This window comes from Lathamus discolor, chromosome 2 (genome assembly GCF_037157495.1).
Source record: "Lathamus discolor isolate bLatDis1 chromosome 2, bLatDis1.hap1, whole genome shotgun sequence".
NCBI lineage: Eukaryota > Metazoa > Chordata > Aves > Psittaciformes > Psittacidae > Lathamus > Lathamus discolor.
Genome location: NC_088885.1, coordinates 98639093 through 98711181, shown reverse-complemented (window position 1 = coordinate 98711181; position 72089 = coordinate 98639093). Strand labels below are relative to the sequence as shown.

The 72089-nt window shown below is 40.3% G+C and overlaps 2 protein-coding genes across 2 annotated transcripts; one reads left to right on the top strand and one right to left on the bottom strand.

Moving 5' to 3' along the window:
- Nucleotides 1-54005: 54005 nt before the first annotated feature.
- TDP2 (tyrosyl-DNA phosphodiesterase 2) lies at nt 54006-63427 on the bottom strand. The gene is made up of 7 exons (XM_065667858.1): nt 63113-63427; nt 62942-63033; nt 58345-58512; nt 56905-56996; nt 56022-56140; nt 55475-55645; nt 54006-54655 (listed from the first exon to the last, which is right to left on the bottom strand). Exons 1-7 carry the CDS (start codon nt 63410-63412, stop codon nt 54374-54376), a joined length of 1224 nt encoding a protein of 407 aa, XP_065523930.1. The 5' UTR covers nt 63413-63427; the 3' UTR covers nt 54006-54373.
- Nucleotides 63428-63485: 58 nt separating this feature from the next.
- ACOT13 (acyl-CoA thioesterase 13) lies at nt 63486-70995 on the top strand. Its single transcript, XM_065667859.1, has 3 exons — nt 63486-63592; nt 67845-68029; nt 70270-70995. The coding sequence occupies exons 1-3, from the start codon at nt 63512-63514 to the stop codon at nt 70421-70423; spliced, it is 420 nt and encodes a 139-aa protein (XP_065523931.1). The 5' UTR covers nt 63486-63511; the 3' UTR covers nt 70424-70995.
- Nucleotides 70996-72089: the final 1094 nt, after the last annotated feature.

Genomic DNA, 72089 nt, shown 5'->3' with positions numbered 1-72089 from the left:
GGGTTGGAAAGGACCTCAAGATCATCTAGTTCCAGCCCCACTCCCGCCATGGGCAGGGACACCTCACACTAAACCATCCCACACAAGGTTTCATCCAACCTGGCCTTGAACACTGCCAGGGATGGAGCACTCACAACCTCCCTGGGCAACCGATTCCAGTGTCTCACCACCCTAACAGGAAAGAATTTCCTCCTTATATCCAATCTAAACTTCCCCTGATTAAGTTTTAACCCATTACCCCTTGTCCTGTCACTACAGTCCCTGACAAAGAGTCCCTCCCCAGCATCCCTATAGGCCCCCTTCAGGTACTGGAAGGCTGCTCTGAGGTCTCCACGCAGCCTTCTCTTCTCCAGGCTGAACAGCCCCAACTTCCTCAGCCTGTCTTCATACGGGAGGTGCTCCAGTCCCCTGATCATCCTCGGGGCCCTCCTCTGGACCTGTTCCAGCAGTTCCATGTCCTTTTTATGCTGAGGACACCAGAACTGCACACAATACTCCAGGTGAGGTCTCACAAGAGCAGAGTAGAGGGGCAGGATCACCTCCTTCGACCTGCCGGTCACGCTCCTTTTGATGCAGCCCAGGAGCCCCACTGGGATTACAGATGTCTAGTACAGCCAACTTGCTCTTTTGCAGTGACGAAAAGGCAACTAAAGCTTTAGAACTTGATTTCAAACAACAGCACTTTTTACTGACTAATATATCACTATAATAGAAGTAACTAAACAGGTTTCCAAGCCCAAGCACATATAAATTACTTTATTATTATGAAACCGGTGAGTGAGAAATCTAATTATGTATAAAGAACATTTACTGGCATTATTATAGAGAAATTATTCCAAGTATGAATCTGGTTTTGTCACTGGAACAGTAGTGCTCAGTGGTAACCTCATAGTTGTTTATTCCATACCAATTTAACTCCTAATGTAAGTTCTAACATCCGTGCCTCCTTATACTACAAGTATACTTAAGTAAACAAAGGTACAACTAATAGAAAGCTGGTTTAACTCAAGAGCTAGCTATGCATTAGCCCTGAAAGAGGAAACACTGAACCTGATGTTGCATCGTTTGCTTCTTTTATGTGTGTGCACTTGCACACATTATAGCTAGATGTTTTCAGATCTGCTAAAAAGGCTCCAAAGAAGGCAGGTCTCTCCTGACTCTGTATCCAGCAGCTTCGGAGAGGCATAAATTCAGGGGTAATCTTCCTTGATGCCATTTGCCATGTTAGTTTCTTATCTGGCATGTATTCACAAGAATGGCCGACTCACAAATGTTCACAGATAGCTTTTGGAATGATGTTGTAATTCTTTGCAGGTAAGTTTACAATTACCTACTGTTCCTACACGCTAACCATACCAATGCTTATGGAGTTTGCTAAGTCAGAGATGTTCTTTTTTTTTTTATCCCAATATAATTTCTGAAGTTCTTAAACTCTGCAAATACAAATCATCAGCTGGGATACACTTACCGAAACTGACATGAAATTAACACACTGGTGTTTTTCTCACCTATCCGTAGTCACATATCTACTGGCCCACTTCAATTCCCATTTCTGGCAATAACAGACCACGCTGGAGAAATCAACAAGTGTAATACATAATACATCGTAGCTGTGTGTTAACCACATACTTACAAGGTGTTTGTATGAATCAAGTGGACTTCCAGATTTGGCCCCAAAGTTCCTGTATCTAGGTTGTAACAGGGTGTCTGGTTATTTGAACTGCAGCCAAAGACAACCTGAGTTTCTCTCAAGTTGTTAGCTGCAAAAGCACACTTTAAGGCCATCAAACCAATAACTGGCCTTAGCTGGAAAATGATGGTTTCTGCAAAAAGGGAGAATGGAAAATGTGACACTCCTGGACATTGCTGCTAATAACTTATTCAGATTACATGCAGGAGAATAACACAGTGTGCCATTGCAGCTCTCCTAATGATTTCTCATTTCACATTTTGAATGCTGTTCTCTTATGAGTTTGACACATGAAGAAAAAACCCATAGCAGGAACCAAGATAAAAAGGTTAGAGAACAAATTAAATAGTTCTAGCCTCTAAACATCTTGAAATTATGGAGAATTACAGCATGTGGCCAAGAGAAAGGCAAAGGCTGTTACCCTAGCCCAGGGATTAGTTGCTGGGGATGCAGAAAGAAAGGGCTGCACTCAGGCTGCCTCGTTAATGAGAGCTGGGGCAATAAAAGAGAGCAATACCAGCTGCTGATTTTGTTCACATATATTGGCAGAGATAGGCAAAATGGCATGGATGGGGTCAGCTCAGTTCTTAACATCAATCACATGCTCCCCCAGTAATCAGAAGAAATACTGATAAAGTCTGTCAGGAGTTCTACAGCACTAACACCTTACAGGATTCATCTCAAACAGTGTCCTGCCCTTAAATGACTGCAAGGTTCTCTGGTTGCTCTCAGATCCTTTACCCAGTAACACTGTTCACATCTTGTAAATGTTCATCCAAAAGCAACCCCCTGCCATGTCCACAAGTGACTTTGCCAGAGACAGCTTTTTCCCAATTCTTTTTTATCTCCTTTAACAGAGCATCGTGAAGGGTTCAGCAGGTCTGAGCACAGACATGCACAGAGCTTTCAGCTGTTGGTCCTCTGGCTCACAGAGAGTACGTGATAACCCTTTCCTGAAGGCTATCTGTTCCTCAGCTGGAATGGGTGGGAATGAACAACACACTTGTCAGGAACAGTCCAGGGGAGAATTTATTGGCCTTACAGCAGCAGTAACACAGTTTGTTCTCCAAAGTTCTGTCAAATTATGTTTTTATGAAAGACATTTGTCCTGACATGTGGCACAGAAGCTGTAGCTGAAGGACTGACCCAGGGGACTGATTTGTTCTTTATATAAGCTTGGTTGTATGTTTCCTCCTTAGAGTATGGTGATACTCCTGAGCACAGATTTTTCCAACTACTTCCATAGCTTTCTAGTTTCTGTGGTCTGCTGCCACATTTCCCAGGATAATTTTCACTGCAGAATCAGAACCATGTGAGACCTGAATTTCAATTCACAGTCTGTTAAAAAATCCTCAATTATTTTAGGATAAACCTGAAGTGATTTCACTGATGAAATCCAGGGTAGAAGGAATTTGAGGGGTAAAGGAGATGAAAAGGCCGTTCTGCATGGAATAAGAAAGGAATGAAATTGGATGCAGCGAACTGCTAAGAGGAAGGACAAATCTGTGAAAGTGAAGAGTTTGAAATAAAAACCAGAATTTGTCTCATTTTATATAGTTTAAATGCTATCTGCAGTTGCAAAACATCAGATAGTAATTGTTTGACTAAACAAACCAGAACCTGAGGTAGCAGTCTGCTTTCCTTCCAGGCAACCTAAGGAAATGGTACCACCAAAAGCAGGGAAGGAGATGCTGGTGTTCCCACCCACACTTCAATCCTGTTTTCCCTCACTTCCTTTTCTAGCAATTAAAGAACTAGATGTAGCTGTGCAATGACTGAATGCAAATTTTATACACAAAAAAAAAGATTAGTGTTCAGTCAGATCAATGAACCGGTTACGTTCAGGAGACTGTGCCATCATATGGAATACAAGTCACGGCGAGGGGAAGTGTAAGATCTTTTGGCAACAGCATGGTTTTAGACCAGCTTAGATTGCCTAAAACACACATCTCATGCTCATACCCAGAATGTGATACACGGAGAGCACAGAAAGAAACTCTGATTTTACAGCAAGGGTGATTTTCATCTGAAAACAAATATTACAATACTGATCCCCAAAGCACACGAGTAATCTGCTGCTGGGCCTGGGCAATGTCTCTGCTTGGTCACTGACCATTAGCACATCTTCCTTCTGAACTGCAGTCTGAGGGAGTTGCTTTGGCCACCAACCCTGGGAAGATGAGCCCCCAGTCCAGCACCTCACTTGGTGCACTAGAAAAACTGAAGCTGGTTGGGAGTGAAAAGTACTTTTTTTGCTGGGACAGTCAACCAGCAAATCCATATTTCCATGAGATAATAGGAATAACAGTGTAAGACCCACGCCCCTGGCGTATAAATTAACTGAATCTATTTATTTATTCCCAACTTTGAAGACATTCACAGAGACAAATAAGGAACAGCTATTTGCACAAAGTGAATAAATCTGGGTGTCTAGGATAATAGAGGAATGAAGGCAAATTTATCTCCTCTGTGTATTTAATAAACTACAAGTATGAATATTAAATTCTGCAATTACATATACAGAATATTATTGTCCTTTTTATATTCACCATAAAATTGGATTAGCAAAAGAAATTTCAGCAATGTGACAGGGAAACAATCCCTGTTCTCAGATGTGTGTCTCCAAATTTATCAAAAATAAATGACAATCTGGACCAGCTTGTTCAAGTCCTAATATGGGGAGTGCCCCAATCCAATGGCTTTATTTTTATTAAAACAAATGCTTTGTGACAATTAACTCACTCTGACTTATGCATCCCATTAAATATTTTTATGACTAGCTTTTTATTTCATTCTTGATGGTCATTATTGTTAGTTTTGGATGTGTTTTGATCTTGGATATGCTCTGATTCTGTTTTTCAGTTTGCTTCTGCCTTGTTCAGGAAGAGACCAAAGTCTCTGCAAAATAGTTTTCCTCCCTGTTCCTTTTTTGAGCCTGTTATTCAATTTTAAGTTACCTTTATGAGCTCTTTATCCTTTTACATATTTTTTACTTGTACATAACTATTTTTGCAGGGCTAGTAGAACCTCATGTTAACTTACATTAGTTTTGGCCTCCTATTTGCAATAATTGTACATAGACCTGGTATTTAGGGCATGTGAGGAGAAAGAAATTGTCCAGAAAGGCCCAGGTAAGGAGGAGCTTCGTGCTCATATAATGAAGAGAGAAAAGGGAAAGGCAAAAGAAGGTGTGCTGCACTCCGTGCTTTTTTATATAGGATGTTATTTCTTTTGAAAGGTGGAGAATGTACCATAGGGTGAAGTACGGAGTTAAGATAGTGTGAGGAAGTCCAGGTAGGCCGAGGTGAACATTTGAAGCAAATAGTCACCCTAACCTAAGGCAAGAGCTTACAACCTTGTGCAAACCAGGACCATAGGAGAAGAAAAGATAATTTGTTTAAACTGATTCATTTAGGCAGTATGGTTCTCTATACTGCCGTCTCTTTCTAAACAGTAGGAATCATGAACTGGAAAGAAGGGGTAACTGGAGAGGAGGAGCTATCTACATGTGAGCCAGCAGAGCCAGGCGGGCAACTTTTTTTAGCTTAAAACTAAGTAGATGGGGGTAGCTCGCTCTTCTGTGTAAGAGGAGGGTCTTCAGGAGGCTGACCCCATTGTCTGGTAGCTGACGTCAGCATTTTTAAGCGTAATTTTTGAACTTCATAGAAAGCACTAGAACTTCAGAGGCACTGTGAAAGAGGAGGGATTTCAGAAGAGTTGGCTCCCACCACTAGTAGTTATTTTTGAAGTCTAGACTGTTGGAAAAAATCAGGCCTTCTTGTCTGACTCCCTTTTGCCAGTTTGTCTTAGGTTTACCCATCCCCCCAGACTCCATTCTGTGCATGTTATTACTGTGGTTGAATTTGGGTAAAATAACCCAAGGAGGAATAAACTTTCCAGAGTCCTGTGGTTTAGAATAGATCAAGGAGTTTAATCCTAAACTCAGCAGCTGCATTTGGGTTCCTACTGGGAAAGAAATCCTGGCTTCTGCCTCCATCATTGTCAGCTTTTTTCTGCTGGAAGACTGAAAGGTTTGAAATTATGAACAGAGCTTCAGGATGTGAGCTAGAAATGGCTGAAGACTATGCAACTGCTCATAGCAGCCTTCCAGTACCTGAAGGGGGCCTATAGGGATGCTGGGGAGGGACTCTTCGTCAGGGACTGTAGTGACAGGACAAGGGGTAACGGGTTAAAACTTAAACAGGGGAAGTTTAGATTGGATATAAGGAGGAAATTCTTTCCTGTTAGGGTGGTGAGGCACTGGAATCGGTTGCCCAGGGAGGTTGTGAGTGCTCCATCCCTGGCAGTGTTCAAGGCCAGGTTGGATGAAGCCTTGTGTTGGATGGTTTAGTGAGAGGTGTCCCTGTCCATGGCAGGAGTGGGGTTGGAACTAGATGATCTTGAGGTCCTTTCCAACCCTAACCATTCTATGATTCTATGATTCTATGATTAAATACCATACCTTACACCTGTGCCATTGCATGAGATGTGAGTTTCCTGGCTCACATACCTACCAGCAGCAGCTTTGCAAAATAGACTCATCCATGTTTTGATCCAACTCTGATTATGTATCTCTCATTTTAAGAGAGATGCTGGAAGTGGATTTTTATGGCTTACCTTCATCATTTACTGGCTGAGAAAGATCCAAGATCTACATCTGTGATGATTCATAGTCACAGCTTCCCTTCATTTGCTTCAAAAATCATAAACACCAAGCAACAGGGGCTGATGTTGCTTAATTTGGTTGGCATCATCTACAAAAAGAGGCGCGGGAAAGGCAAACAACCACCGTATGTGACCCCTGTGTTTCTTACCACACTCAGCAAGAAGAGTCTGGGAGAAGCAGCAGCAGCAGCCATCGCCGCAAGAACTAGGTCAAGTTTTGCTGGAGTGTCACAGTGTGCTGAAAACAAAAGTGAGCTCTGCAGGCATTTTGAGATTTCAGTCCCATGTCAGCTGTACCCAGCTAGCAGAAGTGCTCTTACCAGAGTCAGTCATCGTGAGGCACCTGGCAAATGGCTACATGTGAAATTACTATGGGAGAGAAACCTGTATTTGCTGAAGAGTGTTGATCACCAAAAGAGGAGGTTATCCCACCCAAGGATATTTCCTTGTGATGCTGCTGCCAATGCAAAGACATGAAGGCGGCAGCAGCAGCAGTACCATTGCCTTGCTAGCCCAATACAGCATCCTTTCTGGGGAATACTCAACACTTACAGCATCACTGGTAATCTGAAGAGCTTGGCTGAATGAATGGCAACTTGCTGCTGTCATTGTGGGCCTGCTGCTATCATCATGGCAAGCGATCATGTGCTTTTGCATATGTGTGTTAAAGCTGTAGTTCCTCTTTCTTTCCTCTTCCACCAGCATCTGCATTCACAGCTAGTAAAGCACAAGGCAATGCCTGAAAATCATGTTCCCACACTGGCTGCTGCCACACTGATGATGTGGTCCCGGAGTACTTAGATTACTGATCTGTGCATTATTATTTCCGAAGAAATGCTCAACACACTGCATGCTGAGGGGTAAAATTGTGGTCTTTTTTCCTTAACAGATTATATTGACTTTATGCTGCTTAAGGGCTGTAAATTCCTGCTGAGGGTGACATCTATTCAGGAGTTTTCTAGGCTCTCAGGCATCGCCGTATGTCTCACACGACTGTTTCTCTTGAACACCAAACTGGACTCCTGCTCTCACAGAGCTTCCTCCTGTCCTGATTACCTCTACTATTAAATGCAGTAATTAGTCCTAGCTGAGTGGTCGTTTATCCCTATATTCGCCTGCATCTTGATTAAAATATTTGTTATCAAGCATACATTAATAAAGAGAAGTATGCACATCATGGGAAATATAAAAAATTATGATGTGGTGTTTTTCATATGCCTAAAATCTTAATATCATCAGTAATATCCAAAACAAACATCCTAATCTGTGGAATAATGGGAGCACTAAATCAGGTCTGTTTTCCTATTTTACATTTTGGGTTTTTTCTTTTCAGTAACTACAACTAATTCATTGAATCCTACTGCTTGTTTTAGTGATGAAAATTATGAAAATAAGAAGACTGTCTTGTCCTTTGTGTTTCTGGACATTTTTTACTCCTGGATGGCAGCAATTAACCACTGATAGTCCCAGTTACGTGAGTATTTCATAGCAACACCTGCTGCAGAAAATGAGCATAAAATTAAATGCTGCATTTTGTTACCGTACCACCTTATCAGGCAAATGTAGGCTGTTTATCAGACAGCTGGAGAATGACAGAGATAAAGCTAATCAGTCACCAGTAAGGGTCCTGGATATAGCCCGTCACTCTGCTTGAGGGCTACAAAATATCTGTAAATTCTACCCCGTTATCAATTGTACATATATATACATTGTAATTTATAAACAATCTCCTTTAGTGTCTATAAAAGAACTCCAAAGTTAATTTCCTGGAACTGGGAAAGAGGTCCTGACCTAACTTGGATCTTTGTTGTTTAGCTCTATAAAACTAAACTGTGTCAGTGCTCTTTGATTTTGCTTTCCTATCTGTGGTGCTATCCAGTCCCACAGATCAGCATTCACACCCTCCAGAAGATTTTTGCTTTGCTACCTTTTGTGGTAGCAAAGACCCAGTTATGTGTTAACAAGAAAGAGCTACAGCTGAAGTACGTTGTTTCCTCTTCCCTTAAGGCTTACAAGCTCAAATGAAGGAATGAGAAGCACCCAAAGTACAGAATCACTTTGGAGAACACTTTTCCGTTCATGTATTGCTGTTATACTCCCTGCTGTGGCTTGTTGCGTCTGCGATGCTACATCACATACCTGATGTGCTGCATCATCCCTTAAGTGACTGTGCAATGCAAGTGATCTAACACACCATTAAAACAACTGGAATACATTAAGGGCTTGCAGCAGGGTTGTCTTTATGTATGGGCTGTGTTTATTTGAATTTGTTGTCATCATAATTGCTTCCTCCCCTCGCCAAATGATGTTGAATTTGCATTCATTTCTGTCAAGTCAGGTATTCTATTTCTCTTCCTTATGCAGCTTCACTATTTAAACCAATGCCCACAGAGACAACTGGCACCCAGGTGGCAGCATTCTTCTCCCACCTCTCCAATGATGAAAACTTTCTATTCCATCTTTCCGTAGCCATATTAAACCTGCAGTTATTTATTCAACTAGCCCTACTTACCAATGGCATTTAAACAGCAGTTATACAGTCATGGTATTATATACTAACACTCTTTAATACATATATATTATTTTCTCTCTCTTCTGCATAACAATTCTGAAGTTACAGATTTAAAGTTACCCATTTTATGTGTCAAAATGAACTAATGTCAACAAGAAACAGCAAATTGCAAAGGTCCATGCCAGAAGATTGCTGATGACTCATTATGAAACAAACTTTCTAATACATATTTATTTAAAAAAAATATTCTTCATTTTAATGCCATCTTGATGTGTGCTGGTTTGTTGTTTGAAATCAAGTTCTAAAGCTTTAGTCGCCTTTTTGTCCCTGCGAAAGAGCAAGCTGGCTGTACTGGGCATTTGTAATCCCAGTGGGGCATGTTTACTTTTTGTGTAACTGTCATGTTCATGCTTTCATCTCTAATATCAGAAGTTATAGACTTTATCTGGTATGGATTTACAGTCACAGACTTCTCCTAACATTCTTCTGAGAGTATTTCTCTTTTGCCTTACTACTTTCTTTCAAATTAGCTCATTAAGCATCATTCACACCAGAGAAAAAAGCATTGTAAGGACCTTTTTGTTTGGCATCTCGGGAGAGACCACTTGTACCTCAGAGAAATTTAGCTTAAGCATACTGAAAATCATTATTTCATAGCATGTAAGTGAGGCATGTACAATGCTAAGGAATTATAGATATCTGAAGTTTTACAGTTCTCCCTCCTGTTTAAAGAAAGCAACAGGACGAAGGGAAGGGGGGAGACTTCCAGAAGAGAGAAAGGAGATAAACAGAAGTAAGCATATTGCATATGGCTTTAATCGTTTATGTTTCACTGAAAATCCATCTTTAACCACTGAACTATAGCAAACTGCCCTTTTCCACAACATAGAATTTCTACTTTAAGCCTGCAATAAGAAGGTTGCAACTATTTGCCGGTTTCTCACAAAGGAAGGAGCAAAGGCATGACTGGGTCCAACTTCCACAGTGCTTCTGCTTTTTCCTCTGCCTAATGGATGATAATGGCTTGTGAAGTGCAATAAGAGCACTCTAAAAGGCCTTACGCAGGTGATACTGAAATGTGCTCTGCGCTCAGAAATCATGCTGTAAAAATATAAGCTACTGACAGGCTGTTCAGAGGTGTAAGCTATTTTATCAACCCAGATACGGCTAATATTTTTTTTGCATGCTTTGCCTATTTCTTATTCTCATGCTTTATTTAATAATCTGCTACCATACCTACAAAGAGTACAGCGCTTTATTTCATCCCCAAGGAGTATGTAGACCTTCCAGCATTCCTGAAAGCCTCCAAGTTTATCTTGCCAGTAGAGTTGTGGGCAGTGAATAGCAGCAAAATGTTCAAAGTCTGATTGTATTCCTGCTGACAACAGGTATATCTCATTGCAATGGTAACAGCGAGGCAACCGGAAATTTCACGTGGGAAATTAATCAGACTCCACTCTGCTATCTCACTGAGAAGGTTTTGGAGCAGAACAATGCGCAGAGTTGTTTGATATGAACACAGTATCTGTTTTCTAGCGATGGAGGAGTCGGACTCCCTCCCAACTGCAGTGATGCAGCTCTCCCTCTGACAATGATTCACTAACCACCCTCCCACAGGGAAAAACCCTTCACCCTGTTCCTGCTTCACTACCTCTTCTTATCTGCAATACACACTCCATTAGCACCATGGCTACAGAGAAATTTATTCACAAAACTGCTTTAAAATACTGCTTCCTTTTAATGCAAATACTACCCCATGTGTCAGAGCCATTTACCCCTTCACCTGTAGCTGGATTACTGTTGTGGCAGTGACAATAAATCTTAAAAGAATAAGATCCTAAATAGCTCCATATGCTATACAACCCAGACAGGTCTTGCCTGAAGAGGTATCACCCTGGTGCTCCTACAGCCCCAGTGGTATCAGCCTGCTCATAGCAGGTGAGCGTTGAAGAATGAGTTCACAGAGTAGGTGCTGGGAGACATACATGTGATGAAATTACTTCAGTCCCTATTCCCCATCCCCCTGTGCCACTGGCAGGGAGAGGGTAGAGAAACTGGGACTGAAGTAAAGCCCAGAAAGAAAGGAAGAATGGGGGGAAGGAGTTTTTAAGATTTGATTTTATTTCTCATTATCCTACTCTGATTTGATTGGTAATACATTAAACTATTTTTTCCCCAAGTTGAGCATGCTGCCCATGACGGTAACTGGTGAGTGATCTTTCCCTGACCTTATCACACCTCATGAGCCTTTCATTATATTTTCTCTCCTCCATCCAGCTGAGGAGGTGAATGATAGAGCAGCTTTGGTGGGCACCTGGTGTGCAGCCAGGGTCAACCCACCACAGAGCTGATGCTGGGGAAGCTGCAGAGGGATGCTCCTTCTGGCCACAAGTTACACCAGCTGTTTAATCAGCTAGTCCTTAATTAAGTTCATCTTTTGAAGCAGTCACATCAAAGTTGGGTGAAATCAGTGCAGGAGTTACTGTACAGTAAAAATTCAAGGTATGTTTTAACATTCCTTCTTACAGCATTGTGGCTGTTGATTTGTTAGAATATTATGGGGGTAACATTAGCCTAACAATTTGTTACCATGTTTAGAGTCTATCTGGCTTTGTGGAAAATGAACCAAATTAACACCACCTACCTGCTTTTAGCAAAAGAGGCATTTCTTCATCAGAATAAAACCCTCAAAGCTGCAGGTTTTAATACCTGACCTATCCAATTCACCTATCTATCTACAAACTATTGCATTTTACCTAATAAAACACAGAACATATCATTTTCTATTGAAAAATACACTTATATCTTCCTTATAATATCATCAGGATCACAGTGTCATCAGATACTAACTTTGAAGGCACCTTAAATGTCTGTAAGGACCCTTGGTGTTGAAACAGATTCATTACCTGGTGTGCATGTGCTTTGAACCTGACAAGAATACCCAGCAGTGTAATGCTGTTGTTATGCAATTAACATGAATCATGTAGCCTTTCTTTTATATATATCATCTAAATACATAATGTATCGGTTAAGAGTTACCACTTTCTTACATCCAAAATTTCAAATACTCTTATACTTGTTATTAGAAACCAACAAGCTAATCCTCTCAAATCCTAAAATCTGTTTCCATATCCATTTTTACAAAAGGCTTTGAAAATGACAACAAATGTCACACTACTTACATCTGTATTATTTAAGTTTTCATGTTGTCCACACTTTAATAACTGATATATGACAACTTTAGGAAGCAAAAAAGCCAGAGGTTTTTTTCCCAGTGATATGTTAATAAAGTTTCTGGCTGCTGTTTAAATCCATTCCCATGCCTAACTTCATGCACCAGTCTCTACACAGCATGCAGGGTGAAGCAGCATTAGTTAACATGCTGCTGGCTGTTGTATGGTATGATTAAGCGTATTATTTGGGATGGAGGGCAAATTGTTCTAGCAGCAGGCAGGCATTTAGCATTCACTTGCATCTGTGGAGTCTTTTTAGAAAATATATTCTAAGTAATACTTTGTATTAACCCTCATCTATTTTAAACAATGAAGTTTTCTACTAAAATGAAAGCTAGGAGGAAATATACATGTGTGTGTATATAAGTTTATATATATATAGCCCTGTACATGTACACACCCGTATATATATACACACCCATATATGTGTACATCCATATATATACATCCATAAACTAAAAAAAAAAGCGGGTAGGTAAGAGACATAGATTTTAGGACAACATTGTCACAGGCTAAAGACATCCAACTTCGTGTTGCAAGTGAAACAAGGAAGACTGGAGACCTTCCTCATGATTGGAAGACTCATCTTTCTCCATGCAGTTTACGTTTTTTAAGTAGTAGTTTAGTGGTAAGATCCAGTGCCTGCTTTCTGGTTTTCAAAATGGACAGCATAAGCTAAAATTTTGATTTCTTGGTGAAAAACTCAAAAATGGAGCAGACATGGCTTCTGCAAGAAGCTGTTGTGAAATGTCCTCAGGAGAAAAGGTCGCGTCCCATCAGGCTCTTGTAATCATCTGAATCCACAGAAGTGAGCAACCAGAAGAGTGAGCTTAAGAGCTGTTTCAGGTGGAATGCAGTGTGTGTACACACGCCACTCCTTGTACAGACATAAGAAGAAACATTCATTTTGCTGAACTGGAAGATCAAATTCACATAGGTATGGCACTAAAAAATGTGCAACTATATATTCTAATAATATTAACCAGAGAATACCTAGTCTACATCCAGGATCAGGCGGAAGTAACGAAAAGGAGAAGTCAAGGTCAGATTAAACTGAAAAAACATACCAGAAGACCAGAAGGGAAGGTCTGTTGGATGGGCTCTCCAAAATACGGCAGGAGTCTGGAAAGACTCATGGAAAAGTAGTGACCTACTGAGCAAGAGCGAGAATTACAGCAAGTGCCTATCTCAATGGGTTGCAGATTGTTGCTCCTTTTCTGCACTGAAATTTTGCCGTGGAACTCCCACAAAATTTTCAGTCCCATAAAAGCGACTACGCAAATGGGAAAATATTATTTAGTGAGCACTAAATAATGGGATGAACATCAGAAAATGAGAAAAAACCACTGGATCTTGTTTTGTGTGCAAGGGGGAAACATATTTTTAACTCTTTCTCTTGGATAGTGTGCTTCCAAGTCTACCTATCCATGACCAAAGATTCACATTTGCCCTGTTCCCTAAAAAAATGTCTTATAGTCCCAGGAACTATAAAGAGGACAATAACTTCACTACTGCTAAAAAATGAGTATCCATGTAAATAAGCATCACGCTAAAGAGAATTAGTCCTAGTTGTAATAAGTCTTAACTTGAAGTGCACCAGGGAGCCACAAGAACAGTGTCAAACTTGCTTTCCTTCAAATCTTTCTTTTGTGCTTTTGTTCACAATATAAAAACCAATCAGCTGCTGCTGAATGACACTGTATTATAACATATCACAATAAAGCATAAGCAAAGTAGATACTTCCAGAACATTCATCCTATTATAACTATTTAGAACCTGAAAAATTCAACGCAATACAGACACGTATAAACCATATATCACAGAATATGTGGTATAAATCACATATCACAGAATTCTCCCCTATTTGCTCCTGGCAGTAGACGCTGAACTTGCTTAGCAAAGACCTGTGTTATTTACATATAAAATATAATTTGGGGTTTTCAGTGGACATTAATATTCCCTGGCACTGTAGGGTTTAAATGACGAGTTAATACTGCCCTCTGCAGTTACTCTGGATTCACAATCTCCCACAGCTCTTAACAGCGTCAGTCGCAATGCTGTCGTTACTATGATGGTCTAAAGATATAAGAAAAGCTATTATTATTATTATTATTATTATTATTATTATTATTATTATTATTAAATTATTGTAGCTTGCAAAAATCCCTAGAGATCAGGTCTGGGGAAGGGGGCATAAGTTCTTTTGGCCTAAAACAGAAGCAGGAAGTGTCTTTTTCAGGCTGGCAGAAAGGCTGATATGCTGAAAGCTCCTCTGTTTCTTCCAACCTGTATGACCAAATTAATTAAAGATGTCACCTCCCCCTAAAACCTTTCTGATCTGAGTGACTGCAAACATACTTGGGTAAACACAGCCCAGGAGTGCAGCACAGGCTGGCATCTGCCCCTCTGGGGAGCAGCTCTGTGGCAAGTGACAGGGAGGTCCTAGTGGGCAGCAAGGTCAATATGAATGAACAGTGTGCAGCTGCAGCAAAGACAGCCAAGAGGATGCTGGGCTACATCAACAAGGGCATCACCAGCAGATATAAAGATGTCATTATCCCACTCAGCAATTGTAAATCCACACCTGGAATAATGTGTTCAGTTTTGGTCCAAGCTGTACAAAAAAGATGTGCACAGGCTAGAGACAGTCCAGAGAGGAGCCACAAAGATGATCAAAGGACTAGGAATCCTGCTTCGTAAGGAAAGGCTGAGAGAACTGGGATTGTTCCGTCTAGAGACTAAAAGGCTCAGGGGAGACCTTATCACTATGCTCCAGTATTTAAAAGGTGCTGACAAAGAAGATGGAGATGCCTTTTTACAAGGAGTCACATAGAAAACATGAGTAGTAGGTGCAAGTCACTTCCAGGGACGTTCCAGTTGGAGTCTAGAGGAAAATCTATCACAATGACAACAATCAGCCCCCGGAATAATTTGTCCAGGAAAGAAGTGGATGCCCTAGCATTGGACACTTTTCAGATTTGGCTGGATAGGGTGCTGGGCCATCTAGTCTATGTCAGGCTTTGCCAAGAAAGGTTGGACCAGATGACCCTTGAGGTCCATTCCAACCTCGTATTCCATGATTCATACACAGATCTTGTATTGGATAAACCTGCAAGGATGTCCAGCTCTCTTTACTTAGAGAAAGCTCTGAGACTCTCCAAATAGGTTGCTTAAAATCTCTCTTCCTAATGTGAAAATGGGAAGTGGTGGAGAATATACTATATCCCCACTGTCATTTACCCTCACTGCACAAACATGTGTCTTCTACATCTGGGCATAGGAAAAGTGCTTCTAGGCTTATCTAGCTTCTGTTTTCTTTTGCTTGTCAGCCTCCCCTGACTTCAGGACTACAGACTTCAACTACACCGTAAGAAAGCCATAAGTAAGTTTTAAGATCATTTTACAAGAAAGATGCATGCTGTACAAAGCAGACAAAGAAAAAAACAAAGGCAGGCATGTTGATGTTAATGTCAGTGCAAAAGGAGCCATTGCTCCTTACCACTGTCACTTAGCTCTTCAGCCTTCTACAAACACAGATTTATAATCATACATCTATTGACTGAAATCAAATCTTACAAAATATTTGGAGGAGAAAGCATATTTTCAGCTGGACTACTAAGAAACATTGCTACAAAGAAATTTCTAGAGACCACATTGCCTTTGTTTGATGTGATCCCTTTTTGAGTCTCCTTTATCATGCCAGTTTACATGCATTTCATAAACAGAGCCAAGGTGCATCTCCAGTTTGCTACTTACTACTACCATTTTCTTTCCATTTTGTTTCTCCTAACTCATTACCATGACTGGGCACAGTGAATCCAAATACTCATTTCATTAGGCTTCAGATTTATAACTTGTTATTCATGATGCATTAAAATCCTGTTAAAAATTTTCCTTCTGCTATTCTGAAAACACTGCTGGAGCTGTACAGGAGGATATAAGAAGGTATTAAAAATGGTAAATGTAGTCATTCTCCAGCATAGCATGGAGCTAGTAAGCCAAATTCTACTCTGACTGACACTGATAAACCTTTAATAATTCATTGAAATGCCACTTTTTACACCTCTTGCTCTGGTTAATTAAAGTAGAATGTTGGTGTCTGTTGGTTTTAAATCAGTGTGGGATCTTTGCCACTGTCTCAAATAAAGGCAGGATTTTACCCAGTTTCAGTTTTATTTCCATTATAATAGGTAGCTCCATTTTAGATCTCTAATTCACTTGATCTTTTCCCTAATGCATCTAGTGATTAATTTTTAATATTAATTTTGTTCTTTACCTTTCTTTGAAACAAATGCAAGCAACATTATGGTGAAACCCCTAATGAAAAGATTTCATGAAACCCATAATGAATCACAGAATATTTAAGACAAGAGCAATCTAGACTGTATTAAATCATTCCAATACACTGCAGCAATGGCATTGAACATCTTTCTGTTAAGGGATTTGTATCCTTCATTGTTAAGATGTGGCTTTACTGATAAGGCTAATTGGAGGTCTTTCTATCTGATACCATATTCATCCTAGCATAATGCCTAAAACCTATTACATTAAGCTCAGTATTCCTAACTGAGTTAAATAGAAGCATTAACATTTCTAAAAGACAATAGTAGAGAAATTTAAAAATATAACCCTATGATCTAATAACTTTTGAATTATTTGCAGTGAACAATACCAAAAAATACTCTGTAAACTTCATGTAAATGAAATATATTCACTCTCCCAACAAGACTAAAAGTGAATGCTTATTAACATATGCAGAGCACTAAATCGTATTTTGTCTCTTCCAAAAACCAATTCTCTAATTTCTGTTCAGTTAATGGCTTCAGGACAGCTCTAGAGAGCATTGCTGTGATCATTTATTACTTTGCTTTTGTTTCTAAGTTGTTTTTGTTTCTGAGTCCTGGCGTACTTGTATCATATCCCCACCCTGAAGAAAAGACTGGGACCACTGTTTATTTGCTTTACACAACCCTTAATGCAGGCCCATGCAGGAACACCTACGAATATGTCTGTACTGTGTAAGGTCCCTTGAAATTAATATTTTTTGCTGCATAGTATAGATAGATGGTGCAAAACAGTGGTTAAAAGGGTTTGCCATTTTTTGAGATCATTAAGGAAGAAGTATTTAATGCAAATTTGCTGTCTTTCAAGCTCATTTTTCTAGTGTGTTTAGTTTAAGTGTCTTATTGAGTTAGCCAGAACTTACTTCAATAGCTTGTAAACATTTTCTAAACTAGCCACATTCACATCTATAATGCTATACTAAATAATAGGTTTCAATAGTTGATATTTAGTATCCAAATAAAGTATTGACCTTCTTTGCAAAAGTACACCATATGGAGAGAGCCACCTATTATGATGCAGATATAAGTTTACAGATAGGATATCATGTACCTGCTATATTTTGGAAATGGATGTTAATTATAAAAAGTGAATTTAAGCGTGTAAACAAAAAGCTGTTCTCCTCCTTTGGATGTTCAGCTCCTGGGAGGAAATGTCCTTCTTAATAAAATACAAAATAATCAAAGGAGATGTTATCAGACATAATTTAGGACAAGAGCTATGGTTATATGGCTATTATCCTTCTTTTATTTTTAGTGATTGTCACTTAGAAAATCAAACAAAAAAGGCTTGAAATAGAAAAACCACACAGATGTTTTCCAACACAATTAAAGCTGATAGAGCTCTGAATGTAATTAATGGTACATGAATTAGTCTAGGCTAGCCTGAAACCTCGCATTTGAGAAAAAGTAATCTTCAAAAAAATAACTTCCAAAATTAAAGCAAACCATAAAACATTTCTAAAATGTCTCTTGCCTCGCTTTGGCTTCTTAATTGTCAAAAAAATTTATTTCTTTGTCAGGAAAGCTCTTCCCACAAGCATAAATATCTGTGCAGTGGATATTGTTTGACTAGTGTCATGCCCCTATAAACCCACTGATTCATATCCTACTTTGTCACTTTTAAATGGGCTTTCAACTTTGGTTTATATCCTGAATCAAAATAAACCTAGTTTCTATTCTCTTTCATGAACCATCCCTAATACTAACAATCTTTTCAAAATACTAAAATCTGCAGAGCTACAATGTCAAACTTTAAGTAAGGCTGAGGATGCAGGAGCTTTTTGTAAATAATGATGAATAATTCCTCACTAAAGATGGAGCTTAAGCCTGGCATCCCACTTCTGAGGGGAGCCTTAGACTCTGAGCCATGGCTGGGGGGGCAAAAGGGCTGGTTCCCTGCTTTAACTGGGGCTTAACACTTTTGGGATGCATTTGATGTGAGCCATGTGGAGGAAGGACTGTATCTGAAGCACACAGCTAGCTCAGCCCCAGCTAATCCAGGAGCTGATATACAGGGATGCTGACAGTACCTGGGGGCAGGACACAGCTGAGACATCAAAGGGATCCTTGCAGAGTGGGGAAGTTAGTTAGAAAAATCCACCCTTGTAAACTTCAACTGAGCAGCATTCAGTTTTGTACCCACACTCTCTCCTGCTTGCCAAACTCTACTAGTTAGTGTATTAGATATAAATTACTGGGTGTGCACAGAACTACTCAAATTTTGTAACCATATCATGAACTTCCATCATCTTTACACATAGTTGATTTTTTTGCTATAGTTACTTTCCAGAACTAAAACTGCAAGCATCTGTTGGATTTTGGTGGCCTTTGATGGAGCTACAGAACTGATGGATAGGGGCAAAGCGGTTGAAATAAAGCCCATTTATGAGTAAAAGCTATTTTAAACAAAGTTAGTGAACTATATGTATTTACATCAAAACATCTGCATCTGTCATGCAACTGGATGAGCTTGTATTATTTCTACAATAGCTGGCACTTTCAGTACTGAGGAGACAATAAGATAGCCCCAGGGGCAGATACCTTAAGGGCTTGCACCCTAAATATGTTTCAGAAGCCAGCAACTAGTTTTACTTGCTGGAAGTTAGATTAATGCATCGTTAATAAGGTATCACCACCCTGTTGCTGTTGCAACGTATACAAGAATGACAGAAACACAGAAATATCACTGACTTAATGTTAATTCCTCGTACTTCAGGCTTGCAATGTGAGGGTTGAACCAGCTCAATTTACATTTACATCAATTTTACATGTTAGATAGTATTGCAAATATTGTAGATACTTATATCAATAATATTTTTTACGTATAACACAACATTTTTTACATTTTGCTTATCTTTAACTATGGGTAGTTCTTCGTAATTGTTGGTTGGTTTGAATTTTATTTAAGCTCCAGTTAGCCACATAGTTATCAGTTCCAAGGGTTTTTTTCCAGGTTGATGTTGCTTACCAACTGCGTAACAGTAACCTCTGTTTTGTTAGCCAGGTTGTCAGTTGAAATACTGAATAATACCACACCCAAGACAGTAATCTGGGGATTTCCCTCCTTTACATATCCTGATGTTCCCTTGGAGTGCGCCTACAGCCCTTAGCGCACCCATCATACCCGTCATATTCCACAGTACTTACATCTTACTGGGAAGAAGTAAGACATCAAGGAACATACGTTCATATTGGTACATGCATTTAAACAATAAAGCTGCTCATTTGTTGGCTTTTTAGAAATCTATTGTACCAGGAGCTTGCTGTATCTTATATAATTTTAAAGCAATCTCTATAAAGACATAACTTAGATCAATTTGGGGGTTGGAACTTGATGATCTTAAAGTCCTTTCCAACCCTAACTATTCTATGATTCTATGATTGCATTGTTGAAACACCCAAATACAGGTAAATTTCTAAAAGATTTTTTCCATAGCTGTGAATGCAGGTAAAATGAGACTTTGTAGCCTGAGAGAAAACAATTAATTGGGATAAAAGAATGAAAATAAAAGATAACAAAACTGAGTGTGTCTGAAGATTCTAGTTACAAGACCAGGATTCACAGCTAGAGGATAGTCTGAAGGAGCGGAGCTGATGATAAGCCAAAAGGACTGTTGTTAGCCTTGATGCATACCAGGCTCCTAAATTATCCAGATCCCATAATTTCCCTGTGTTTCAATCAACACTGCTTGGTAACTGATCCAGACTGACAGTGAAGTGTCATCCCCATAATTCACACAAGTGCACCTTGAAATAGAAGCTTGTAAGCAGTCTCATCAAATTAAAAGCTTGATGTCAAATATAAAACACTTGTCATCCCCTTCAGGTCTTCTCTTGGCTCTGTTCTAACTTTACTTTCTCTGTTGTTTGTCACCATAAAATAGTTAATTCCCACCAGTGGTGACAGCTTCATCAGCTACTTGTCTTTCCATAAAAATTTACAGAAAAAGTACATCTCCCTTCCAATAATCTCCTTCACTTAAAAGAAAATTTACAACTTCTGTAGGTACTGTAGACAGAGTGTGGCAAATGGAGGTGAAATGATTTATGAAGAGCCGTGCAGCCAGGTCAGGATTAGAAGGAGGATTAGACCTCAGACTCAGGTTTGAGGTCCCATGCCCTAATGTGTTTGCATTACTTTCACAACAGCACCATGTGGAAGCAGGCTTGCATGGCACTTCGTGATGTATTCTTCAAGGAACATTTTTTTTCCTAGCCTGACAAATTCCAAGCATCAGTTGACTATTAATACTCACGTTTTTGCTTTGAGCATAGATTAGACAGCTAATATAACCTCATGAGTTTCTGAAAACATCAGTCCGCTTTGATGTCACTTCACACAAAAATAATACTGCAAGGTTTATTGTGCCAGATCCAGTCCTATACTGTGCTTTCCTTGAACCAGAGATGTAATGCTAAGAAGACTGAAAGCCATAGGTGACATTAAGCTGGTAAAAAAGGAATGGCTGCCTCCAAGTTATTAAGCATCATTTTCCCATGTCCTCACTGCTACTTGATAACTTGCCTTGACTGAATCCACGGTTGCTTTTCATCACTTCCAGACTTGCTTTGCTGTTTTAATTAGATAGGGAGAGTATAGATTATGTGAGTCAGCCTTCATTTTCTTGAGCAGCGTGAAAGCAAAAGAAAAATGAAGTGGCTCAAGAGAAATATTTATCTGCAGCAATTTAGCATGCACTGTGAAAAGGAAAATGGAAACGTTTTGAAGGACACATGTCAATGAGTTTCAGACCCACTTGCCTGTACTTTCCTTGATAAAAATCTTTTCCTGGTACAAACGCCCATGCACCAGCATGCAAATGGATGGTTTGTAGTAGCTGTTAAGCAGGAACCTTCAATCCTTTCAGATTTGTGGCCGACCTAACTCACTCTGATTTCTACAGCTGACATGGCTTCCCACATAATTTTTGTTTCATTGCTATAAATATGTATTGCATCTAGGAGTGTGAGGGGAAGGATAAGAAAGAAGCATTCCCTTGACAGGTTCTTGTTTATGAAAAAATATTGTAATGTTTAACTCCAGTATGCATGAAATGCAAAAAAGACACACGTGCTTCTTAGCAGAAAATAAGTGTAAATTCAACTTTCACCACCTCATTATCTTAGTTCACTCCTTTATGAAGGCCATTGTATGGGGTCAGAGAAAACATCCAGGGCATGATGGAAAAACATGGGTATTAAATATGGCTTTTTCGTCTCCAAATTGATTATAGATTGCTGAAAGTGAAAGGGGGAAAAGAGTTTTCTTAGCTTTCTGTAGCATAATTTTTAATGTGTTTTAAAAGAAATATGTTTTGCCACTTATCACTGATGCCAATTTATTTAGAAGAAAGACTAGAGTGCTAGGAAGGAAATAATACCAATATTTAGCATCCCTCACCCCTATTATAATTTTTATGAATCAGGGCTCTCAAGAAAGTCCTAAGGGTTATTTGGGAGTTAGGAAATGAAGGGAGAAGCTGAAAGTATATGCTAAAACCTGCTAGATTATGATCAGTTCTTACTCACACCAAGTTCCCTAAATGAAGCTGAGTCAAAGAGAAGTGAGATAAATAGCATAAGATTAAAGTTGGAGGTTCTGGTTTCAGTCCCAAACATGAACTCAGATTGCTTCATTCAGTGCTGCCAAGTTCAAGACTTAAAACTCAGTAGTCAACCACCCAATATCACAAGACAACTTAAAAATGCTGAGATGCCAGAACATAGCAGAGATTGCCTTTAGCTTCATTTAAACCTTTCTTTGAGGCATCCTCTTCCAATCCTTCTCTACACTTATCTTGGCCAGAGCCTTCCTTACATGATAAAAAATGTATTGCTCTGAAATACTTGGTTTTACAAAATAAACACTGTGCTAATCCATTTTTACACACTAAAAATTTCAGTCATTGCTATCTGACTTCTTCCTAACTGGCTAACTTCCTAACTGTAAGGATGGAGTTTTCAGGTACATAAACTGTCTGTTTCCTCCTCTTTTTCGCACTTTCTTAAATTCCATTTAGTTCTTACAGGTAATCTTCCAGTGTGCTAGGAGGCTCTCTAAGTCTTGTGTTTGTCCCCAGAACTTTCCAGAGTGGGTTCAAGGCTCCTCATGAAATCAGCAAAGGGATTTTAGAAGAGATTTTAGACGTGGCCCTGGAATTGATGTAGGAATATGAAATTAGGAGTTGTTGTCCAGTCTCTGACATTAAATCTGAATGCAGTCCTGGGCTCCATCAGTTTCTATTGTCAATCTGGTCTTTCAGCTTGGCATTTCAGGACACCAGACTGTTGTGGGACTGTACTTCTCTTCTATAGCCGGCAGCATGTCCTATTTAGCACTGACAAAATGTAACTAGTCCTAAGACCATCATAAATACTTACAGGTCATACATAGTATGAACATTTAATTCCTCCTGTCATCATATGAAAAGTGTAGTAGTTCTAACATATGTAGAGTGTTAACTTAAATTACTCCCTTAAAAAAAAAAAAAAAGGATTGATGTTTAAACAAAGTACATGCTCTTTCCCTGGTTTCTTTATTAGGAAAATTATTTCCTTATTCCTAGTTTTCCATAGTTCTCTCAGGATTCTGTTAAACCACAATGGAGTAGCTGGGGAAACATTGTTTAAGATGAGCAAATAACACTAACATGTGCAACTGAGAAGATTAGTTTGCTCATGGGAGTTTCACAGAGCTTGTATCAGCCCTCTCCCAGCTTCATGAGCCAAGACAGTGCTTAACCAAACTGCCACATTTACAAAACACAAGGCTGGATTCTTGTAGGCACGCTTGAGGAATTTGATTTGATGTGTACTGAAGCATTTGATAACAGCCATCACTTTAAATATCTATGATTTCTTCCCAAGTGTATATCGCAAACACTTTGCTTTTGGTTATGACTGTGCCATTGCATTACTTTTCAGACAATGACACGGTGTTTGACTCTACCTAAGAGGCACCGACTGCCCTGTGGTTTGCTCTTGCTGAAAGCATCTCACTTTCATGATGTGCCTCTCTTTCTCCATATCCTTGTGCAGTGCTCATATTACTGTATGGGTCTTCAGTTTCAACCCTAAACTCCTGCTCTGCCAGAGGAACTGAGAGTCCCCATATTTCCTTACTGATCAATGTATTCTTGACTGTACTTGAATTTTCCATTAAAAGAGTAAGATCTAATTAAATAAGAGGATGCTGGGGTTTCTATATGTTCCAGTATGGTTAAAAAGAGCTGAAAATTCTTGCCTTATTACAGAACTAGATTCAAAGGTATGTCTTAGCTGTTAATTCCCGCAGGGTTTCAAAGTGACCTCTGCTGAACTTCCACATAATCCATTTACTGTAGACAAATATTAAACTGCATAGAAGGCATATCAAATGCACCTACCTACCGGACTTGCTCCAGTTTATCAATGCTTTTCTTGGTCTGGGGAGCCTAACCTGGAGATAGATAGTAATTCAGAGGTGACCTCAAATGCCTGATAGAGGGAAGTGTTAGCTAGGGCTAGCAGCAAGCTAACGATCAACACGGGCTATGCTCTTGCTGACGCAGCCCATGACGCAGCTGGCTTTCATTGCTGCAAGGGCACACTTGGCTCATGTTCAACTTGCTGTCAGCCAGGACTCCTTCTGTGAAGTTGCTTTCCAGCTGGCTGCCCCAGCCTGTTCTGTTGCATGGGGTTAGTCTGTCCCAGATGCAGGACCCCATAGTAGCTTTTGAAATTTCTTATGGGATTTGTCTCTTTCTACCTAAGCCTTGACCTCCTGCCTATACACTGCTGTTTGGTATCTGTGAATATGCTGAGGTTGTGCTACCTCCCATTGTCAGGTAATCAAGATATTTAAGGTACTGGTGCCAGTAATAACTGTTGAGGGATACCACTAAGGACTGACTGCCGGTGGGGCTTCCTACCACCAGCTGAAAACCTTGGAGCCTGGCAGGCCAGCTGATTTTGCATCCACCTGTCAAAACCACATTTCATCAATTTGGTTGAAATATTACCGTGTGAAACTGTAAAAAGCCTTGGTATAGTCAAGGTGAGAAAACAGCCACTCCTGTCCTCTAGCCAACTGAACCACTCATTTCTTCAGGTTGGTCAGATCCAGCTTGCGTTTAGTGAAAGCAATCTGGATGTTCCCAGTCATTTTACTTTTCTTCTTGTACTTATTATACATGACTTCTAGGAGGATTTTCTCCATAACCTCCCTGGGGACCAAGCCTGGTCTGTAGCTCCCTGCATCCTCACAAAAGGGTAGTTTCCACTGTCTGCTCATAAGGAAGTAAAGGAAACTTCAGCTATTATTCACCTATTACACTAGCAGCAAATGCCTAAGAAACTATATCAATTTGCTACTTGCTCCACCAACGCTGCACTGATGCACAGTGCAGTGGGTAATATATGTATATGTTCTCCCCAGGAACAAGAGCTTAGTGTTCTGGGCCTGTATTTGCTGAGATTGCCTATATTTGTCCCTTTCACTGTTCCAGGTCTGTTGGAGCTGAACATCTGCCTGAAAACAGCCAGATGGGTGTAAATCTGGACTTCAGCAGTCTCTTCTTTGTAGAGCAGCACTACATGAAAATTATTAGACCAAAAGTCGTGTGCTGCTGTAGAGCCTTCTTTAGTTCTTCTAAATATATGGGTGAACACTTAATTCTTCTTTCCTTTGATGTAATCTTGTTCTATTCATTCATTTCTTAAACAGCTTTGTAATAGACTATTTCCTTACTGTCATTTAAAACTGCCACCTTACACAAGCAGCAGCTGTCTTGATGCCAGAACCACAGAGCCACATTCAGTTGCATTGCAGGTGGTTTCAAGTCTCATTAAAACAGTTACCATCATCTTATGACCCTGAATCATGTAATTTTGGGCTTACTTTAAAAATGGTGATGAATGAGGTTAACTATAGGTTGTCATAGGCACAGGGTACACACTCATCTCCCACCAGACCATCCTCACCATTGGCAATAGTTTAGGGATGTGAAGCTTTTAGACTTTTGAAACTGGGTTCTCAGAGGGCTTCTCATGATTTTGAACAAGCCTGTAATGACTTTTATCATCCTCATTGCAGTTCAGTCCTGTTCTAGACGTTCAAGAGGATTTGGAAAGGGAAATTGGGCCTTTCAGTCATTTTTGCAAAGATAACGAAGATGTATTCAGCTCCTGGCAGCCGAAGTACAGGGGAAGGATTTAGAATTATTCTGAACACATTTTTCTTTTTCCCTCAGAAACAAGGTCAAGAGAGATTATTGTTTTATTGATTTGTTCTTTACCCATCCTTGAAGTAGTGTCAAGTCATCACGACAGGAACTCGACAGAGTTTGAAGAACAGAGAATGAGGAGGAGAATCAGTCAAGGAAGAACTTGCTAGGATTTCACCATGGTAATTTCACAAATGCCACTTTACAATTCATCTATTATTCTCAAAATAGCTCTAATGTACTCTGTAGTTCACACAGAGAGCAGGAAAACAATGTATTAATCATAATGCAATGAACTGCTGTCTCTTAGATTAAAAAAAAAATAGAAACTAGAGACTCTGAAAGACACTGGGGGAGAAACTGGCCTTCAGAAATACTGAAGACAGTATTAAAATGACATATTACTTTTAATTAAGATCCAAAAGTGACGATCAAGCTCAAGTCTTTCTTGCATAATGTACTGAGAAGATACACACCAAGAGATGGGGCATAGTCTCTGAAACAAACAGGCAGGTGTCACTGAGGTTTTGACACATCAGATACAGTATTTTGAACTCAGTAATGCATACACAGCTCAGGAGCTTCTACAGTAAGTAAGAGGCCGTAAGTGCAGCAGGCAGCGTCTGTTGAAAAGAATCCATCCATGTCCCTATCCATCCATGTCCCTGTGCTCTCTCCTATGGGATTTGCAGCCATGTTAAACCTCAAGCCACCAAAATATGTTGCTGCTGCCTACCTACAGATACCAACCTTACAGTTGCCATCTGGCATCAAGTTCTGAAGCTTCATAACTTCAATTTCCTCTGCAATGACAGTATGATAGACTTCTTCCAAAAAGAGAAGCAAATGCTTGCTGTGTTACAATTCCATTTTATGGGGTCTAAGAGAATGCCATATACATTTCTAATAAAGTGAGAAGCTGCAACACAAACATGAAAATGGAAAAGTTTTCCTCTGTACCTCAGTTTATGCGAGAGCAGGCACATGTAACATTTGCTCAAATGGTTAAGTCTCCTCATTGCTCTGGGCTGCAATTAAACTAGCTTTAACTATCAATTATGGCTCAATAATGCCTTAGCTCAGGCTTGAACTGCCAGCACAGACTTCTGCTCTCCAATCTGAGACAGAACAGATTTTAACACCTCTCTAAAGTCAAGTAGTAAACACATAATACTGCATGTCTTTTTAGATGGCTTTTAACAAGGCCTTTTAACACAAATGTTTTTATTTTCATTTTAATTTTATTTAGAATTAAAATAAACCAACAAACAACCAACTCTGAATAGGTGCTAAAAAATCAGGTACAAACTGTATGCTAGCACCAAAGTAATTCTAATGACTATTTCCTCCTTAAGGGGTAAAATAGAGAAAGTTAGTTGAAAAAAAACCCCAGCCAGCCTGAAGAGGAAACAGCTGCTACATACCCATGAAATACTGTGGAACTGCTGCCATCTTCTGGGACATGAAACAAAGGCACATCAGTATTAAACAGTATACTCTTACTTGCAAGAACAGACAAGGTTTAGGGTTTCAGACACAGAATAGAAAGAAATTCTTGAGGGCTGGCACATTTGGCCATATCATATTCCATTTCTTCACCACTTACATATTCGACTACTAAAATTTTATAAACACGGAGAAATTATGCTCCTTTAATTTCAGTTGTAAGGCAGAGTCGTAAGCACTTGTGGCATCCTACTTCTGAGAAGCCTCTCAGAGTGACTGCTTGGGAATAGTGTAAAATTTGCATTTATATCATACTGATTGGAGTGCCTTGTTATGGTCCACAATAAGGGCTTCCTGAAGTATTGTTATATGTTATACACACTTGCAACTCAATAGATGTGTTTCTGTGTGATGCATTTTGGGGTAGCTTTACTGCATATTTCAGGCTTTTTCTTCTTCTGGAAGGACTCTAAGCAATAAGAGAGTTGGATTCATTTATTCATTTTCTTTTTCTAATTTACAGCATGTTCCATGGGCTTGTTGAGACTCTGGGTTGATTGTGAGCAGAAAAGCTTGTCATAGGAGTTCAACGCTCAGTGTATAAGCTACAAGTGGTTTTGTCATGGCTGCCCACAAACTGTTTCATGTTTCATCATGGGAGCATAGCTCATGATCAGGGGGCAAGTAAAAAAAGATCACATAGCACCAGGCTTCTCAGGGACGAGTTAGACGTTAGGACCACCAAAAATAAACACTTAATAATGAATAAATAATTTTTAAAATTAGAAGTTAACTAAATGAATAAAGAAATAGGACTCTTAATTCTCTGAGTGATACATTGCTCCCTTTCAAAACAGACTGTAGCTCCTGCCCAACCTGAAGTTCTCAAACAGCCACCTATTAGATTAAGCTATTTAACACATACACCTGATACTGAAGGAATATAAATAACACTTCTGCCTACCCTCTTAAATATTAGCCTGTGTCATAACTCAACTTGTGATGTTTTTATTTATTTCACCAATTTCTCCCCAGTCTCTCTCCACTTCATGTCGGATGCCTCCCAGCCTGAAATTACAATTGACTTCTGGGCTGTTTTTTTGCAGGATAACACAAGCAAACAAAGAAAAAAATGTTACCTGTTCAAAAGCGCTGCCCTCTAGGGACGTGTGGCAGGAGAAAAACTGCAGCCATCTACCCACAGCCCAGCAAGACATATGAGATCTCAGGTGGCCTTTGGGACAGGGCTACCAAATGCATGTCATGTGGGTTGTAGAATACTTGGCACCCCGCCTTGGGTTTATCTTTGCTGTTAATACCAGCCATCAATCTTGTTCCTCCCGAGGCTGACTGCTCCTCTGAGAAATTGCTTTACTTCTGCGCACTCATTACCTCTCACTCATAAAGGACAATTTTACACTGTCGGCGCAGCTATATCAGCCTGTTGCCTCAGCAGAAACCACATATGTCTTGAAGAAGTCCTCCGCATTGCGATAAGACAGCAAAGGAAAGATGCTGCAGAGCCTTCAGGTAATCTGGATGTGAGTTTATAATCGGCAAGTGAAATACACCACTCTTCAGTAACAATTAAAAAATAAAACATCTGGGAAAAGATCTGTGCAACATTTAACTGCTGCTAAGATCCCATTTTGTTAAAAATCCCAGCATGTTTCCACATTTTATCATGCCAACTAAAATGAGATACCTGGCAATTCTGAGCAAGGTAGTTTATTAGTTACATGATGTAGTTTCTATAATATGAATCTCATTCCTGCAATGTCCCAGGGTTCCATCATGATGTTTATTACTGTGACAATCCAGAGAAAACAAAATCCATGTTCCATGCTTGTCCTTTTGACACAATTGAGTAGAAATTTTGTTTAATATTCATAATACTGTGTTTATATTACTTGCTTCATTTTCCTCTCTGTTGAATTGGGGTTGTTTAACGTGAGAACCATGAAAAAAGGATTTCCATCAGTTTTTATTCCAAGCACTGATTTTGCTGCTGGTGAACAGTACTTTTCAGAGCATAGGTTCCATAAAACTATGGAGACAATCTGTCATCTATCAGTAAGTGTTATCCAAGTTATATTGTGTCCCTAGGAGACATGAAATACAATTTAAACAACTGAAAATTATTTATTGACTTATCTCTGTATCTTATGCAAAACTGTTCTCTACATTCCAGTATTAATATTTGGAACAGCTACTACTATGTTGGCACCATTGCTATGTACAGGAAGGAGGGGGGTTTATTGCTTCAGGCTGATCCAACACCTTCTCATGTGTTTGCAAAGCGAAGTCATTTCTCACTGTGCCTCTGTTCCCTAGTGGAAGACATACAGTCTGTAAGATCATTTAGGTATGACCTTTGAGCTGTTAGTAGGAGCACAGTGCATAGCACAAGTATGCACAAAAATATGCCGGCTCCTAGAAAGCCTACTATGTTCTAAAAAGGCTGAGATGCACATTTACTATAGTGGTAGAGAAATGTGTGTGGTCTTCCTCTTACTCAGTTTTGTATAACAGGAAAATGACACTGGAACTGGCAAGCTGATTAATTAAAATTTACTGAGGAGCTAGGAGTACTCAAAAGGAGCAAATCCTCAGGGGTGCCACCCTTTTATTGTCTGCTACCCTACAAAGCAATTGTACTCAACGGGGATGGTCCAGCTGATGAAGCCTGTGCTGTTCTTATAGGACGTTTCTCAACAGAGATCCTCGTTGTCACTAGAAGTTATGTTCAGAGAATGCTGCAAGGTCTTCTCCCATGAAAGGGAGAAGGCAGTGTTCTGTAACAGCTCCTACTTTTGTTTTACTTGGTTGAAAGAATAAAAAGCATCAAGAAAAGGAAGGGGGGTTGGTAATGGATATAATGGGCTTTACTTCAGGCTTGCATATCTGCCAAGTTTCCAACCAAGGTATTTGTTTTGAGCAAGGTATTTTGAAATAAACAAATTAGTCCATTTAGGAAATGTGGAATGCTTCAACTAACGTTCTTTTTTTTGGTCTTTAAAAAATTCAAAATAAACTTTGATGTGACTTTCATGTAGAAATTTTTTTTAAGCGAGGGAAATTTCGACATCTATTTTGATACTTACAAAAAAAAAAAAAAACAACAACCCAAACCATTAACGGGACATCATATTCATAAGCCATTTTAAAAGTAATCAAAATACAAATGCGTTGTCCTTTCTATAGTGTGGTAAAAGCTCCTGTGCACACCTACAAAGGAGCATGGAGAGACAATGGCAGCTGGAGGAACCCAAATACCTTGCCCTGGTGGCTCCTAGGCCCACTGCAGGAGCCATCATCCACCTCCAGCATCCCAGAGGAGCACAGGGACACAAGCATACAGGAACCCAAATCAAGGAGGACCAAACCAAGGAACCCATACTTGAAGGACTCTCAGGGCAGCCTCAGCCCCAGGGTCCAGGTGTGACACCCACCATTGTAAGGCAAACCTGGAGCACCTTCTGATCTGAGGGGGGCTGCTGCCTGCCCAGGGATGTGAGGCACTTGATGGGATGCAGTAGAAGAGCACTTTGGAAGAGACTATTTAGGGAGAAACCAAAGAGGAGAGAAAGGAAGGATTTAGGTGATTTGGGGAGGAACGAGTATGGGGAAATTAGATGGGTAAGGAGATTAAAAGAGCTGATGATGTGTCAATAGTCAACTGGTAAGTACGCTTGTCTGACCATGTTTTGTGCTGTATGGAACACATGTGTAGGGTGCTGAGTGACTCCAGTAATCTCTACTTGTATCCCCAGATCAGTCTGATTAGCAAAAGCCTAGGCTAAAAGCTGGGGGTAAATCAAAATTTGCCTGAGGTGGGTCCCTCCAGTTTTATTATTGCAATAACTCCAAATGAAATGGTGATTATGAGTATTTTACAATGATCATCAGGAGAAATCTAACAATCCTTTATTGACTGTACATTTATTCATACATTGCCTAAAACAACAAATGACATCCATTGCTGTCCTCAAAGTCAAGCTGAGTCAAAATGAATTTAATATAATTGCAAAGACAATTAAAAGTCTAAGTTGTATAACTATTAAATTATGAGTGTTTTGTGCTCTGATTCAGCAAGGTTAAACCTAGTTCTAACTAAAAGTGGTTGCCTTGTTCTATCGCATACCAACAGATTTAAAGTAAATGTGGATTAAATGTTACCCTGAAATGAAGCCACTGACCTGTATCTATGGACTTGAGAATGTTGCCATTTTTGCAAATAGCAGCAAATTCCTCTGAAGATACAGAAGTTGTTTTACACCACTTTATCTGCAAATTTTGAAATGTCCTATAGAGAAGAATAATGCAATATCTGATGCAGAAAATAAAAATCCTTCTGTGGCAACATGCAGCATTTCTCCATTTTAAACATGCATATTCATATTACCTTTTACATGTGCATGCACCTCATCTTTTTTCCCATTAATGAAGTTTGACAGTTTGTAACAGGATAGAAGGGGAATTTATTATATTTAGCACAGAAAACTCATTTCTCATTTTTCTAGTGCCAAGCAGCTGCAACAAAATTGCCTAAACCACTATATCATTTCCTCACCATTGTGGTTCTTCAGGTCACCCTCAAGGGTCTTCAATTTCCTTATGTTCACAGCTTGGCACCTGGTAATTTTCGGAAGCAGGAAATATAAATAAGCTATATATTTTTATTTGGAGAAGGATTTTTCTTTATTTAAGAAGAAATAAAACTGTCAGGTTGAAAATATTAAAAGTCAGAAGCTTGACTGTAATAATCACAGCAGCGTCAATGCCAATTTTGTTTAGCAAACTTGGGAATGAAAATTTTCTGCATGACAAAGAAACCCCCCTCTCCCTGAAAGAAATTGTCCATGTGCAGGAGAAATTGAATTTTTAGTTCAGCAATCAATGGAGTTTAAGAAGAAGTTATGGTAATAAGGCTGAAATGTACCCAGCATTATTTTTCCTTTAAAAGTTACTCAGTATTCCTGCTGCTTGTGGTCATATGCTTTGTATACCAGCCTTAATAATTGAGGAGATGCTACAGTAAGCAAAAGTACAGAATTCAATCCATTTCCTTAAGAATGGCTTCAGATACTTGCTTTGGGCTCTTGCCATGAGGTGGAAGAAGGGTTTCCTTTTTCTCTAACTTTATTTCCACTGAACATTTATTTCCTAAGTCTTTATCAGTGCATGACCTGAAATACAGTACTTTTTCTGTTCCAGTTAAAATTTGGCTATTAATGGAAATATAAGGTTTCTGAATATGAAGACAGAAATTGAAAGCAATAAAAACACTAGACAAAAAGCATGGTGAGAAAAAAAAAATACTTCATATTTATTCAAATAAACCCTCCAAAGTCTGCCACTTCCGTATGTTCTCAGGCTAATTTGTTTTACCATGGCAAATGCAGGCAATCAAATTCACAAATTTAATACTGGTGTCACAAATTTAATTACCATGGTGTCATAAAAGCATCTGTCCTTTCTTGTGCATCTTTACCAGCTCAGTCTTGCTGGGACATGCCTTCCCCAAATTCTCTGTCCTTGGATCTAGGTCAGCACCTTTAAAGCCTCAAAGCTCTTTCAGGGGAGGGCAGGAGAGGATCTCCACTGCTCCTTCTACCTGTCAATAGCACATTTCCATTAAGGAGAGAAGTGGCCTTACAGAGGAGGTTATACAAGTTAGGATTACTTCAGTAACATGGAAGGCAGTGAGATAAAAAGGAGCTATCATCTATCATCTGCTATTACCTTCCCAGAAAAATCAGATCTTCTGAGGACTGTTTGCATTAGTGAGGAAAGTGAGAGAACACTCCCTAGAAGCATAACAAGTCTAAGATGATACAGGGCAGGACTGATTCCTCTCAAAGTCAAAGAAGATTTCGAAATTCAACACCATACTGGATTTACCAATATTCTGTTAAAAGTCTATTCTTTCAAAAGTCCATTCATGATTTGTGTCTGTTCTAGTATGAATGCATGGGCTTTGGTCCAGAATCGGAGATGTGATTTCTTAATATGGTTTGAGCAGACTTTTTACCTCCTCTGGATGAGCCCTGTGCCTGAGAATCACTTACACTGGTGTTTGCTAGTAATGCACACACAGAACTTCAACCCAGCCAGTTACTAGTTCAGTGCAAACACAGCCATGAAAAGTTGTATGCTATTAGCAGATTTTTTCCCAAGTTGAAGTTTTGAGAAACTGGGTCTGCCAGGGGCTAATAATATCAACTATGGACATATTCTTTTATGCACAAACATACAAAAGCGTAGATCAGAAGCTGCACCAATTCTTTGCTATGCATCTCATTGAAAGGAGCAACCTCATTGATCAATCCTCTTTCCCCCACAATGCAAATGCAGTTTTTGATTATATCCTTCTGAGATAATCCTTCTAGATCAATTGTGGAAGATTTCCTACTGCTACATCAGTAGGAAAAAAGTATGCTCATGATGCATCTACAGATTTACTAGTGTATCTTGTTTTAGAGCCTGCATTACAAAACAACACTTGTACATAAGCAAATGTATGTCTTCTTGGACTTTATGGCTAAGAAAAGATATAGGTCCTTCCTAAGCAGACATCTTTTATAATACATTTTTTGTAGTCAGTGGTTGACTGTTTTCCTGAATTATTTTCATAGTTTGACATCTAATTTTGTTTTATTTTTTAAGATATAAATGTGGTATTTTGAATGTCTAAAAATTGTATGAATGGAGCTGTTAATGGCTTCACACGTCTTTGTTACTGATACTTAAATTAGTGAAATCTGGCAGCATTTAATTTCAAAAAGCTCGTTTTGAAAATTAGGTGGTTGGATGGCTTTGTTGTTTTACCTGTTGTCTTAGCAAAACCCCAAGACTCCTACTTTATAGCAAAGCATGTCTGCACCCCTCTTCACTGCTCGTCAAAAAATGCTGTAACTTGCCAGCCGACCGGCTCAGCTGCGCGAGGAAACAGCCAAGCATGCAAATACATAGCAGATCACTAGATGTCCTCCTGCCACAAAATTTCTTCTCATTCTCAGTTAGCACACTGCTAACATTCTCTTAAAACCTGCAATCGTGCATAGCACTAAAAGACTGCTAGTGCAGATTTGTGCAAACAGGCTCAGGGCAGGTCAGAGCACTGCACTTATTTTTTGTTACACACCTATTAGAACTTTAAGGGATACAGAGGAATTTTCTGTCACATTAAGTGTTGCAAAAGCAGAGCTTTGTAATTAATCACACAGCAGCCATGGTCTTAGCACGGTTCCTAGTTTCTTTGCCTTTTCCCATAGCTGCCAGGTTCTTAGATGCTTCTGTAATGCTCTTAACACTCCCCAACAGATAAAACAAGAACTTGGTTTGCACTTGCCTGCTCTTTACGTCTCAGGAAAAAGTTTGTTTTCAGAATTAAATTGTTTCTAGCACCAAAGTCTTTCAACTATATCATTTCAGGCAGCATTTCTAAACCAGCCAGACAATTTTCTTAGCTTCTACTTGTTCCTGTCAAGCAGAATCGTGGAGCAGTATTACAAAATGCCGAGTCTGTAGCGCAATGGTTCTCTACAGCCATTTACTGAAAATAAGGAACACAGCAGCACTGAGAAACACATCACTAAATCATGTGTGTGGGTTTGGGAATTGTTTCACTGCTTTTATCCTATTGTGATGTGACAGCATATTTAGAAAGTCAAGGTACATCATCTTTGCAAGGAAGCAGAGCATTCTGACCATAAAATCCCTAAATGAAACACAGCACTGGTTTTTATATCAAATAGGACTTTTGGTTTCTGATCATGTTTCTTATTTGAATTCATTAGTGTTCTAAGAAGAAAACTACCTGCATATTTGTTACTTGGGGTGATAGTAAATCTTCAAATTGGACAGAAATGTGTAGATTACCAGTTTATTTACCAAGGGAAATAAAGATTTTGAGGACATGGAAAACTGTTGAAATGTTTACCAAACTGGAAGGGATTCAGCTGAAGCAGAAAATAATGTCCGAATATTTTGTTTGACTTCTAAATCTAACTTTTAAAAAATTACCTTGTATATCTTTGTTGCTGAAATAAGTGAATAAGCCAAAACCAACAAAAACCTTTCATGTTGGGTTAAATAACACACAGTGGCTGACAGACATTTGCTGTTCCAAAAGAATAAGTATTATCTGACAATTGATTAGAATGGACTCCTCTCTTCTTTGTCCTGATTTTTGTATTTGGTCTACTACACAGGCAGTACTATCTATTGTTAGGTTCTGTGCTATGCTGGGACCTCACAGACGCTTCAGTGCTGTGGTTCATATTTCCTAGAATTTACTGGTCTGATCTTCATGCTTTTATTCAGGGCAGAATTCTCTCTGAAGTCAAATGGGATACTCTTCAAATTAAAGGATGTGTGGGTAGATATCAGCCTGTCAAAAATTAATTAAAGCTCCCATAAATGGGAAGGTGACCCACATAATCTTGTAGCCAAAGAGTGTGCGCTGGAATATGGGTGGTGGTGTGACCGCTCCAGGTAACTGTTGTTTTCAGATAAACATGAGGGGGGTTGTTTGCTTGGTTTAGAATGTAAACTTCACTTTAGAGGGATAATAACTGTTCTTAGATTAATTCACATGTGGGTCACATGCGTATCAATTCATTCAACAGAGGACAGATTCAGCAGATAGTGACTTGCTAAAAGATAATAAAACAGTACTGATGCAGTGGGGGTCCAGAAAGTACTTACATTTCACGCAATGTTTAGGTGGAAAGCATGCTGTTCTGATGGGTAAATAAAGCCTTGTCTTAAATAATGGCATGCTTCTGATTTCTAAGGTTCATTTGAAAGTTAGACCTTTTTTTTCTGACTTGAAGCCTCCACGGTACCTATGCAGTAGTACCGAACTGGCTGAGAAGAAGCAGGTGGTGGTCACCACTCCTCCCAGGCAGACTCATGTTTTATCATGCCAGCTTTGTCAACAGTTATCTCAGTGTACTAAAACAATAATGAATCTCATTCGAACGATTATGGCCTATGACTGGAATCATCTATGTGCTAGCTCTGTATGTGATGAGAAATTTATGCTTGGGAAATGATTAGCTGATCATAAACTTCAATGTATAAAGTAAGGTTACTAGAGTCATGCACCAAAAGTTTTTACCAAAAGCATTAAGTTTCATCAGCATATCACATTTTTGGAAATTCTTCTACCATGCCCAAATCCAAAGTCCTGATCCATGTGGAACAGACTAAGGAAGTTAACCTGTAAGAGACAAACAAATAGAATATGGATGTTGTTGTCATGTCACATCTTTTGTACTTAGCAAAGTTAAATAGAAGCATTGTCTTTATTGCTTACTACTTATGCACTTTTTTCCCAATTAATAGCTTTTCCTTCTAATTATAGAAACATTCATTTGCAAACCACAATTTGGCAATGCAGGTTTTTTAACTGTTCTGGGGTACCCAGATGTAAAGAGCCCGTGAAGCATCTCACAGCTTCATGCCTTTTTCTTATCCTAGCCACTAGAGGGCAAAAGACATAGAAATTACTCGGACGTGGTATTCGTTCATACGGTTTTATATTATGAGTATTGCAAACTACAGGAATAAGTCAATGCTGAATAAGAACCTACAACAGCTTTTTGCTTAGATGGACTTCAGATGTCTTATACAGCACACAGGTTTGCTAACTTCTCACAAACTGAAAAGATGAAGTAACAATGGGCATACTGAACTACAGTAGACAATTCTGAGTTCAATGTTGTGGGTGTAAGTGAAGTTGTCATTAACTCAAGAGTGATCTCCTTTAGGGATGTGAACAGGTTTTTCAGTCTCTTCTTTGCTAACTGCCTTGAGGGGGTGTGTGGCACCGACCGGCTCCACGCAGCTGCCTTGCTGCCATGAGAAAACTGAAAAGCAACTGCAACAACCCCAGAGGAAGCGCTGAGATCCAAGGAAACCTTACATATGGTGGGAAATGGAGCAGACAAGAGGGCTCATTCACTGTGTAACTCCACTCGCTCTGTCAGTTATGTGAATGACGTGTGAAAAACAATTTCCTGCATCTCCAAGGCTTTAACCCCAGTAAACAGTAGGTTACGTTGCCCACCTCCTGACTTTCGGTACGGCTTGTCCTGGGCCATTGCACTGCAAACATGCAGAGAAGATGGAGTAGTTGAATATTAGTAAAATATATGAATATATCTATCTTACTGGCAGACATTAATAAGCCTTTGCTGTATATTACATTTTAAGCTCTATGTTCTAGTCTTCAAATTATAATGACTAATTAGAGGTATGTGAACACTGTAATTATCTTCTGGCAATAAACTGCAATACATATTCATAGTTACATGGATTTTATCTTCTGTGAAATGGTCCTTATAAAAACAGCATATCAGAAATTAATCCTTAAAGATGAATGGAGAGAATGTCCTTTTCCCTTTGTCTCTGGTTTATTTATGTGTTCCCATTAATTATGCCTGATTTTCTGTTGGCACTTTTTGTCTTAATGCAATTCAGTTTTAGCAGATCTTTCCATAGACTTATTAGTAGGTAGGATCATCATTTATACTGTGTAGCACAAATATCTTATAATCCACTAATCTTGACAAAAAGGCAATGCCTTACCAATAAAAAAATACATGAGGCATAATGATTCCCTGCTAATAACTTATTAGGTCATATCACCCAGTTTGAAGTGTCTATTACACTTTAATTTCACCAGATTTCTTTCTTTGGAAGCTGCTACTCTTTATCTTTTATTGAGGTTATTTTTATACCAGCAACTCATCCCTTGCCAAAAGCAACTGCACAGTCAGGTTAAACAATAGACACAAAGAAACAGCAAGGAAAATTCCTGGATTAAGCTGGAATTTCTCCATGATTAGAGTGGTCACACAGTGGAATAATTTGCCCAGAAGCTCAGTCCTATTCAAAACAACTGGAGAAGACTCTGGTCCAGCTCTGAAGAGAGCCCTGGCTCATGTGGCTGCTGCTGACCCAAGTTTGCTCAGCAAAATAGGTGATGTAGAGCAAGTGTAAGGAGAAAAGGCTATGGTGAGAATAAGAAAGTACTTTAACCAAAAAGCTCTAATTCTTCTGCCTTTAGACCAGTGTCATACCAGTTCCCCCCCTCCATATTCCAGTGCATTTACACATAGCCTAGCCAAGAGGAGCTCCAGCTGAGGCCATAGTGGTGTCATGTAATTTGTGCATGTTTAATTCTCAAATTTCCAGAGCTTCTGCTAGGAAACTGGTAAAGTTGCTGTTACCTTGAACAAGCAATATTTAATTACATTTAGACACAAAACAAGCAGTGATCACAATCAGATGGCAGAAAATGACAGGATAAAGTTAAACTTACTTCTACTCACCCTCAATTTTTGTCTGGTTAATCATTGATCTTAAGATAAGTTTAGATCAAGACAGTAGCAACAAGTAAACTATTGATCTCTAGATAATAGTGTAATAAAAATCCTTAGGTTTCACTTTCTGGCTAGAGCAGGTAAGATAAAAACTGATGTAGGCAGGCACTCCTGTTGCACTGTAGGTGAAGTAAAAGGCCTTTTTTAGTGTTTACAGCCCCAGCAGCTTCAGGCTGAGATATTTCCTCTTTTGCTATGCATACTGAAGCCCTTCTTCCTGGGAAGTGGCTGGGCATCACCTGATGATGGGAAGTAGAGAATAAATACCTTGGTTTCCTTTGCTTTCACACTTGGCTTTTGCTTATTAAACTGCCTTTATCTTGACCCACAAGGGTTTTTTTTCCCATGTTATTTTCTCCCCCCTTGTCCTGCTGAAGATGGGAGTGATAGAGCTACCTCATGTGCAGCTGGCATCCAGCCAGGGTCAGCCCAACGCAGTTAAAAATTACGTTTCTCAAATTGTCACTGATGATGATGTGAAAAGTCTGCCCAGCACAATTTACTGTGTAGAAATCATCGTTCAGCTTACTCTAACGTCTTAATCTCCCCTTACTCTCACAATTCAGTTCCAGAGACTTCAGTTTTAAATCAGACTATCTTGGCACATTAGAGATGCACAATATCAGTAATAGTTATCACCATTACACACAAAACAGAGGTCATTATGAAGTTTTCAAAGAAATGTTAAAAACACGTCATTACTGCAATCTCGTACAGGCAAATAGAATAAATTAAAACCACTGACACTGTGAGTTGATTAATCAAAAATACATCGATTTACAGGTTTTATGGCTCTTTGGCAATTCACTAAAAGTTTTGTAGGATCCTTTGTATAACTGATTGATGAAGTTTGTAATTTAATCCATTATGTACATAGTATTGATAGTTTCTAGCATAAACAGTGCATATTGGTGTTTTCATTCAATGTAACAAACTACGTAGCAAATAAGTGCAAAAAGGGATGTTTATTTCTAGAAAAAGAAGCCATAAACTAATTTATAGAGAGTGTAAAAGGTAGTAAATATTTATATTTTGGTATTTTATACTTAGAATGTTAATTTGTAAAATCAGTGATACAAAAGACGCTTGACCTATACTGATGCATGGTGGGCTCATAGAGATAATGCATGTAATGAATATAAGTAACAAAGTGGATGCTACATAATTTGTCTATCTTCCTTCAGAAATAGTATTTCTGGTGGAATACTGGTGGAATACTACCAAATCCTCCAACCACCTGTAAAACATTTATAAAAGCCATACCACATTAACTGTGCCTCTAAATGCACAACATCTGTGTCTCAGCTGTGCTCTAAATATGTCTGTGGAAGTGCTTTAGAAATCTCAGAGCTCACTATCCAGTTGTTCTTTTACCATTCGCTTTTTTCAAGACTTAATTAAAGCATCGGCCATTACTAGAAAAGGACATGCCTTTACTTCTGTGGTCTAATGATAAGGAGTAATCTAGCATTCATTATAAGCCACATAGCAAATAATGAAAAATAGCAATGCCCTGAAGTATTTATCACAGAATAACAGTCCACAGAGCAATAGTACCTTATCTATTCGCATCTGGCAGAACCCCCACCCTCACTCCAATTGTTGCAACCTCTCTGCTCCTTGGATCCTCTCTCCTACTTCCTCCTTGATTGTTTTCAAAGGCACTTTTTCAAGTTCTGACTTTTCAGCTTTTTAGAACTATACAACTAACCTATCTGGTGGCTCTGTTTGGAGCTGATACCTAGTTTAATGACAATGAGCATGAAAACTTCTCTTCTCAGCAGCATCTTTTCTTAAGAATACAATTCAGTTACCTAAAGAGATAATTCTTATTCACTTAAAGTGAGAAACATTAACATGCTAAAATAGACTATAAATTCCTACTGATTCTCAACACTTCTTTCTCATTTCAGACATAGTTTTTGACTGTCACATGTTTTCCATTTAAAACCTTGGTCTGCTTTGCAGCAGAATTAAATTCGTCTTTAATGATTGTCTTGCTGTAATCGGTGCTGCCCAGATTCTTCTTTCCAAAAGCTACACTCTAGTGGTGCTTTCTCACTTGCCCTGTACTTAGACTAAGTAAAAGATTTCAACTGAAAAGATCAGACTAAAATTGTTCCATAATATTTTAATGCTGAATTGGGTATTTCCTGAAAACGACTCATTCGTTGGCAAAGCAAAATAGCGCTAGAGAGCCAGGAACAACTTCACTGAATCATCAGGTTGCTTGGAAGTCTTTACAGTATTGTCAAAAATAAGCTCAGAGAAATGAAAAACATTCCTTTAAAAAAGAATCTGAATATTTGTGGAACAAACATTCTCATTGCTCAAAAGGACAGACTGTGCGTCTCCTTTTGCTGATATATCGCTTAACTGATACAAAAAGCAAATAGGCCCCAGAGGTAGCCTTACTGAAAAGGGATAGCAAAGCATGATGGACTCATCTAATATTTTTACAACCATCTTATATGGGCTGCCAAGGGTAGCATCTGTCTCATTATTGCCATAAAGCTGACTGAACAAATCCTTAGGGATTAGTCTTAAAGGATTTTTTGTGTGTGTGGGAGAGAACATGCTACAAAATACTTTTTTCTGTTTTCCCTTTGTTGAGAAGGATGAATAAGAAAAATTCTCCAAATGTCACTTTCAGACTTTTTGTGATGTATATGTGCATTTTAAAGATAGGCACTAAACCAGGTATGTGCACATTTTCTGGTTTATTCAGAGAAACCAACATTGTTTTCTGACTTCCATCATTTTGTGATAATGTATATCCTCATTTATGTTCTGGAGTTCACTGCTGAGATTTGGACACAAAGTGAAATACTATCTAAGAAAAGCTCATTTTGTAGGAGTCTTTAGCTACAGTCAAATGCCTTAATATATCTACGAACCTTTTTTCCAGTCCAGAATTCTGCTCAAAATGCTCCCTCTTTATCAGTGCAAGTGCATACAAAAAGCAGTCATTTTGCTGTACATTAGACTACATAATTCTCTGTGGTAGTGTTATCACAGATAACTTCAGCTGGCTAGACATTCTTCAAACAAATCTCCACATTCTGATGGGAAAATTGCAACTACAACTTTCAACTGGGTTGAAATGTACTGCAATAGTAATAACATATGGGACGATTTACACAACTAAAAACTTCTGGGGCTAAAATGGTATTAAAACATTGTTAATATTTTAGTAATATGAAAATACATCTGTTCCGCCATTTTAAAACTGCAAAGAGTTCATAGTTAGACATCTTTGCCACCTTCCAGTGTGTCACTCCTTCAGCTGCCATGAAATGTACCTTTGTCTAATCTGAAGACGCCATTGCTGTAATTTCTAAACAGACACATTTTGCAAACCCAGTTTTGCAGTAGCTCCCTACTACATGAATGGGGTTCTGAATAACTGTAAAAATAATGTGGTTACTTTTAGGATTAGGCTAGAGTAATTTATGCTACTGTTGCATGAAAAAGTTGGTTTTTTCCTCCTACTTTAGATTTATCAGTAACATTTTTAAAATCCATGTTATGCTCTGAAAACCTATTCTTCCCAGAACCATGCACCAACCAAGCCAACATCACTGTCTTTGTATAAAGACCTTCACCTCGCATTCACAAAGGGGAAGCTCTATGAATTACAGAAAACTGAAAAGAAGTAAAATCTCTCTCTTTCCACATCTAGGGTGGGGTAAAATATGAAATCACTGTGGTTTATGTGTTGTTTGCCATACACACAAGCTGCCACCTGGAAAGCTAACAGCTGGTAGAGAATGTTTGTTTTTCCTTCACAGCCAGCAGCTGCTTTTGATCAAATAAGCTCAGAAATGTTTTGAAGACTGTAGAAATACCCTCTGAAGGATACACAGTAAATCGTTCAGTCAAGCTTCAACAACAACCACAAAAAGTGTTAGTAGATTCTTCCTCAGCAGGAAGAAAGAGAAGTTTTGATACAGCCCTTTCTGACTAAATTCTGAGTAAAGTAGTCTTAAGAGAAAGTTCCCGGTTATGGTTACCTATAAAAAGATTGAGAGATCAACACTGAAGGTATTTCGTGGCTATAAATAAATAATTTGTGACTACACTGTGCTCAGAGCACAAACAGGACCAGGAACTCAAAGTGCCCCTAGCTCTCCAGCATATACATTTATCATTGGTCTGGTGTAATGAAGATAACTTGATAAGGATCGCACTATGACAGTTTTTCTTTTGCATTGGCTGCTGAACGGACGGTAACTGTTTCCTGTGGCCAGCCAACTATTGATCTAATTCCCTTCTGCCAGTGGTGCAGTCAATGGGAACTCCACAGGCAAATCAAAGCTACATTTTGTCTTCATTTTCATCTGAAATATGAGTTGATCTTTTGTACTCTAGACAGCCATTTACCACTCATTTTCCTTCATTGATGTTTATGAGCTGAGGTAGGAAATGATTCTCAAATGTAGTTTAACTGAGACAACAGTTGACATTGTGACCGTGACTACTGCTGCACTATCAGCTGCATTAACTCCATGAATCAAGGTTTGCTTCTCATTCACCTTTGAGGCAGCAAACAGCAGAAAGTATCCTTAAAAGGCAACTATGCTGTAGGTGAAGAAATGCAGCAGTTTGTCAGCAGAAGGACTGAGGCAGGAAAAAGTGCCCAAAGTCTTTAGCAAACAGCAACAGAACAGTAAAGTCTTTCTCATTACTTTACATTCAAGGGCTTTACCCCATATCATGTCTCAGAAATCATTTCAAAATGCTCATTTTTACTTACTTATTAATATTTTTCTCACTAAATTATTGGTAACAAAATGAATAGAAGGAAGAGCTGTCATACACAGCAAGAGGGAAAGCCAAGGCACTCGATTAATTTGTAAAATGGTAAAGGACAATCAATACTATGGGCAAGTATTTTTTATATGCAATTATCAGCTCATAAGATACAGTGTATCTCATCTCATTTCAACAACAGCTGATGCTTCCATTTTCCCCTGGAAACCCCTGCAGTTGCCATTATAAAAATCATAAATAATATGTTCATGAGATATAGATTGATTCTGTTGGAAAAGATGACATTTTCATCCATCATTCTAAATGATGTTTCATGATGGATTACCAACCAGTAATTCCTCTGGTACAAGATTAAGTAAAATAGCAGGCTGTTTCAGCAGGCAAATCCAAGGAGATGGCAATAAATCTGCTCAATTATTTTTATTACCAATCCTGTTTTCACTGCTAAGGATACTATTATTTCATTTAGACTTGTTCATGCATCATACGTTATTTCAGTCAGTCAATGGGAGAAACTGCACTATTTTATTCTCAGAGCTACAAAGAACTGAGCTTTGAGAGAACACAGTGTATGGAGATCAGCAGGCCTTAAGTAGACATAAAAAAGCTAGCAATCTATCAGACCAAAAATACCCTGTGAAAACCACATTTTAGAAGTAGCATTTTGTTTGCAACCCAGCTTACCTTACTTACGTGAAAATTCTCAGCCAAAGCATACTGCCTGAGAAGCTGTCCCATTGAAACAGAATTATTGGATCCTCTATGATTCATACTTCACCTTGGTCCTGTAATATATTGAGAATTAGATCATTCAGACTATCTTTTGGCCAGGGAAATTAGACTGCAAATAAGCATAACAAAAAATGTCTCCCTTTTTTTCCCTGCCTCATGCTCAGGAGGAGAAAAAGCATGCAAGAATTAAAAGAATTCTACCACAGAAAGTTATTTTCTTTGCCAGCCAACCTGGCCTTGCAGGTCTGATAAACTCCCCCTCCTTGCAAGGAAATCAAAAACGTTGCACTTCTCTCAGTGCCCATGTTCTCCCTGGGGTGTTCTGTAACAGCAGATAAGACTACAGGATGGAGCATATCTGGTGCCTAGCTAACCAGCTCAGACATGAGGGAACTTTTAGATAGATAAGCAAATTTTAACCATCTATCACAGACTGCTTATCAGTGGAGGAGGTGGTCTATGGAAACACATCGCACATAAGTGTGAATGATCCCTGTTACTTCAGCACTTATTTTTCTGTAAAAGAAGGGAAGATGAGAATAATGGCTCCTCTGTTCTCCAAACATTAGAAAGGTGACAGCCTTGCAGTAGCAAGCTGTAATCTGCTCTTTGCAGGAGGGCATTTCTCCAAACCTGCTTCCCAAGTTTTCACAGACATGACTCTTTCCCTGTGTTTATGGGCATCCCCAAAAGAAAGATGTCAATAAAGTAGGATTTTCCTCAAAGCACAAGATCATTTATACTTTAGCTGTGGACACTGTACTGAAGCAGCTAGATGAACAGGAGAGACGCGTGGAACATAGAATTTATTTCTCTCCTAGTTTCTTCTCTCAGGGGTCAGCAAAGAAGGGAAAGCTGCTGAGGTGCAATGGAAAATTTGCTTCAGGAAAAAGTTTCCTGCCTGACTTGTTCATGTTTCACAGCCCATCAGATAAGCTTTTATCTGATTGACCAAAACAAGGGCATGTTGCAGAACAGTGCCACCATGGAAGCATAACCATGAGTATCTATGCAGTGCTGGACTAATTTAGCACAAGGGGAAGCAGTATGGGGGTCAGTATGACTAGGTCTTAGAAAAAAATCTTTAGTCAAAAAGGCAAAGAGAATTGTTAGGAATTATTGGGACAGGAGTGGAAGTAAAATAAGAATACCATTGCATCACTGCATTTACTAACATTACCTGTTCAAAAACAGTATAGCAGAGTTAGAGAATGCAATACAATCAAGAAGCAGACCAGCCTAACCTTACCCTGCTAACAGATCAGCAGCTAACTGCTAATTTTAAAAGGACAATGAATCCATCTCAGATGTTGCACTTCAAGGATGCACAGCATTGTAGGATTTCATCTTGGGCACCCTGAGAGTGTTTGCTCTGTACAGAATTTTAAGTGTATTCATATTATCAATCTAGAATGATCTCTCTGAAGATAAACCCAAAAGCCAAATAATTCAGTTAAAGGACAAAACCCAAGCCATGTACAAAACTCATACACACCTGAGTACATTTATGATGAGGATACATCCCAGGCACAAACTCTCCAGACTGTATTTGTCTGGTCTCGTGGTTTAAAGTCTCTCTGCAGGCCTTGGCACAAGGAGCACAGCACCCAAGGACATTGCACACTGCTGACGACTGTGAAGGGAGGGAACAGCATTTTTTTGCCATCGTGGTCTGTCTTGCTTGTCAAAACAGCTTTGTCTGGAAGCTGCACAATGAAGGACATCAGCACAGACCTAGGAGCAGAGCATGTCATTGTGGTGGCAGAACAAGTGGAGGGTAAATAAATATTGTAATTCATGTAATATGAACAGATGGCATTTCATTAAAGTTATTAGCAAAAATGGTTCAAAGATGCTTACATTCCCCTAACCTACACAACAATATATACTCATATTTATTTTTCACCTTGGACAGCCAATAGGTTATGATGATTTCTATTTTCTCAAACCAATTTTTATCTTTCCAGACTACTTTCCTTTTCTTCCATGTAGAACGGACAATGGCATTTGACAATTCCTACCTTCTCATGATGTTTCCTCCCTTTTCCAGACTATTTTTCACCTTTCTAGATGATAAGTTGCTGTTATAGCTCCTTAGTTTTGTGATTATCAATGGTATCTCAGGATGCCTCCAGTTTTTTGGCACGCAGCTGCACTTCAAAGATGCCAGCTGAGTTTCTCCAGGATGCTTCTGGTTTCCAGGCTGGCAGGCATTTTCCCTGTCAATATTTCAGCAGGCATCTCCTGTTCTGCATTTTCCCCTTTACAACCAGGTTGCCTTTATGGCTGCTCCCATCAGTTGCTGAGTTTGCTTAGTCTTTAATAAATTGACAATGCTTGACTCAGGAAAATGGTAGTTTGCAGGTGCTACAGGATGACTGGAAAGGAAAGGTGTTCTGAAGATGTAAAAATGTCATCTCTTCAGCATACGACTGTTTATACCTCCTCTTTTTACTTTCTTTCCGATTCCCACCTTACCAAAGCTTTCAACAATAGGATGTATGACATTTCCTGTAGCTACTCAAATCTGCCTTGATACAAGGAGTCAGTAACTCATGTACCTGATCCATAACACAAGGAATTCAATCTCTGAACTGTAATACTGGGTTGTTTGTGGATATATATGAAGGAACCTAAAAGAATTGTCTGCTGACATTATTTTAAATATTTTTTCATGCTGTGTTTTTGTATCAGGTTTGATTCCTCAGTTTCTGTGATTTCCATGTTTAGGCCAGACTTATGGAGCCGAAAGTCTGCTTATTTGATATAAATCCAATTATTCTAATAACAACCCATAGGAATCAGTACGAATGTTATAGTTTTTTCCGATGCTGACTAAGACTGCTTAGCTTTGAAGAGGAAGCATGTGTGGGGAGAGGAAGCCTGGCTATCTTTCCATGCCTTGCAGCCTTCCTGTAAGCACCAACGCAGTGCTTATTTACAGGCCCAGTGGGGGAACATGCTTTGCATGGCTATCCTAATTTTACTGACTGTAAAAGCACCAGATATATCTTCACTTTTTAATTATTATTATTTCTTCTGCGGGAAAGGTTATTCACTTCTATACTCAATGTTAGTGCTTTTTGAACCATCTGAGCAAGTATGCAAAAAGCTCCTCAGCACAGCACAGGCTTAGGGAGATAAGCCCTCTTCTTGTCCTGTCAGGAGGTGTCTCCCACCATTTTAGTGAAAGCAGGGGGAAAGGGTGAAAGCAGGGGGAAAGGTTGAAAGCAGCAACTGTCCCTGTTTGCATTCTCTGCATGGCCATAGCTGGTCCACTGCCCTGGACTTTCTTGAGCAGACTTCCTTCTCCATTGAACAAACAGGATGCAGCCAGTCCCATGCAAACACAAAGGCATCAGCAAACAGCTCCCACTCCAGAAACCTAGCAGCAGCAGCTATTCCCTACTCACTGCTTGCAAAACACTGTGAAATGGAGGAGCAGACCAAGAAAATAGGATTACCACAGATGGCTGAGGCTTAAATGGTATTTTCTTGCTGGGCCAACTCTTGCCTTTCATAACACTGATGAGCTGATAGGCTTAACACCGATGAAATAATAGGCTGAGTGTGCTGCAGTAAGCTATCTAAAGATTACTAAAGCTTCCAAACGTGGTCAGTAGGTAAATATTAATCTGGTTAACTACAGCTGTTTTCGGCAGTAGGTGCACTTAGCTGGTCAGAAACCAGCCCTGCTAAGCTGTCATCAGCCAGGACAGCTAGCTCACTGCCACACATCCAGAGGATAACAGACAAGCAGCCCCCCCTCCCAACCAACTCCCCATCACCTCCAAATGGCTATTCTGCCACACACTCGGTGCCAGTGGCAGGGAAGTCCTGACTGGAGGCATGACATCACTGCAGCTTGCAGGGAAGCTCCTCTCATTGCAGGGGACTGGCGCAGCCCTCTGAGTACCCCGTACCCCTTTCTCCTTCTCACCTAGTGTGCTCACAACTCAGCCTACTGATTTGAAGTTTTCCATGTGACATCTGTTCCAAAGAGGTCTGGGAGATGCACTCTATTGGTTACCAAACTTTTGTTCGGTTGTGTTGTGCTTTTCCAGAAATACCCTTTCTCCACATTGCCCATCTTGACTGGATAAAAATCCTGACCTGTTTCAGCTCAAGGAAGTGCCTTGCCAACACTGGAAGAGTGTTGCATTCACCTCTGCAGCATTTGAGACAGACTTCTTTCTGATTCTTCAATAATTGGGAGAATTTTTGAAAGCTACAATGAGGTGAGTTCCCTTTCTTGGCTATGCTTGTCAAGCATTGTCAGTTGTACTCACACGCAGTATCTACTACCATGTCCAGGTAGCGCTTCTCCCTCAACAAATGATTTCTGAATAGGTTTTCACTAGCTTCTTTGCCCCACCAGTATCAGTTATGTAAGTGCAATGACTGTCTCCTTATGTTAGTAGGCCAATTTCTTGTAATATGTGCATAAATACATAAAGATGACACACTAGTGATTTTACAGCGGGTTGTTGCAGATATACTATTATTTTCATTTCAGTTGTCGTAATTTAGCAACACTTCTGCCTGCTGCAGCTCCTCTTTAGGCCTTCTATTTTCTCAGCCGTTATCAAAATGGCAGTGGTGCAGTGATGGCTTCTCAGTTGCTGGGAGTCTCTTCTCTGAGCTGATGTTACACAACAAGCCTTGTGTCCAAGAAATAAAAGGTGCTATTTATGAATCTTCATTAATGAGTCTTTATTATACTCTAAGTGAACAAAATCCTGGGAAATCTAACCTAATGATGTTAAGTGAAGTCACTGTAACCCTTGCTTGGGGTTTACCTTGGGTATTTCAAGATAGCACCCACAGGCACTATGTCTTCAGCAGGATTTTGTACCAGATTGGCTGCTACATCAAGATATGCAGAAGTGATAACACAACCCTTGTGGAGTTTTGCAGCTGTGCTGAACTATGCAACTGAAAATCATGCCACTTGCCCATAAAAACACAGCCCATTTGTTCATGTAACTGTTCTAATCTTTCACTTTGTACATAACAATAGGCTTTGCAGGTGTTGACATAATACAGGTTATCATGTTTCTGTTTTGATTTAGTCATTTTGGATGTGTCTTGTCTGTTCTTGCATCAAACTAACATCTAAGCCTGTACAGGATGTGTGTTCTTAATAGCTTTAATCTTCTACGTACTACCTCTTTCTAAAACGAATTTTTGTTATAGCTTCAGATTACTCCCTACAACAAATAGCATCCATATTCTTCAGGTATACACTTCCTATCATGATAACATAGCTATCTGCTGCTATTGTGGGTTTGCCTGTTCTTTCTTTTTTTGTCATTTTTCAAATCCATCTCCTTACTATGTGCAAATCCATCTCATTATTATGTGCAACCCTAGATGTTTATAATTTATTTTGCTGTATGTATATCTCTTCTCTTTCAGTAAATTCAAGCTCTTTTGATGTAGAAATACTTAAGACGGGCTGGATCCTCAGAAGAAACTGTTTCTCTTGATACCTGAGTCAAAGTATTACTAAAATAATGCCTCCAATAGTGCCTGATTTCCACAAGGCCCATTGTTGCTGTTGATTATTAATAGGAGACAATTATTACATTTTCTCCCATTCACATGTTTGTGCAAGTCTTTTGGGATGTATAGATGCCATAATATTATGTTACTGACTCAGGAAAACAAATCAAATTACAATTCTTGTAGGCCAAGAAATCTTTTGCTTGGTTTAACTTTGTTGTTTCTATCCATTGAAGTTTCAGTTGCTTTATTCATCAGATATTTTACCTTTTACATCACTGATTAAATTAAGATGCAAATTAATTTAAGGGCTCTGACTGCTCTTGTCAGCAATTTGGATGCTTATTAAGTGGTTTAAAGTATAATTAATTAAGGATGCATTGCTTCACATCCAACAGTCAGTAAAATATTCAGCATTTAATCTTAAATTTATTTAAGCATTATCACTTTTTTGTAGTTCAAGAAGTTTTAAAGGCTGTATTCATGATTTCTTCATTCTGAAAGACTAACCACTAATTGCACTGAATATAGTCTTCCTCTGGCCTTTTATAATTAGAAAATTAATTGGCCTTTACAAAGTGCTACATCTTTGCTTTTTCCTAATGAAAAAATTATGTACCCACTCACTACCTATTTCTCAGGTTAAGAAAGACTGCCGATCAGTAAGTCAATGCTGGAGATGGGTCTGGAGTTCAGACACCAACATGAGTCACACACCGCTCTAAATCTTTTTTTTTTTTCTCTGTTCTTTCTCCCCCATACTAAAAACCTATTCTAGAACAGCAGCAATCAGTCTTTTTAATATATTCCAAAATAGTCCAGAAGGCGCAGCCAGACAAAAGCAGCCATAATACCGAATGCCACATAAATGGATGTTTCTTGTGAGTTTATTGTGCTTACCCCTTCTCTAACACCTTTATGAAAGTTAAACCATTATGCCCTGCCTTCACCTTCCCCACAAATCCTTTGGCTTAACCACCAGGGTGGGGTAGGAGGGGTTTCTTTGAAGGCTCTTGATGAAGAAGAAGAGAGCATGCAGCAAGCCAAAAGCAGTGATTGGACCAGCCCCATTTTAAACCTGGAAGGAAAATCCTGGCTGTTGTAGATATTTTTCACATTTTTATATAACTATTTCTTTGGGAATAGAAAAAAGAGATCACATGCTCAACATGAGTTAAAAAAAGTACCACTGATTTCTCCCTCCTTGTTTTTGAAGCTGAATTGCTCTAAAATAATGGGGTAAGTTGAGAGCAATCAGGACAGAAGGATTTGGACATCCTTCCCAAAACAGGCCAGCCTCTTTTACCTTTAGCAAAAGAATTTGGTGTTTGGTGTTTAAAGAAGCAAAAGCAGAACTGGAGATTTCTGCAGCTGATGTCAGTGGAGATGAATTAACCTCCTGAGGTTTATTTGCTTGTTTAGTAAGGTCACCTAGCCCTCCTGCTGAATCAACAGAAAACCACACCTTCCACAGGCCTCCCCATGCCTGGGACAAGATGGAGCTAGTTCAGGATCCTGACTATTCAGCATCCTGTTGGAGGGAGGTTTATATTGGACTTTAGGAAGCATTTCTTTGATGAGGAGGTGGTCAAACATTGGAACCTGCTTCCTAGAGAGGTGGTTGATGCCCCAAGCCTGTCAGCGTTTAAGGCATTTGGACAATGCCCTAAACAACATGCTTTAACACTTGGTCATCCCTGAATTGGTCAGTCAGACTGGATGATTGTTGTAGGTCCCTTCCAATGGAAATATTCTATTTTATTCTATTCTAAAGACAGGGACCCACAAATACATCTTCTGCTGCCCTGCATTGCACCGAGCCCCACCTGCCATTTTTGGAGGGTGCAAGACAGGGCAATATAGGGCATTTGATACTGTCTCCCACAGCATCCTCATAGATAAGCTAAGGAAGTGTGGGCTTGACGATCAAGTAGTGAGGTGGATCAAGAGCTGGTTGAAGGGAAGAAGGCAGAGAGTTGTGGTCAATGGCGCAGAATCTAGCTGGAGGTCTGTGACTAGTGGAGTTCCTCAGGGGTCGGTGCTGGGACCGGTGCTGTTTAATATTTTCATCAATGACCTGGATGAGGGAACTGAGTGCACCCTCAGCAAGTTTGCTGATGACACAAAACTGGGAGGAGTGGCTGACACACCAGAGGACTGTGCTGCCATTCAGCGAGACCTGGACAGGCTGGAGAGTTGGGCGGGGAGAAACTTGATGAAATTTAACAAGGGCAAGTGTAGAGTCTTGCATCTGGGGAAGAACAACCCCATGTACCAGTACAGATTGGGGGTTGACCTGCTGGAAAGTAGTGAAGGGGAAAGGGACCTGGGGGTCCTGGTGGATAGGAGGATGACCATGAGCCAGCAATGTGCTCTTGTGGCCAAAAAGGCCAATGGCATCTTAGGGTGCATTAGAAAGGGAGTGGTTAGTAGGTCAAGAGAGGTTCTCCTCCCCCTCTACTCAGCCTTGGTGAGGCCGCATCTGGAATATTGCGTCCAGTTCTGGGCCCCTCTGTTCAAGAAGGACAGGGAATTGCTTGAAAGAGTCCAGCGCAGAGCCACAAAGATGATTAAGGGAGTGGAACATCTCCCTTATGAGGAGAGGCTGAGGGAGCTGGGTCTCTTTAGCTTGGAGAAGAGGAGACTGAGGGGTGACCTCATCAATGTTTACAAATATGTAAAGGGTGGGTGTCAGGATGATGGAGCTGTTTTTTTCAGTGATGCCCAGTGACAGGACAAGGGGCAATAGGTGTAAACTGGAGCATAGGAGGTTCCATGTGAACATCAGGAAAAACTATTTTACTGTAAGAGTGACAGAGCACTGGAACAGGTTGCCCAGGGGGGTTGTGGAGTCTCCTACGTTGGAGATATTCAAGGCCCGCCTGGACAAGTTCCTGTGTGATGTACTGTAGGTTACCCTGCTCTTGCAGGGGGGTTGGACTAGATGATCTTTTGAGGTCCCTTCCAACCCTTGGGATTCTGTGACACATTCCTCCTTCAGGCAGAAACATTAGGCAAAGCAATAATGGCATCAGTGGACTTTCCCTTTCTGGGCAGGTAGGGCCTCAGGTGGAGTGCCAGCGCTGTTTGCCTATGTGAGAAGCCTGCTTTTATTTCTAAGTTACATTGGGAGCAGGTGCCCAGGCACTTGCAGTGGGGGCTGCAGGGCGGCCAGACACAGACACAGTTCCAGCCAGCTCAGATGGATCCACCACAGGGCACAGCCGAGCCCCACAGTCAAGGTGGTACCTCCTCAGAGAAAGCATATGTAAGACAAGGCAGAAAACGCGGGGCAGGCAGATGAGCAGAGAACACCAGGGTCAGAGGAGGTGCTCCATGGCAGAGCCTGTGGAGGGCCCACCCCCCAGCAGAGGAAAGGGGAGAGGCAGGGCACAGCCAAGGTGTGTTTGTGTGCACCAGTCATTCCCTCCTCTCTTGCCACTCCTTACTTTGCTGAAGGGACAGAGCATGACCTGTGGAAGTAACAAGGCGGAGGAGAGGAGCATGGGGTGATACTGAGCCTGGAAAAAAGGAAAGGTGTTTCCCCCTAGCATGTTAACGCTCATCTTCTTGCTTCCCAATACCCAAATCAGTAATTAAACATACAGATAAATAACTTGGTCATAAATTAATTTTCCCAAATCAAGTCTGATTCACCCATGAGGGTAATAGGTAACTGATCTCCCCCATATCTATCTCAGCCCATGAACTTTCTTGGTTCTGCTTTTCCTTTTCCTCTTCCCATCTCACCATTAAAGGGGATACTTGAACCAGCAGCGGGGTGGGAGCATGGCTACCAGCCGGGGCCAACCCAGCATAGACCTTCAGCAACAAAAAGTTGTTTGTAAACTCTGGACTTAAGACAAACAACAAGTAACTTAGGCTTATCAGTCTCTGTGTTCACTTTGCATCACTGGCTTGAGTTGTCTGTGCTTCCTCAACATGACTGTACTATAAACTTCACATGAGAAAGATCTTTCCTTTTAAATCAGCTTATTAGTTCGCACATCTATAAAATCACAGCTTCAATGAGATTGGTTATACAATTCTTTGAGTAAGAAAGTCTGTTTGATCTTTTGCAAAGTCAGTGAGACTTAGAGCTGCTCAAGCTTTGCACAGCAGCTTGTAAGAGCATTGTTTCTAGAAGCTCACTGGAAAGATAAAGCATTTGCATCTGCAACTCATACCCAGGTTAATAAACAGTTAATATAAAGTATATACTATCCCAAGTGAATAATTTCCATGCATTTGCCTATAATCCTTTTCTTGTCAAATAGAAGTCACATTGTTCTTAAAACTGTTTGATATTAGTTTAATTCTTACTTAAGAAACCCTTATTCTGTGAAAATCTAGTCATTCTTCCCTCAGGTACTTTACTGTCTTGCCTGAAAAGGTACGTATGTACAACACAAACTTCAGAAGCTAATACAAAACACCCTACACAAGACGGGGTTTCAAAGGACAATGGAAATGGTTAGAAAAGAAACAATACAAACACTATAAAAGTATTCTTAAAAAAATAAGTAAAAGTAGCATTTATTATGAGATTATAACACATGCCAAATAAAAGGGGCTTTTAAACTACCAACTGTGTTTATGAATTGTGTTTACAGGTTTTTCCTCCCATTTTTAAACTGGAATTTGGTTTTGTATTTGCATAATTATTAAAAATAAATATTTAAAAATGTTACTTGAGAACAGATGCATACAGTAAGGAAATGGAAACCCTGGTGTGAAATGAAGCCATTCCAGCAAAAGCAACAGCAGAGGATGCATTAGGGTTGAAAATTTAAATATGCTCTACTTAAACTGAGAGGGTAAAATTTTGTAAAAACAAGAACAAATCACCTAAAAACTAACAATGCCAGCCTCTTTCATAGTATCACATCAAAATTACACAGAACACCCCAGTGATCACTAGGGAATCTGCCACAGTCTAGTTTTTCCAATCCGATTAAGTCCATACTTCGTGGAATAATATGTCCCCCTCCCCCTGCAGGCCGAAAGTAGATGCGGTCAAATCTCATCTTGCACTTGTATGCTGCATGCAGGTTGGTATTGGAGTGGGTGTCCCAAGTATAACGGCAGTGTTGTGGTTTACCCAAAAACTCCCACATATCCATAATGTTGTTAGGTAAGTTTCCTAGTTTAGCAACCTGAAAGTAGAAAGAGGGGAAGGAAATAACACAAGACACTGAGTTCACAAATTTTACCTTCAAAACCAGATCTGAGTTGTCACATCACTTTTTCTGCAAAACATAAGTTGTGGAAAACAAAAAGAGTGGAGATATTTCTAAGTCGTGGTATTTCTCAGCATACTCTAAAGCATGACCAATTTCTGTAGTACTTTCTAAATCCAAAACATGTTACAAAATATGCATTAAAAAAATACCTCTGAAATTTTGAGATATGGGGTTCAACACCACGTTCTCTGAATCAATGTCATTCCAGTTCACTGCAATGGAATTTTATGACAGGGAAAGATGAAACACTGACCTTTTAGTAATAATGCACAAATTTTACTTTTAATATCAGCAGCCAAAAATTACTTCTAATTTTGAATGTCTCAATGATGGGGGATTAATTCTGAACTCCAGAGATCTATTTCTCCAGAGCATTAACCCTCTGAGAATCGGAGAGCTGAGCAAGTAAAGATTAGGTTCTCAAAATGAGAAGATGCTTTTGAAGTCGAAACTTCAACTATCCCTGCATCTTCTCAGATATAAATACTGCTAATAAAGCATTTTGTTATTGGGGCGGTGGGGGCTCCTCATATGTATCACCTCAACTATAATAATGCCTCAGCATAGCAATGCCACAGCTTCTACTTCCTCACACTTCCACTTTTTAACAATAAATGTCTCATATCTCTATTCTGTCTAAGGAGGTCATTTCTCATGAAGACAACAGAAAAGCTTGAGAAGATTTTGTCAGAATACCTTCCCAGAATAACAAGGTTGCTTATTTCTATTTACCTCACTGTCTCTAAGGTTTGTATCCCCTCCAAATATAACAGTGGTGGACTCAGACTCCTTCTGCATTTCTTTAAACACTATTTGTAGTTGCTTCGTACGCTCATTGGAGTGATCTTTAGTGCTCTCCAGATGAGAAGTCATAAGGCAAATTTCATTACCAGATATGCTCACCTGTGTGTGAAATGAAGAGGCCATGTTACTATCCACACTACGACAAAAAGTTCAAAGACAGAAGTCTAATGTTGAAGTAAATTACTTACTGACAGAGCTCTGGTTAATATTAATTTTACATTGAAGAAATGTGGCTTACAGGAGAATAACAGACTTTTAGTTTTGTTTTCAGATGAGACTTGAAAACAAAGTATGATCAGTAACTTACATAAAAGATTTAAGTTTGTTAGTACCAAATGAAGATGAGTTTGAACATTTGGTGAGTTTTTCTGCTGTTTGAGACTGTCATAGAGTAAAGCCAGTCCAGCCTTTCCTGAGATTTTTTTCTCTTTTGAAAGCAGAAATGCAGATATTAAGTACATACTGTCTCACTCACATGCACAACCAAAAGGTTCCTCATCATAGAGGTTGTTGGAAAAGGTATTATGTCATGTTTCAGCAGCTTCACTCTTGATTTCTTCAACATTATGACAGTGAAATAGCCATCTATGTTACCTAAAGAGAAACAGGGAAAGACATGGTCAAGGGTGTCTTCTGCTGTGCCTTAGAAAAGGTTCTGAAAGAGACCTTTTTGCTGTGATCCAGGAGAATCCCATTAATTTTAAGATGTACGAAGTCATTAGTTAGAAGTTTCACCATAGGGCTGTGACTTTCTTAGACTTTGTAAATGCAAATATTTAACAAATTACTTATCTATGGAACGTGGTTTTTTTTCTTACCCTTGCTATCAGTTTCTCAAAATGCAGAAAAAATAAAAAGAAACCTGGAGAGAGACTTTTACAAAGACATGTGGTGACACAACAAGGGGGAATGGCTTCAAACTGATAGAGGGGATATTTACGTTAGACATTAGTAAAAAAATTTTTACTATGAGAGTTGTGAGGCACTGGCATGGGTTGCCTAGAGCTGTGGCTGCCCCATCCATAGCAGTGTTCAGGGCCAGGTTGGAGAGGGCTTTGAGCAACCTCGTCAAAACACTAGTGGAAGGTGCCCCTGGCCATTACAGGGGGGTTGGAACTAGATGATCTTTAAGGTCCCTTTCAACCCAAACCATTCTATGACTCCAAACCAACAAGCAAGCAAGTTTTTCACATGTATAACTTGCATTATATCCTGACAGTAAAACACAGAAAGTAATTTAAGTGCTTCTTTCTTGATTTTATTCCTTTTATTCCTGCAAATGGTCAGAGATTTTAGCAAAGGAGACAGAATAAAACTGAACTTACTTCTCTTGTTTCTATCTGAGAGTTATTTCTTACCTGGAATCATAGTGTAATTGCCTGCTTTCGTCTGTAGAAGACAGAGATGTGGTGGGACAACCTCTTGTAAAAACACAACATCTGGACTGTATCTGAAATCAGCAAGATGAGATTTTAAATTAAATACTGAAATGTAGTACTGTTACTCTCTGAGGTCAAATGGAACAGGGTTGGGGGCTCAGGCACACTTTGTTCCCCTCTTTAGGTACTTTAATAACTTTAAAAAAAGAAAAAACTCTCTCCATCTTATTCAGTAGCATGTAAACACATCACTGCTAAAAGGGAAGAAAATAATATTACAGCTGACATGTACTGATATTGTAAAAGAATGCACTACTTCCTTTCACCCTGATCTTGCAAACATTTGCACAGGTTTTGTACACTGCATACACAAGGAATTCAACTTCAGGAGCTGCAAAGTAGCTTTGGAACATATTCTGCAACATCTAAGCTCTCCAGGAGATTCCAACTGTCACCTCAGTCTCTTACAACAGACCCCCTCAGGTAACCTGCCATGCATTTTCTCCAGTCTCATCAACAACACGCTCTTTTATTTCTTTAGAGTTTTTCGGTCAGTAACAGATTGTGTGAGGCAGCAGTCCTGAAAATACTGATTTAGATATGACTTTATAGCTGTCCCTATATTTGCTATAATGCTAACAGCCCTACTGTAAGCAGGTAAAGGACAACCCTATCACCTTACTTACAAAAGAAAAATATGTCACTCCAGGTTAACAAAATCAAGTGAGAATTTATTTAGTTAAGGGGTTTCTGCTGGTTTAAGAGGAACTTTAATTATTACTTAATTATATTAATAATATAATTACTTTATTAATTTACACTGATAAAGTTACTGTGTTAAGATAAATCAACTTATGTAATTGTTAAGCTGCTCATAAATATATTCATGGAAGGTTTCCATTGGTGGAACTATAAAAGATCATCACAAATTCTACTGCTTTTATCTTACCTTGCACATTTTCTTTTTTAATAGACAAGTAACAGTTACAGCAAGAGACCCACTTTTCAAATTTTACTAAAAAAGTCTCCATTTTTTCAGTTTGCTCTAGAGTGATGTTATTCATACTACTGGAGTGAGACAAGTTTCTTGCAGTTTTATACTTCTCATATACAGGATGAAGTATGAAATACGCTTCTTGATACATGACTACAACTTGTACAATATTGATCATTATAAAAAAGGCTTTTTAAAATAGGCACCACAAAATATATAACCTTTGAGATGCTGCATGGACTCATACCTCTTCCAACCACTATGTCAATGTTTCTTCAGCTATTTAGGATTTATGAAGCGACTGTATTGTTTTATCTAATGTTAAGATAATCTAGGCACAAAGATTTGTAAATATCTAAACCAAGGAGCTTGTTTTTTCCTTTAAAGCTAGGTACATGACAATACAGAGATGAAGCTGTACTTACAATGCCAGGTAAGAACAGATTCCTCTAGCTCGTTCTTTTAGATTTCCTTGATCCAACCCATCAATGTTCCAGGTTATCAGTGAGAAGCTGCTGTCATCTTCTTGTTTCCTTGAGTCTGCACTATTGACACTGTCATCACTAGTAGTTGCATCTGCTGTAAGGTCAATACTAAAGAGAGAGTTTACTTGTTTTACAACATGCATTATACTACTCTTCCTGCAATTACCTCGCTTATCTTCTAAAGCAAAATGCTTTAGACCCATCTAAACAGCTCACCAATAGGTGGCCATTAAAACTTTCCCAACAAATAAATTAACATGTATTGATCTCAACATAATTTAAAAGCCCAGTAACAAACAGACCTCTGTCATCCATAGCCTTACTACAGAGAAGTAAGTGGGTTTTCCTCCCCCCTCCTTATACACACAAACTAACATTTACCATTCTGATTTAAGTTAATCAGACAGCCACCAATGTAATCCAAAGCACCTGTGTAATTCAACTCTTTCCCCATACTAGAGACAGGCTGGGTGTATTAGTTTTTCAAACACTTTCCAGCATACTAGAAACGAAGGACTGCAGCCAGGACTTGCTTTCATGTGCTCATCTTTGTCGTACAGCCAAGTGTTTTCAATTGCCAAACCCCTGGGGAGATAAATGTGTTAACTCATTATGTAACAAATTGATAGCCCTTTTCTTTGGGAATATTCACACCAAATCCCACCTCAAAAATATAGACCCTGTCTACCCTGTGACCAAAAGAGTGCTGATATCACAGTGATGTGCTAGCTGTTGTGAGCAGTGCTTACACAGCATCAAGGCCTTCCCTGCTTCTCCTGTTGCCCCTCCAATAAGCAGGCTGGAGGTGCACAAGAGGTTGGGAGGGAACACAGACAGGACAACTGACCCCAAATGACCAAAGGGATATCCCACATCATACAATTCTGCACTCAGCAATAAAAGCAAGGGGAAAGGAAGAGGAAGGGGGAACGTTCAGGGTTATGGTGTTTGTCATCCCAAGTAGCCATTATACATGATGGAGCCCAGCTTTCCTGGGGGTGGCCAAACAGCTGCCTGCCCAAGGAAAGCGCTGAATGAATTACTTGTTTTCCTTTGCTTGCACTCACAGCTTTTTCTTTACCTATTAAACCGTCTTTACCTCAACCCATGAATTTTCTCACTTTTACCCTTCCGATTCTCTCTCCCATCCCATCAAGGAGAAGCAAGTTAAGTGTCTGTGTGGGTCAAAGTTGCCCACCGGGATTAAATCACAACAGTGATCCAAAGTAAATTCCTTGAGTAAAGGTAAAGTCTGTAACAAAATACATTAAACAGTATAGCTAAGATTAGATAAACTGTATTTTGGCAAAGTAAGGATACCAGAATTTTCTTTTAAACATAGAATTCGTACGCACACATGAAAATAAGGCCTGGAACCAAACCAAATCTATTCCCCAGATTTTAGAACTGGTTTTGTACTTAGTGCTGCATAAACAACCTAAGAGTCCACTACCATGCACATGTAATCTAAACTGAACAGAAAAAAGAAAGCAAATGAAAAAGGGGAAGCTAAGGGATATTTAAGTAGGTAAATAATGTGGTATATGCCTCCAGTATCTCCATGTTGACTTTCTATACTTATACTGTAATCTGAAGGACTGAGATGAAATATAAAAGTCTATGTGGTCTGCAGTGATCTTCCCCTGACTGGAAGGTCTTCAAATAGTCCTCCCTCCCAACACATCCTGCCACATAACAGCTCAAAAAGAAGCCACAGCGCAAGACAACAGAGGCGAGTAGTGAAAAAGGTGCTGCCAATTTGATACAGATATATTCTAACTCATCATGGACTACGTACAGACTAAAGTTAATGTTCAGTAGGCTTGCATTTTTTCATACATACATATCAAGCAAAAGCCGGTATGCTGTTACCAAATACAGCTTATAACTATAAAGATCGTAAGAGGTCTTATGATCTTTACAGTACAAGGTCCTGCAAGGAACAAGTGCAAGGTCCTGCGTTCGGGTCACGGCAATCCAAACCACAACTACAGGCTGGATGAGAGCTGGACTGAGAGCAGCCCTGACAAGAAGGACTTGGGATGTTGGTTGAGGAGAAGCCCATCGTGAGCTGGCAATGTGCGCTTGCACCCCAGAAAGCCAACTGTATTGCTGGGCTGCATTAAAAGGAACGTGGCCAGCAGGTCAAAGGAGGTGATCCTGCCCCGCTGCTCTGCTCTCGTGCAGTTCTGCATCCAGCTCTGGGGCTTCCAACATAAGAAGGACGTGGAAATGGTCAGGCCACAAAGACGATCAGAGGGCTGTGGCACCTCTGCTTTGAAGACAGGCTGAGAGAGTTGGGCTTTTTCAGCCTGGAGAAGAGAGGGCTCAGAAGAGATCCTATAACAGTCCTCCAATACCTAGAGGAGGCCTACAAGAAACCTGGAGAGGGACTTTTTACAAAGGCATGCAGGGATAGGATGAGAGGGAATGGCTTTAAACTGACAGAGGGGAGATTTAGATTAGATATTAGGAAGAAGATCTTCACTTTGAGGGTGGTGAGACACTGGCACAGGTTGCCCAGAGAAGCTGTGGATGCCTTATCCCTGGCAGTGTTCAAGGTCAGGTTGGATGGGTCTAGTTGGAAGGTGTCTCTGCCCACGGCAGAGGGGTTGGAACTGGATGATCTTTAAGGCGCCTTCCAACCCATTCCATAATTCCATATATAATACACAAGCCTAATATATAAAACCACAGTAAATAACTTCCCTCAGGACTGTGTATTGCAGGGATCTGTAAAAGTTCAATTCTACATGCAGTTCAATACCCTTGGTATACCCTATGAGTATGCTGTGAGATAACCTGTGTGTACAAGGCAGATCTTAGATTCTAACTTTCACAGGTACATTTAACAATGTGTGCATGTATGTCGGTTTTATTTATAGAAATATAAAAGCACATAGAATCACAGAATCAGCTAGGATGGAAAAGACCTTTAAGATCATCAAGTCCAACCTTTACCTCAGGACTGACAAGTCCACCCTTAAACCATGTCACTGAGGGCCTCATCTACAGTGTTTCTGAACGCTTCCCTGGGAAGCTGAGAATGCTCCATCCCTGGCGGTGTTCAAGGCCAGGCTGGACAGAGTCTTAGGTGACATGGTCTAGTGGAAGGTGTCCCTGCCCATGGCAGGGGGGTTGGAACTGGATAATCTTAAGGTCCTTTCCAACCCTATATATTCTATGATTCTAAACCTGTTCCAGTGCCTGACCATCTTTTCGGTGAAGAAGTTTTTCCTTATATCCTATCTAAACCTCCCTTGGCACAGCTTCAGGCCATTACCTCTTGTCCTGTCAACTACATGTAGTATATAACATATATGCACAGTTTGCGTATACACAAATGTGTGCGTGTGCAGTAAAATCTGCATATGTATTACTGCACAAGGCAAATGAGCTCATCCCTTCTCCAAGACTCACAATCCCAGAGGAAGGTCCTACACCTGGGTCGGAGCAATCCCAGGCACAACTACGGATTGGGCAAAGAAGAGGTTCAGAGCAGCCCTGTGGAGAAGGACTTGGGGGTGTTGGTTGATGAGAAAATGAACACGAGCCGGCTTCAGTGTGCGCTCGCAGCCCAGAAAGCCAAGCGTATCCTGGGCTGCATCAAAAGGAGTGTGACCAGCAGGTTGAAGGAGGTGATCCTGCCCCTCTACTCTGCTCTTGTGAGACCTCACCTGGAGTATTGTGTGCAGTTCTGGTGTCCTCAACATAAAAAGGACATGGAACTGATGGAACAAGTCCAGAGGAGGGCCACGAGGATGATCAGGGGACTGGAGCACCTCCCGTATGAAGACAGGCTGAGGAAGTTGGGGCTGTTCAGCCTGGAGAAGAGAAGGCTGCGTGGGGACCTCATAGCAGCCTTCCAGTATCTGAAGGGGGCCTATAGGGATGCTGGGGAGGGACTCTTTGTCAGGGACTGTAGTGACAGGACAAGGGGTAATGGGTTCAAACTTAAACAGGGGAAGTTTAGATTGGATATAAGGAAGAAATTCTTTCCTGTTAGGGTGGTGAGACACTGGAATGGGTTGCCCAGGGAGGCTGTGAGTGCTCCATCCCTGGCAGTGTTCAAGTCCAGGTTGGATGAAGCCTTGTGTGGGATGGTTTAGTGTGAGGTGTCCCTGTCCATGGCAGGGGGGTTGGAACTAGATGATCTTGAGGTCCTTTCCAACCCTAACTATTCTATGATTCTATGACTCTATGAAGCATCCACTGAGGGAAAGTGCATCTCACAGGTCTGACAGCCTCCTAGGAGAAGCTATTCCCCTCGAAGGGGATAGCATTGGGGAGCAATGAGAACTGCAGAAACTTCAGTGTGAAGACCACAAACCACCTGCCTCACAGCCTGTCAGCAGAGGTGCGAGGTCAAACGGGCAGAGGAGCGCTGCTCCCCAGGGGTACACTACGACCCGGAGACAACTCTCTCGGGTGTGGGGGACCCTGCCTGCACGCAGGAGGTACAGGCGGGTGGAGAGGCACCGCTGCCCTCACGCCGCCCTGCCGAGCCCTCCTGCTGTCCGGCTCCACGACCACCTACCAGCGCCCGGGCCCCGCGCAGGCCGTCGGCATCCCGCCCGCCGCCTCATCCTCCTTCTCCATCGGCGGCTCGAAGTAGGCGTTCAGCGCCCTCTGAAACACAGAGGCGGGTGACAGGGAAGGAAGGTGCCGCTGCCGGGGCAGCCCGCCGTGGCCCCTGGCCCAGGCGTACCTCTATGTGCCAGTCGTTGCTGGCCAAGAAGCTGCGCGCCACCGCCGCGTCGCTGCTGGTGATGGCGGTAAACTCGGAGCACAGCACCCTCCTCCGCTTAGCAAGTGGGGACTCTTCCTCCTCCTCTTTCTCCTTCTCTTCCTTCTGCTTCTTCTTCTTCTTCTCCTCCTCCTCCTCCTCCTCCTCCTCCTCCGCCGCCGCCGCCGCCGCCGCCGCCGCCGCCGCCACGGGCAGCGCGTCGCCCGCCTGCGAGCACTGGGCCAATTCCCCCTCCAGCCGCCGCCCCTCGGCCGCCTCCATGGTTGCCCGGCGGCGGGACGCTGCGGGCGGAAACTAGGAGGAAAGCTCCGCCCGCCGGAGTTGCTGTTCCGGAGCGCGGGCAGCCCCGGCGCTGGCAGCATGGGGATCACGTTGGAGGGCCTGAAGCAGGCCATGAAGTATATGGTAGAGTCGCAGGGCTTCGACCGGGTGCTCAACAAGGTACGGGCGGCCTCAGAGCGGGACATACGGGAGGGCGTCCCGCCGGCGACGGGCAGGGAAACGGCAGCCTCTGACCGGAGAGACGGCGGTTGGCCGCAGCGGGGCTGATCGTTTAGAAGCCGCTTTTTCCCCTCCTAGAATAAAAGGCTAAGCTGGGATGAGGTGTTGTGGTGGGTTGCCCTTGGCTGGATGCAGGTGCTTGCCAAAGCCACTCAGCTGGACAGGGGAGAGAATATACGGCAAAAGGCTCGTGAGTTAAGGTCAGAGAGAGATCACTCACCAGTTACCGTCATGGGCAAAGCAAGCTCGACTGGGGGGGGTGGGGGGTGGGGAAAAGTTTAATTTATTATCGATCACATCAGGGTGGGATAATGAGAAATAAAACTAAATCTTAAAAACCACCTTCCCCTCACCCCTTCCTTCTTCCTGGGCTCCACCTCACTCCCAAATTCTCTATCTCCTCCCTGCCAGCAGCACAGAGGAACAGGGAATGGGGATTGTGGGCAGTTCATCACACATTGTCTCTGCTGCTCCTTCCTCTTCACATTCTTACCCTGCTCCAGTGTGGGATCCATCCCACGGGAGAAAGGCCTCCGTGAACTTCTCCAAAGCGAGTCCTTCCCCCAGGCAGCAGTTCTTCACAGACTGCTCCAGCGTGGGTCCCTCCCATGGGCACATCCTTCAGGAACAGGCTACTCCAGCATGGGTCCCTTCCATGGGCACATCCTTCAGGAACAGGCTGCTCCAGCGTCAGTCCCCTGCGTGGCCACAGGTCCTGCCAGGACCCTCCACTAGTGTGGACTTCCTAAAGGGGCACAGCCTCTTCCAGGCATCACCTTCTCCGGTGTGGAGTCCTCCACAGGCTGCAGGTGGAGATCTGCTCCCCCATGGACCTCCATGGGCTGCAGGGGCACAGCTGCTTCACAGCTGCACCACAGGCTGCAGGGGAATCTCTGCTCTGATGCCTGCATCACCTCCTGCCCTGACCTGGGTGTCTGCAGGGCCGTTGCTCTTACATGTTCTCACTCCAGGGTTTGGCTAAGCTGCTCTATCGTGGCAGGGCAGTAGCTCCTCAGGCTCTGCCTCAGGCAGGCAGCAGCATGACAGACAGTGCCCTTGAACCCCACAAGCCAGGCCACTGGAGCTGGAGGAGGCCGAGGGCTGTGGTGTGTTAGCTGAACCGTGACCTGGTGTCATGGCTGCGGGCACTTCAGGAGCGCAGTGGTGCAGGCCTGGATTCAAGATCTCTAAAGGGGTTATGGTGGTAACACATGAAAGCACAATTGTTATTCAGTAACTTTTAAAATGCAAGAGCTACCTTGCAGTACCTCTCTAAGGATTCTACTAAATAACCTGCTGTGACTGTAACTAGCATTCTTCCCTTCATAGTACGTGTGACTAAGCTAACTTCCAGGACCGTGAAAGTATGAAATAAATTATTACTCTCCTCTGTTTAAAAATTAAACATAGCTCGTTACAACATCTCACAGTTTACCTTGAAGTCAGACTGAAAGCACAAGCATCTCACTGCTCTGTGAGGTTCCACGAAAGGCCCAGTATGAAGAAATGTATTTGACTGGTATGGCTCTATTGTAATGCTATGTTATAATGAAAAACGTTGAAATGACTTTACTGTGTTGTCCTAAAATCTGTAGTGTAGCTTCTGTGTAGGGTGGTCCTGTGAAGCAGTTTCATTAAATTTTGCAACATTAGAATTCCCCATTTAATTTCTTATTTGTGTGACTGTGACATAAAGGGATGCAATAAATATATCTAAGAGACCAACCAGGTCAAAATGTACACATTTTGCATTACTGAAGCATTGCTTTCATTGACAGCTTCATGATCCGATATATTTAATAGAAGGTAACTGTTTGCAGAGCAGCTCTTCTTGTCTTGTTTCCCCATGACGTTTTGGTCTTGTATATAAAGCTTAAGAAACTCATTTATTTATAAAGTCAAAGTAGTTCTTAGTCACCCCGTCACTGTGATAATTTACTCTCCTTTACCTTAAAACTTTACCAGTCTACTAAATGGAGAGCAAATCATAGAATCATAGAATAGTTAGGGTTGAAAAGGACCTCAAGATCATCTTGTTCCAACCCCCCTGCCATGGGCAGCGACACCTCACACTAAACCATGGCACCCAAGGCTTCATCCAACCTGGCCTTGAACACTGCCAGGGATGGAGCATTCACAACCCATTCCAGTGCCTCACCACCCTAACAGGAAAGAATTTCCTCCTTATATCCAATCTAAACTTCCCCTGTTTACATTTTAAGCCATTACCCCTTGTCCTATCATTGCAGTCCCTAATGAATGCAGTATTTCAGCTCATAATGGCAACTGTCTGGAAGTGAGCCTTAAGAGACTGGCTTCGTAAGACAGACTTGCTCTGAAATACTTCTAGACCTTTTTTTCAGTTTCCTAGAATTATGATGCTATGAACAAAATCATAACAATAGAAATGCAGTTTTGTTTGAATTCAAACTCTTTGCTGTTTTTTTCTGGGAGATACCTGAAGCTTTTCTTTCTGTAATTAAATGACTCGAGATTTTTCCTGTTCTGGATAAGACAGATTCCAGTCTGAAACTTCCCAGCTCCAGCAACAGACTTAGTTTCTGGTTTCATTCCAATGTGACATCCACACAGGGCTTAACGGCTGTGGGTTTTAAAGCCCTTTCTCCAAGTAGTGCATTGCAGTAGTAGCTGGAGCTGAAGCAGCATACTGTTGATGAAGACAGAGGCGTGGGAAGACAAGCACAGGAGGGCTGTGAGAAGTAGAGACCAGCAGTTCTAGCTGTGTAAGTCCTGGAAGCATTCGTACATAGAACTATTTTCGTCAAGGAGAGCAGGCAGCTAGTGCCAGATCAGAGCAATGACAAATGAAACCAGATGTTTTCCTTGCCTTGCCGATTCATTGGAGCACTCCCTGATGGTACTGGAAGCCATCTGCTCCCGGTGTCAGGCATCAGTGAAGTCCTCATTAGATCTGTCAGAAACTTAGACCTTCAGTCGGTGCAGCATAGCATGCCTGGTTTAGGATTTAGGACTTCTGTTGATCAAGGTGCTATTTCTGTATTAGGACACTGCCTCAGTGATTTTCTTCCCCTCTGCTTAATTCCAGCTCTTTGCATTCGTAGACAGACTGTGTACTACATCATCATTTATCTTAGTATCATTTCTCTGCAAAATTTGGATAAATTTTGGCCTTTCAGAAAGGGACATTGACTGAAACTGAGCACTTACACTGCATCATGAATAAGGAATAGCAAAATGAGAGACATTTAAATTTTAATTCCGTGTAAGATTAAAAAGATTTCAGTCAACTCAGCTGATACAGTATGGAAACATGTAACTTTTAAAAGAAGTGTAAAAAATCAGTAGGAATTATAATAAATATGCCCATATTTCACTTGTGACAGTCTAAAGGTACTTCAAAGTCTTAGTTGTAGATGTAAATGTATATGATGAACTTACCTCAGTTTTGCTTCTGCTTTCAGATTTTGAACATATTTCAGATTTTGACTATAGTGCTACTAACTGAATCACAGTAACTTTGTGGTCTCAAAAATCCAGCTGCTTGTGTTGGTTACAGGGGGAAGCATGGTGCTATAGATGTACTGTAATTTTCTATTTAATAGCTATGGGCTGGAATAAAAGTTTATACACAAATCATGGTGCTGTAATACAGTGTGATACAACCTTGGATACTTCTGATAGGGAATATGAATTTCAGTTTAGGGAGACCAATCTGATTAGCATTTCCAGTGCTCCTGTCCAAATACTGATTTTTACTGAGGTTGCTCTGGTAGAATGATTATTAATGAATTATTGTCAGTCTTGTTTCCATTTAGGGGGCTAACAAATATGCTTTCACAAGTGTGGTACACACAGATAGAGCAGTTTTGTGTTCCCTCTAATCTGGTTTTTCAGTCACAGATTAAAGCAAAAGGAAATAATGTTGTCTCCTAAGCAATTCCTGAGAGCATAGCAAGTATTGAAGCTTTGTTAAGCTGTCAGTTTAAATATTTATCTGCACTAGAAAGACAGTTGTTTTCTAAGGCAACAATCTTGTGCTCAAAATTTATGTCATATTATACCTAATATGACAGTTTAATTACTATATTGTCTATCTTCTGTCTCATGAGTCCAGAGTTAAATAAGATTTACTTTCAGTTTGATTCAGGGCACTATTGGGTGTTGGTACTATTGTCAGTAAGCTTTTTTTATTCTTGTTTTGGTTATACAGATGAAACTTCTTTCTGCAACTCCTGGAAAAATTGTTTGTGAAATGAAAGTAGAGGAGGAGCACACAAACAGAGGTGGCACATTACATGGAGGTTTGACAGCCACGCTTGTGGATGTGGTGTCAACAGCAGCGTTGCTGTACACAGAAAGAGCAGTGCCTGGGGTCAGTGTGGACATGAACATCACGTAGGTATCAGCCATGATATTTACCAGAACATACTAACTTTTCATCCCCTAACACAGTATTGAGTCCATTGTACATAATTTCTGTGCTGTGGTACTCACTTCAAAAAAAACAAAAAAAGTTGTTTTCTGTGATTTTAGAAGTCTTGTTTTGATAAATTAAGGGGAGGTTGTATTTGGAGACACTTACACCATTTGGTTGTAAAATTAGAGTTGGACTTCAGGCTTTTATTTGTTACACACATTTAAGAGACGATGCCCATTCATTTATAGAATGTGAAGGGATGTTGATGTGTGGTGAATTTTAGTCTTAAGAAATTGTCTCAAATTCTGCCTTTGCTTGTAAAGATGTGTTGGAGTGTCCTCAAAAAGCAAGATCTAGGGTAAGCAGCTTTCTGTAAGCCCTTTTTTAATATTTTTGAATAAAATATTAAAACAGGGAAAATATTAAAACTGGAAGCAGTTTAGCTCTGTTGTATGCTCACATAGAGAGCAAATTACAAATTGGGTCAGAATTTCTCAGTGGAGGAAGATTCCTTTGCTCTAGGTCATTTAAAGGTAGTTTTATACTGAGAATAGTTCTTTCTGTAATGCAAATTTAAAACCACGATGTCTTTAAAAAATGTTGCTCTAAAACCTTTTCTGCTCATGCTGTTACAGCTTGTCAGCTTTGATTCATTACTTTTAATTAAGAGATTATGACTAATTGGAAGTAAAGCAAACCTACTTGGAATAACTAACACAGAGCATTAAAAATCTTGGGAAAATATCCTGTCATCAAGACTTAAAAAGAAAATGCAAGCTTTAAAAGTGTCTGGGGAGCGATCTGTATCTTTACCAGGTTCCCTCCTTTCCCCCACCTACCCCAGCATCTTCTGATTTCTCCACTGGATGGGTGGGACTGGAGCGTCTATTTAAGCTTTATACTGCCACTGTGATGACTAGAAACTTACTGGAAACGAAAACCTGAAATTCTATGATTCTGGGTTTTTTTCCCTACAGTAGTATGACAAGAGGCCAACATATGAATTATTTATTGTATCAAGTATGCCTACCCAATTACAGAAGGGCTAAAATCTTAAGATAATGCTGTCTCTGGAGGTGATCCAAAATGACTGAGTAGCATAACCTTTTGAAAATGTTATGTCAAGCAATATTTATAGATTTGTTTAACCCAGGCTACTGCTTTACTTGAACAAGTGAGATATTACGTATTGAATATTGCTATAATACAACTTTTTCCTTGGGGAAGGAGCTTTTTAAAACATTGACACAAGGGAGATTTGTCAGTAATGGAAAGAACAGAGACACAGAAGCTTTTTGTTTGTTTGGGGGGTTTTGTTGCTTTTTTTTAAATCACAAGAAGCAGCAGCTTCTAAGAATGAAACAAGACTGAAACCATACCCTCTGTCAACTAATGGGGCTTGTGCTATACCAGTATTAGGCGTGACTGACAATACTTTTGACATGGTGTCATGGTTAAAAATGGACTGGTTGATGAAAGTAATCTGAGTAAAATTTATATCCAGCAATTACACATCTTCCTCTGTAATTCTAACATTTGAATATTGTTCCCTTACCTCAGATCATGGTTGGATCATATTCATCCTAATTCTTTCCAGGCTGTTTGTAGGGGAGTTTCTTCCTATTCCCTGGAGAGGTTGTTTTAAAGGCACACCCTTCTACTCATGAAAATAAAACCAAAGAGTTATCTAATGAATGGAAACAGCATCAAACCTGGGAAGTTTTGAAAGCCTCCTAGATTTCTGTTACTTTTCTCTTATCATGGTGTGGGAAGCAGTTAACCTATGCTTGGGTTCCATAACAGAAATGACCTTCTGGAGTCTTTGTAATACAGACATTTTGCAGCTGAACCAGCCAGACTAGTTTAGAAAGGCTGTAGGGAGCTAGCAGTGACTACAATAGGACTTGGAGCTGACCTTCCAACTGAGGTCTTTGGTACCTATTTGTTTCTGCTCCAAAATGGACTCTTCTTCAGAATCAAGCCAATGAGTTTCTTTCAGTCCTCTATTTTCTCAGAGAATTCTTAGACTGAATTACCACTGCAGTACTTAGAGGAACTCAAGGACTTTAAGAAGTGGGGATTTACAAGCAGGCGGTTATGATATGTCTTTATTACTGAATTTTGTTAATTCCCTTTGTGATAATCTAAAACCACAGGAATAATCTTGGATTTGTGCTCTGTAAAGCCTCTTACCTGTTCCTTTTGCTCTTCCTTGAAGATATACTTCTGCTGCTAAGATGGGAGAAGAGATACTGATTACAGCTCAGATTTTGAAGCAAGGAAGAAATCTTGCATTTGCCACCGTGGATTTAACAAATAAGGCAACAGGAAAATTAATTGCACAAGGTAGACATACGAAGTATCTAGGATAAGAAAGTAATTTAAAAAATAATAATGTTGGGCATAAGAATCCCATGTAGAATTATTTTTCTCATTGTGCAATAAGACATTTGCACAAAGTTGTGTTAATCTATATGAAGTGAATTTGTCTCACTCGTAATAAACGAACAAATTTCTTAATTACCACTAGAGTGGCTACAAGCCTAAAATTAGTGCCTATTTTGAGATGAACAGAGTGTGATAGCGTGGGGATGCATCTGGCCTTTTTGGGTCAAGATAGCAGAAGGAACAAGCCTTTGGAGCAGCCATATGGTTTATCAGCATGACAGTGTTTTAAAAGATCTGTTTTCCTTGCCTGCAGTGTGGTTGTGTGATAAAGTAACCCTCTCTTCAGGCCCATCACAGTCACAATCAAAAAACACTATATATGCTTACAAACTAAACTACTCGTTGTGTAAGATGGTAGTAGTACAGAGTTCCTGTAACAGAGTGTGAAAATGTTTTGAGAGTGTAAAGCAGGGTAATACAAAATGTGATTTACCGATACTGTAACAAATTCGAAAGTATTAAATAAACCTTTCTGAAACTACCTTTTTAAAGATTATTTAATAGTTTTGTAATCTTTTTGCACTGAGTAAAAGCCTGCCAGAATGGAGTGGTTGAGATTGTGTGTGGTAGAACCTTTGTACACAAATTCACCTGAGATGTCATCATCCCCTGTGATTCCTGAATGTGAAAATGCAGTTAAGTCACTGGGGCTTTTCACTTTTAACTACCTGAGTTCTGGCTATATTTGTTCAAATATCATCAATTCAGAGATACATCAAAATAAATTGGGTGAGCCTTTCATCAGGCTAAGGCTTTAGATTGCCTCACCTGGGTTGAATGTGGTACAGTTAAGCTGCTGTTCTTCAGCTGAAAACTTGTCTCCTCATGCACTGTTGTGGACAGGTTAAACCACTTTCTTCAAACTGATGACAAACGATCCTTGGCAGAGCTATCACACTGCGATAAAAAGGGTGATGCTATGTATGCAGTGCAAGTTTGCATAAACCAAGACCTTAGTCTTTAGTCTCTTGTGGAAGATCTGAAAAAGTTAACCTACACTAGTAAAGGGCACGCAGAATTCTCTTTGTCATTGTTGACAAAAAGTCAAGTTGACTCATTGTCGTCAGTGCTTTGAATTTTGTTATCAAATGTGCAGGCTTTTTATGGATTCCTAAACCTAAGAAATAATTTCCCATGAGTTAAGGGACCTGTTCATGCAGACTGATTTTCAGCATGAAGTTGAACAAGATTACCGGTATATCAGACTCTCCAGAAGTCTTTTCAAACAAGTGATACTGCTGATAACCTTCAGTGGAAGCTTTCTAAAGAAATACCTACAGTGGGCTCAGGCTATCAGCATGTATTTTAGCTGCGAGTTTATAACAGTTATTTGTGGTATATACATTCTCACCAAGGCTTTTCCTCTGAGGCTGTCTTCAGAAGCTTATGTGCCTTACATGCCTGTGGGTAGTTGAACTAATAGCAGCATCCTCTCTCCAGCAGTGCATCTGTAACTATTTTTCTCCAGTATTTGCACTCATGCTTAAAATCATCTCTCAGTCCTATTTATAGAAACACAGTGCTTTGCTAAAGCAGTTCTCCGAAGATTACAGGAGCAATTTATTGCAGGAGCAATCTTTTCTGCTTAGC

Bases quoted from the DNA above. Each gene is read 5' to 3' on its own strand.
- TDP2 (XM_065667858.1), bottom strand. From the start codon at position 63,412: ATGGAGGCGGCCGAGGGGCGGCGGCTGGAGGGGGAATTGGCCCAGTGC. The intron at 56,997-58,344 runs GTAAGTACAGCT...TGCTGATTTCAG, and splicing joins ATCTGTTCTTACCTGGCATT to ATACAGTCCAGATGTTGTGT. The intron at 54,656-55,474 runs GTAAATAGAAAT...TTCTACTTTCAG, and splicing joins CAAACCTTAGAGACAGTGAG to GTTGCTAAACTAGGAAACTT.
- ACOT13 (XM_065667859.1), top strand. From the start codon at position 63,512: ATGGGGATCACGTTGGAGGGCCTGAAGCAGGCCATGAAGTATATGGTA. The intron at 63,593-67,844 runs GTACGGGCGGCC...TTGGTTATACAG, and splicing joins TCGACCGGGTGCTCAACAAG to ATGAAACTTCTTTCTGCAAC. The intron at 68,030-70,269 runs GTAGGTATCAGC...TCTTCCTTGAAG, and splicing joins AGTGTGGACATGAACATCAC to ATATACTTCTGCTGCTAAGA.